At 43.3% G+C, this 71661-nt stretch overlaps 3 protein-coding genes and 1 long non-coding RNA gene across 6 annotated transcripts; 3 read left to right on the forward strand and 1 right to left on the reverse strand.

Annotated features, from left to right (window-relative positions):
* Nucleotides 1-11614: 11614 nt before the first annotated feature.
* LOC120644287 lies at nt 11615-12595 on the reverse strand. Its single transcript, XR_005663572.1, has 3 exons — nt 12199-12595; nt 12008-12124; nt 11615-11931 (listed from the first exon to the last, which is right to left on the reverse strand). It is a non-coding gene; the product is annotated as an uncharacterized LOC120644287 (long non-coding RNA).
* Nucleotides 12596-12637: 42 nt separating this feature from the next.
* On the forward strand, nt 12638-23235 carry LOC120644286 (plant UBX domain-containing protein 11-like). Of its 3 annotated transcripts, none has more exons than XM_039920884.1 (10): nt 12638-12827; nt 15141-15240; nt 17230-17282; nt 17392-17473; nt 19174-19239; nt 19332-19399; nt 21144-21350; nt 21448-21958; nt 22424-22660; nt 22810-23224. In XM_039920884.1, the coding sequence occupies exons 2-10, from the start codon at nt 15141-15143 to the stop codon at nt 22878-22880; spliced, it is 1395 nt and encodes a 464-aa protein (XP_039776818.1). In that variant the 5' UTR covers nt 12638-12827; the 3' UTR covers nt 22881-23224. The 3 variants fall into 3 exon arrangements, with proteins under 3 accessions (XP_039776818.1, XP_039776816.1, XP_039776817.1); XM_039920882.1 differs by lacking the exon at nt 12638-12827 and adding an exon at nt 13847-14005 and having other exon boundaries at nt 22810-23235; XM_039920883.1 differs by lacking the exon at nt 12638-12827 and adding an exon at nt 14331-14464 and having other exon boundaries at nt 22810-23235.
* Nucleotides 23236-32191: 8956 nt separating this feature from the next.
* Nucleotides 32192-42699, forward strand: LOC120644288 (signal recognition particle subunit SRP68-like). The gene is made up of 13 exons (XM_039920886.1): nt 32192-32339; nt 32414-32480; nt 32909-33019; nt 37962-38151; nt 38283-38368; nt 38530-38707; nt 39903-40014; nt 40212-40339; nt 40450-40656; nt 40751-40860; nt 41246-41369; nt 41634-41780; nt 42156-42699. The coding sequence occupies exons 1-13, from the start codon at nt 32258-32260 to the stop codon at nt 42375-42377; spliced, it is 1764 nt and encodes a 587-aa protein (XP_039776820.1). The 5' UTR covers nt 32192-32257; the 3' UTR covers nt 42378-42699.
* A 6376-nt stretch (nt 42700-49075) lies between these two features.
* On the forward strand, nt 49076-55848 carry LOC120644289 (protein transport protein SEC23-like). The gene is made up of 12 exons (XM_039920887.1): nt 49076-50071; nt 50163-50336; nt 50720-50881; nt 51473-51615; nt 52168-52243; nt 52328-52500; nt 52572-52653; nt 52999-53076; nt 54061-54222; nt 54305-54568; nt 54873-54977; nt 55451-55848. Exons 1-12 carry the CDS (start codon nt 49262-49264, stop codon nt 55595-55597), a joined length of 2376 nt encoding a protein of 791 aa, XP_039776821.1. The 5' UTR covers nt 49076-49261; the 3' UTR covers nt 55598-55848.
* Nucleotides 55849-71661: the final 15813 nt, after the last annotated feature.

Here is a 71661-nt window from a genome sequence, read left to right on the forward strand (position 1 = left end):
GGAGGGGGTGAATAGGGTCGCTAATCGCTTTTCTATCCTAGGGCTCAATCTAATTGCATAAGATAAACCTAACACGTCCTACACATGCTAGTTATGACTAAGGTTTATCTATGCTACCCTCTACTTACCCCAAAAGACTTGCAACCTATAGCCAATCCTAATCAAACTAACTAGGAAAGTAAAGGTAAGCAAGGAAGAGTAAATGCGGAAACATAATGCGGTAAGTAAAGCGGTAAGGGAGAGGATATGCAAACTCCCGTGAAGACACCAAGACACACGATTTAACGTGGTTCGGTTAGGACACCAAAGTCCCTCCCTACGTCCACGACCACTTGTCCAACACGAACAAGTGTGATGCCAAGTCTCTTCGCTTGATCACCGTCTTGCGTTTGCCACCAAGGCTTCCGGCAAGCAAAGGCTAAGTGACGCCAAGTCACAAAGACAAGGTCACCGCCACCGTCTATCTCGAAGCGTCACCACGGCACCGTCTTCACTATCTTGGAGCTTTAACACCAAGTAGGGGCCTCCTTCCCCGCACAAAGTGTCGTTGCCACTCCACACCAAGTCGGAGGGTCATACGACGAGTACACAAGGTGCTTGCCGCAGCAAGGCTTTCTCTCAAGCTAGTTCTCTCAAGAACTAAGCCTAAACAAGCACTAAGCACTCTCACAAGTGTGCTTAAGCCTATATGATGTACAATGAAGCTCTATGGTGGTTGGAGATGTTCTTGGGTGTGTATGGGATGTCTAGCAACTCCAGCACACTTCAAATGGACGGGGTGAGGTGTATATATAGGCCACCAAGTCTTGTAGCCGTTGCTCCAACGGTCAGCTGAAAAACTGCGTACCACCGGAAGAACCGATGCCTCTTGATGGGGTAGCGTCGGTTCATCCGGTCACTCACAACATGAAGTAGCCGTTGAAGTCCTGACAGCTGCCGCAGAGACCACCGGTTGAACCGATGCAATGCACCAATGCCTCACCGGTTCAACCGGTGCTGAAAGAATCTTCTCCTGGACGCTGACGTCATTACACCGGTGGTATGCACCGATGCACCGTCGGTTGAACCGGTGCTGAAGAAACTTCTTCTGGGCACTTGACATCGTCTCTGGTACAAAGGACGGCCATTGCACCGATGCCCTATTTTGGACCGTCGGTTCAACCGGTGCCTATAGGCTGACTTGGCTTCGATTCCCTTCTACACCAAAGTATCATGGCGTCGGTTCTTCCGACTACCACCGGATGCTCCGATGCCCTGGCGTCGGTTCTTCCGGTGCTCCTGAATCGAAGAGCTTTCAGGGCGCTGCCCTGAGACCCGCGAGGGGCGGCTCACCCTCGACCCCCGTCCGCTAACCGGGTAGCGGAACCCCCGTAGGGGTGGCCCTTCGGGCCTTGCTACGCCTCTCTTCTCTTTGTCATCACTTGAACCTAAAAGCCTGAGAATAGTCATCTTAACAATCACATTAGTCCAAGTGTTGTGTGTGTCATCAATCGCCAAAACATTATATTGAAATATGGCATGAGAGGCCATTTTCGCTACACCCTACGCAGCTTGTTTGGGATGTGCAGGAACATTGCACATGATGTTCATGAGAACGCTAGATCAATTAATGAGATTCGGGATCATATGGGACTTCCTTTGGATCCACACCGCGAGTTACCAGCTTTTGATGATCCCTTTGCCGAGTGGGACGCTGCTGATGAGGCCACTATTGCTGCTGATCATGCTCCACTTCCTCATGCTCATCGCCAAGCTCGCTCTCCTCCTCGTCGTGCTTCTACTTCCTCTCGCTGTGCTCCTCCAAGTGGCCAAGAGATCTTTGATGAGGATGAGGAGACCGAAGAAGAAGCGCCCCTCAACTATCGCGAGCACTCCGACTCAGAAGAAGATGAGGACACTTCCGAAGATGCCGCCCAAGATGAAGATGATGAGTAGACGGACATCGTGACACTTTTCATTCCCTTTTTGGCACTTGATGACAAAGGGGGAGTGAAAATGCCATTTATGTACTCATTTGAGCATGTATCGACTTGCATCGAACTTATGTCATTTCCATTCCGTTTCGAACTTCCTCGATGTTTGTAAGGACTATATGGTGTGAGAACATTTGTAATGTGTGCTACTTTGTGCCTAGATTTGTTGTTTATCTATGTTCTAAGGAATCTGTGATAGTTTGTGATATATTTTGACTTGGTGTGATGGTTGTTCTCTGGTTTCTGGTATGGGGAGGCCGGATACTCCAGGCTAAAGGTCGAATTCTCCAGATTTCATGTCCAGAGTCTCCGGACTCACCCGGAGTATCCGGGTCCTGATGCCAAAACACTTTTTTTATTGAGTGGATAACATGTCATATGCATCATACATGTTTTTGCACACACCAGCTCACCCCACTGTAGATCATATAAGAGCTTCATTGTTTTTCTTGAGATATATGCCAATTATTGACATGTCAAGTCAAATTTGAAATTCAAATTCATAGCATACTTTTAGGGGGAGCTCTTATATGCTAGACGTTTACTGTTTTATGATTATCAAATGAGCTACATGTGGGTTGTCATCAATCACCAAAAAGGGGGAGATTGAAAGTGATCTAGGCCCCTAAGTGGATTTTGGTGAATAATAACAAAACACATGTATATTTAATCGTGTGATTGAGCATGTGTGCAGGAGATAAGGTTGTACTGGTGAAATGAATGGCGACGTACGACCCCTCAAAAAGGAAATGAAAAGGCGTAATTCAAGCATACTCAACAAATTAGATTTTATATTTGAAATTTGAGTATAGGAACGCCGTACTATCAAGAGGGACTTGATTCAAAGGTGTTGACTTGAAACTAGTGCTCAAGAGAACCTAGACAAACACTTGTGAGCCACAAAACAATTCAAAAGAGCAAAAATCGAAGTTTTTCCCTGCCTAACCCGGATACTCCGGGTATAGGGCCGGATACTCCGGATCCCATTGCCCGGAGTGTCCGGGTGACTGTTCACGGGTTGAAAATTAAGGTTGCCTGGAGTCTCCGGGCATATACCCGGAGTCTCCGGGTACCCTTTCGCCCAACGGCTAGTTCTGGGCTGAAGACTACAAATACCCCCTCCATACCCCTTCAGCCCTCCCTCTTGCCACTTTGACGAGCTGAACTCAAACCTAAGCCAAGAAAGAGCTCTCTCACTCCTCTTTCTCCATTCTTGAGTGATTCCCTTGAGTGATTTGAGTGAGAAGCAATCAAGAGCAAGGATTCGTGCTAGTGAGCTCCATTTCCACCTCTTGAGCACTTGGTTCTGGTCAAGCCCGCGGATTCAAGTTTGTTACTGTTGGAGCCTTGTGCTCCTAGACGGCTAGGCGTGTTTGTGACTGCTCAAACAAGATTGTGAGCTGCACAAGAAGTTTGTAAGCTCCATTCCTCGCCGAGGAATCCATAGTAAGTGACCTTGGGCTTGAGAGGTGATCTCGCCCTTGGGAGAGGAGCATAGAGGTTCTTGAACACCGTCTCTTGAATCCTTCCTCAACGAAGACGTAGCACCTACGGGTGTGAACTTCGGGAAACAAATACTCGTCTCTCTTGTGTTGTTTTACTTGATTTCGTCACCATTTTTTTGTGAGACCTTGTTTCTAGGGTTTGGGCTCGATCTACTCACTCACGAGTTTCTAGTGAGTTTTGTTTGTTGGATATCAACCTTAAGGAACCCCTGGTACTCACACTTTAGCTCGATCTACTTTTCATACATAGATTCTTGCAGTTTCTTTTCAGTTTGTTCATACACGGAGTCTCTGGTTATAGCTCCGGATACTCCGGACCACAAAACCTGGAGTATCCAGGCTTATACCCGAAGTATCCGGGCTAAGTCTGTGTCTGATAAGTTTTAAGTGTAAGTTGCAGATTGCCTATTCACCCCCCCCTCTAGGCATCTTAATGTCCTTTCAACACTCATACACATAAAGTTGGCACAAAACAAAAGTTGCTATATATACATAAGTTGTCACCACAACGAAGTCGATACATATAAATTGCTAGAGAAAGAAAGCAAATCATCACATAAGTTGCCACAAAAAAAAGTGCGAACCATAAGAGTGAGTTTGGGTCAAATCAAGGCCACTTTGCAGATACAAGATGGGTCTCGAAGTGGAAGTCCATAAGGAATGAAGGGCCGTTGGAGAGAGGGTGAGAGCCATGTAGGCATTTTGTGGAGGCGCTTGGCAGTGGCCATGCACATAAGTTGCCACTATATTAGGGATGAAAGTGGGAACGGAAAAATTCCATTCCGAGTGGCGCTGTATACCATGTAAACCGATCGGATACCATATTAGCAGGAAAAATAGGAAACGAAAAAAAATCTTGGAAAACCCGACGGTTGCGGGAGGAAAAACGGTTGGCATGTTTTTCCTACCATTTTTACGGTTCCCATTTCGAGCCAGGAATGTTCTCACGGTAAGTTCCCGTATTTATCTTGTCAAACCTCGCATTCAGCCCGCGCTCGTTTTCTCAGCCCAGCCCAGCCCACCTGCGCCCCCGTCTCGCACGCCGTGCGTCGCAGGGGCCAAACCCCCTGCTAAACCCTAGCCTCTCTCTGCTCTAAAAAAACCCTAGCCTCTCACTCTCGTCTCACCTCTCTCGACTCTCTCTGTTTGCGACGCCGCATAGGCGGCCAGGTCGCCGCGTGCCACAAGCCCCCAAGCCGCGGCCACCCCAGGCCTGTCGCCCCAGACCGCCGCCACCCACGCTCGTCATCTGCCACTGCATTGTGGCAGAACCGCCAAAATTAATCCAGTTAAAGTGCCCTAACTATCATCTGCACACACTTCAATGGAGTAATCTGACAGTCTGTCGGGTAAAATCCCGATAAAACCACTGTATTTCGGATCGAAACAACATACCTCACTCGAAGGTGAGCCCAGAGATTACAATAATCAAAATTTTATAACATCAACTTCAATAGTAAAAGTTATTATAAACTGAGTTTGAAAATTTAGATAGGGTACCTCAGAATTTGAAAGTAGATAAGTTCTTCAGAGTTTATAAACAACAGAAAAGAAAACAATAACTAGCGTCGATATATGACATCATGATGAAGCCCGTACATGACGTCAATCTCACCAAGTATTCCCAAGATTTCCTGAAAACAAAGTCAAAATCAAGACTGAGTATACTAATACTCAGCAAGGCTTACCCGACTAAGGGTATATAACAGCCCTTTAGCTAGACATGCAGAGCTTATGAAGGCTCTGGGGTTTCTTTTGCCGAAAAGCAACAAAGAGTAGATCCTTACTTTCAAATTTTAGCTTTCAAATTCTAGTTGGATTAACCAGTCTAGGTAAGCACCTATCTACACAAACATGGTAGAAGATATATTTGCATTCAACCATATTATGAATCATAAATGTTCCACTTCTTACTCTATGTGGCAAAGGGATCAAGCAATCTCAATTTCCGCGAGAAACAGACGATTTTGAATCGAATTTCCACCTTGCAAGGATAAACCTAGCACACACACTCGGAGCACTGACGAGTCACTCCCAAGCAACCATTTGCTTCTCATTCCGGTTCATGGACAGAGCCACTCTCCCCGACTACAGCGAGCCCGACCCTCTCTGCAGTCGTGGTTGTTTTTGTGTTGTGCAACATAACTTATCTTTCATTTTATTTTCTTTCCTATCTCTAAGAGAGAGTGGAAGGTATGTCCATTTACTGGGCCGATCAGTTACTAGACTTGCCGGTACCATATTTACGGCATGTGGCTTGTACGTTCAAACGCTTAACCACCGCTACCACACACTGCGGCCTTATCAAAATTCATCAACACAGACGGATTTCAATATGAAGCTTGTAACCAAATCCGTCCATGGTCCTTATAGTGATTGCAGAAAGTAAACAATCAACTCCTATAATTCTCGTGAGTGACAGGCAATCACTCGACTTTTACCGGTCCTATTAGCATAGCAGCTATTTCGGACTCAAATCTAGTGTTCAACCAATAGGTATCTAAGATTATGCATCTTGATTTCCAATCAACTCCAATAACTTAATTGCACAAGTAAAATAAGTTGCATAATTTAAAATACTGGGATTATGCACCGGGGCTTGCCTTTATTGGTATCTATAGAGTCAATAAGCTTTAGCTCTTCCGAATCTGAATTCAGGGCTTCAGTTAATTCTGCGATGTTGGTTGGACTTCATGCAGTTCACTCTTGGACTTCGGGTTCATGTTTAGGTCTTCGTTATCTTCTGTAACATTGACTTGGACTTCGAAAATATCCCCGCCTGGTTCCTGGAATAGTTCGTACGTTCCGTCGACTAGCGATATCGTTTCTATATGCAATGCAGGACTTGAAAATTAGTGAAGTGCTTGAGTATAGCTTTCCTTCACTAAAAAGTTGAAAACCAATAAAGTAAACATTTAAGACCAAGCTTAAAGTGTTACTTTACTGGGCAATTGTTTATAGAGTAAAAGTAAACACAACGAACTCCATAAAATAACCAAGTTCGCTACTTCAAGCAATATAGAGTGATTTTATTTAAATCAAGAGTTTGAAATCAAAAGAAGTCAAACAACTTAAATTTTAATGCAAACATGGCATGGCCTTGCATTCAACTATTTAACATAAACTAGGCAAACATTGGTGGAGTAATACTTTACAAAGATTAATCAACTAGAGCAACATGGTTACATTCACATGGCAACCAAGATAGGGTTTATTTTCATCTAAGACATCAATTAACAAACCTTAAATTAGGAACATGGAGTGGGTTGAGTTCAAATCTATAATTTGAATTCAAAAGAAATTTAACAACTAGGGCTTTAAATCAAACAAAAACTCAAAATTGAAAAGGAAAGATCATCTATATGAATCAAGTCTAAACATGGAGCTTATTCTAGCAAAAACAATACTAGCATGTATGAATTAACCTTAAAACTGAAACATAAATCCAAAACTCAAGCTAAACAATGAAAAAATTATCCCAAAAATTATCATAAGCTACTTGTGATTAGTAGAGCCCATGGAAAAAAGATGACCCTAAGAAAATTAACAAAAACATGCTTTAATAAAATAAAAAGAGCATAGGCTAGAAATAAATAAATCACATGAAATAACAAGCAAAAATCAAGCATTTGAGCCAAAAATTTTATACAAGAACATACATAACACATAGATTACATGGTTCAAAAATCAAGCATAACAAGGCTAGGGTTAAAAAGATATAAATAAATAACTCATATGCTAACAATTAAACTAGAGCACACAACATAAAGTTTCATACAAACTTTAGTAGCCAAAGTTGTAGATCTAGTCAAAAGGAACACAACAAAATTAATTTCACATTTTTCTATTTTTTTTACGAATTTCTATGAATTTTGAAAGTTCACAAGAAAAATATGAAAGGGTTTCTGGAATTTTGCAGAAAAGACCTTATTGCTTTTCCAATCAACGCAATCAGATCCAGGCCATGACCGGTGGCAGGGGAGGTCCTGGCCAATCTTGATTCCGGCGACGGACGGGCTGGCGGCGCGGGAGGAAAGGGGAAAAGGGAGAGGATGGCGAACCGTACCTGTGGGTGGTATTTTTGGGGCTCGAGGTGGTCTGGGCGAGCTGTCCGCGGCGGCCAGTGCTCGCCGGCGGCGGTAGCAGCGGGTGGCGGTGCTCCGGTGGAGGCACGGTGGGTTTGAGTGGCTGGAGAGCTTCACTGGGACATGGTGAAGCTTGTTAGAGGGTTGTGGGAGTCGAGGCGGTGCTGTGGTGATGGATCGAGGGTTCGCTGGAGTTGGAAGAGAGCGGCAGCGGTGGATGACGGTAAAGGAGGGGTGACTGGCCAATTTATAGGCCGAGGAAGTTGAGGATGAGTATGCCAGGGGGGAGATGAACTCGTCAGGGGCTGTGGGTGAGTTTCAGCGGTGGTGCCTATTCCCCAGGGGCGGCCGGTGAGGTGGCGGGCTGCAGGGGAGGTCGGAGCGGCGTGGCGCGAGCAACGGTGGGCTGGAGGTAGAAGATGAAGATGGGGACTTATTTGTAAAAAGTGAAAAGTTCAGGGGGCTATCTAAAAACTAAAATTTCCCGCTGAACTAGGGCTCAAATGAAAAAGTGCCCAAAACGATAGTTGTTCAGTTTTTCAAGACAGAACTTTCATGTTGTACAAATTTTCTCTAGATCAAAAGATTTTGAAATATTTTGAAATCCGCCAATTCCTTTAAAATGCAAAAGAACACAATTTTATTTTTCAAATTGCAAGGGTAGTTTTAAGTATAAATACATCTTTTTATGAGGGTAAAAGTGAAAAATAAAATATGCATTTTAACCCCTCACAAAATTTGAAATTTTGTCTTTTGCAAAATGATTTTGTAAAAAGAACTTTGTACTTTTCCAAAATTACAAAAATACCCTTGCTATAGAAATCATGGTTTAAATTTTAAAACACAAAAGTTTTATTTTAAAGGGGTGTTTTTAGACCATAAAACCTGGACTGTCACATGCATCCCCTAGTCCTGTCGCTCCTAGGTTGCCGCTGCACCCAGGCCCACCACCGCCGGCTTAACTCATGCTTGACTACTCGCCTTCTCCTGCCGCAGTGCTGACACAGATGCCGCCGCCGCTGCTGGGAGTTGGGGATTTCAGACTTGGGCATTGAGGCCCTGTTTGGTTCCACCTATCGCACCTATTGCAAAAAGAGAATCTTGCATGCATAGAGTACTAAACAAAGTTTATTTGCAAAACCTTTTCACGGATGAGTGTAACTTTTCGCGACGAATCTAATGACGGTAATTAATCGATGATTGGATACAGTAATACTACAGTAACTAACCTCTAATCGTGCGGTCAAATGCCTCATTAGATTCGTCTCGCGAAGTAGAGCAAATTTGTGAAATTAGTTTTATAAATTACCTTTATTTAATACCCCTAATTATTGGTCAAGTTTGCAATACTTCCTATCGCAAACAAACCAAACAGGGCCTGACTTGCTGGTCTACTGCTGCTGCCACCGTATGTGTGTGATGGCGTGATGCCTACTGCTTGGTCTGTTGCTATGTGATATGTAAAATCAGCCTTTGCCTACTGCCTACTGCCTACTGTTGCCAATTGGTTTGTTGGTCGTTGGATGTTGCTAGCTCGCTGCTGCTATTCTGGAACTTGTGATCAGTTACCATTCTGGAATTGTGCTATGTAATATGAAGGTCTTCCTCTATGGCTGTTTAGGCCTTCTTATATTCCCATCTTGACTTCCCGATTCCCGATCATAATTGGTATATTCCCGATTGAACTCTTTCGTTCCCGATATCCCGTAATACTGATTTCGTTTTCCCGTCTGACATTCCCATTCCCGATCCTGTTCCTGGTCAAAAAATGTGGTTGTGGGAATGGTTTAGGAGTTTTCCCCGACCGTTTTCATCTCTAACTATACATAACGACTTGTGTATGTATATTGTAGAAATTTCTTTAACAACCATCAAACTTAAATTTACACACAAGTTTGTGCAAAAAATCACTAAAATATATACAAGTGGGATCTAATTTTGTTCATCTTATCATCTAGAACACAATATTGCAATCGATTGTCGAAATAGAGATTGTATGAAGAAGATAAAAAATTTTTTGCCCAAAACTTGCTCCGGAGCCCACTATACTAGGGTGGAGAACGTGCGGATATGGATCGTGTTACGAGGATGGATGTAGCCTGTGATGCTTTAACAGGCCGTAGACATGTAGTGCGGGTTGTGCGGTCTTAAGATCTAGCGACCGGTTGGTGGTTAGACTTAAGGATGTAAACGGATCGAATACGGACAGATATTACTAATATCATAATTTTTTATATTTTTGTTTGAATACAGAGTTGGATAAAAATAATGTTAGTTTTTGCCAGATAAATTTGCAATGGATATTGACTCATAAAAATATAACTTTTTAATAATCGGATACGAATCGGTTATGAATATTGAATACCAGGAATTAGATTCGTACAGATAAAAACTCTTCCAGACCGGATCGAATTCAAATACGGTTGAAAAATATCCGTACCATTTACATGCTAGCTAGACTTTTTCGACTTTTTTTTAGATTACATAGGACAACTAAGACACTCACAACGCACGCACACTCACACCCTTATGAACACACGTACGCAAACCCTACCCCTATGAGCATCTTCGAAGACTGAGCCGGCAAATACTCAAGATTGACGAAGTCACCATAGGCGCTTCGCTGTCGATGGGAACGTCACATACCACTGAATGCACAATACCGTTAAATCCCAAAATATTCGCTTCTATAGGAAGTCAAACTCAGGACCTCAGGTGCTACCGAGACTCTTATTACCACTAGGCTACAGGTCCTTTCGCAGCTAGACTTTTTTTTTATCAAGCCATACCTGTATTGATGTTAAGGAAACCGTACAAAGACGCATACAAATAACCAAAAAGATACAGACAGCAGGTTTCTTGCTAATATACCCGTAGCAAACAACAAAATTACAAACAAGCCCCTAGGACCATCTGCACCTTGAATCCTCCAGAACCAGCTCCCGCCGGCCGCCGGCGGACACCACCGGAGTCGCCAGTTCGCCGTCTTGTCCACCAGATTAGGAGGGACCCTATCGCCACAAGGCTTTGAGTAGTCGCAGTAGGCACTCACCCACGCGGATGAGATAAAGGCATCGCTGAAAGCCAATCGACCGGGGCCGCACCCCGAGCTCCTCTGATCCAGGACCACTGCTCGCCGTCTACAACAGCCGTTGTCGAGGGAAATACGAGCTTGGCCCCTCCATCCGCGAACCCCAAAGCCTGCTCTGCAACCTTGAAGCAAAGCGCCGGCAGTCCCGCCGCAGAAGACGGCAAAGCTCCAGGCCTAGACTCCTGTACAGTGAGTTCACCAACGGAACCCTACCTTCACCGGTTTGCCGTCGGCGTCGGAGTGCAACACCAACGGGGCGAGGACGAACCGGAGAGGACCTTATTCCACGAAGGCGCCGCCGTCACCGCCGCCTCGACCGTGCCACCGGGAAACAAACCCTAGATCTATTAGAACTACCACCGACCGGCAGGAGACCCGCGGTCTCCACCACCTTGCGAAACCCCATGGGCCATCAGAGGTGAGGAAGACTGCCGGCCCTGCCGGGGAGACCGGATCCCTTCTTGTCGCCTCTCTCAACTATAGATGTAGATGTAGATGGGCGAGAGGGCACGCCTCTCTCAACTGTAGATGGGCGAGAGGGTTCCAGAGAGGCCGCTAGACTTTTTCGTTACCGACCGATGCTGGAGAGTGAAATGCATGGGTCTCGGGCGGTTTTTATATTTTTATATTTTTTATTTTCGTTTTTTACAAAAATATATTTTCGTTTTAAAAATTTACAGGAATATACCCCGGCCGCCCCGCTGCCGGGCGGCCGGGACCTGGTCGCCCCGCTGCGGGGCGGCAGGAGCTTTTCTGCAAAAACTTTTGCAGAGAATTTGCGCTGAAGCCCCTGGAGGACCGGTCGCCCAACAGCGGGGCGGCCGGCCCCCAGGCCGCCCAGCAGCGGGGCGGCAGGCTCCCCGAGGCCGCCGGCTCTCGTTTGCTTCACCAAAAATTCAGAAAAAAATTCTCGGTTTGTCGTAATACTATTCATATAACATATAATGGTCTAACAGTTCATTGGTACTGCAAAAATGTACTTGCATTGCAAGGTAGCATAAACGAAGTTTGAGTACAAAATATGAAAACCAAGACGACATGTCCCTAATAATAATAGAGAAACAAGTGGCAACAACTAACCACCCCTACCGTGCCGACCTCTCTTACGTTGTGCTGGTACGTGATCTGTAGGGTAGCTATGACGGTCCGGTGGCCTCACGTCTCTGGCAGGACGGCGTAACTGAGCTAGAGGTGTATGCAAGTTGGGATCATCGTCCTGGGCAGGCGTAGCAAACAACCGTGTAAAGTTGTCGAAGGAGGCCTCGTTGTTGTCCACCCTACGGATCACAAAAAACATTTTTTTAAGCAATGTTAAATATGTGAATGCAATTCCGTACAAATGATTGTACGTACCCTGTGTTGGAGGTGGTGGTGGTGGTGGTGGTGGATAGGAATAAACTCCTTGATATCCTCCTGGTGGCGGCATAGGGTGATACGAAGAAGGCCCCGCTCTGGTGAACTGTTGTGATCCTAAGTGTAAATAGTAATGTATGAGCATTCGACTATAAAACATAAGCAAAAAAAATTATGCACCACATACTTACCTAAAGTCCCTGCAGCTGGTGGCTGGTGTCATAGAGGTAAACTGGGTTCCTTGAAACATAAGCAAAAAAAAATATGCACCACATATTTTTGGTGAAGCAAATGAGGGCCGGCGGCCTCTGGGAGGCGGTCGCAACGCTGTCGGGCGACCGGTCCTCCAAGGGCTTCAGCGTAAATTCTCCGGGAAATTTTTTGCAGAAAAGCCCCTGCCGCCCTGCAGCGGGGCGACCAGGTCCCGGCCGCCCGGCAGCGGGGCGGCCGGGGTATATTCCTGTAAATTTTGAAAACAAAAATATATTTTTGTAAAAAACGAAAATAAAAAATAAAAAAATAAAAAAACCGCTGGGTCTCGGAAGGCGCAATGAGCCCAATGACCCAGGTTTATAAGGCAGCAGAGCAGATTGCGGTCAGCCTTTTGTTTCAGGCCCAAACCCAAACCCTAGCCCAGCCCGACCCAACCAATCCTCCCTGAGCCTGCAACCCGCCGTCGACTAGCCGATTAGATCCGAACGATTCTTCCCCTCGTCGGAGGACCTCGCCTACTCCGCCGACCGCTGCTCCCTGCTCCCCCACCCTGTCGTCGTCGTCTTTCTCCGCCGCTGCGACTCGGGATCCGGATCGGCCTCGTGTGGTGAGTCTGCCCTCACTGATTCAGTTCCACTCCTCTTCTCCATCCTTATGCAGCCTATCAGTTCCGTCCGGTTCCTGGGCGCCTCCTCCTCTTTGTTCCTGGATTAGAATAGACTAGCCTAAGGCGGGGTTTCACTACTCACCTGCGGGGTTCGTTTCTTGAGATGATTAGCTGCGTGGATTGGCGATCTCGGAAATTGGTACTGCGCTTCGTTGGTGCGCGGTTGTCCGGGGGGCGGGGGGCCAATATTTGGAACTGCATCCAGCTGCTGCTACTGAGCATTCTGGTTACTTCCGTCCGGTTGTTTCTTAGCACGAAACATCTGGCTGATTAATTCGAATTCTCGGAAGTTGATATGTCTTTTTGGTTGACTGGGTAGGGGCAGGGGGCTCATGTCTGCGCGTGATACGGATTTGTATTGCTATTTTGCAGTCTGGCGGTGCGTGGGTTGTCAGGTTTGTTGCAGCGCTTCTTGTTGTTCTGTTTGTTCTTTTTAACGGTGATGGTGAATCAGTATATATTCTTGCAATAACTTGGTGGCAGAGTTTTCCCTTCATGTGGGCCCCGCGCCACTGCCTCTTATAAATATTTCACTACCCCGCACCCTATCGTTCGGAATGCTACAATCGCACGATGCGCGGGAAATATTCAAGAATCGTAATGACGAAAAATAAAAAAAAGGAATGCAACTCGTCCAAGCACGCTTAACTTCGGAGTACTGATGGGATCCGATGCTTTAGTGCTGGTATGAACGCATCCGACATACTAGCCCTACTCCTTCCTTTTATCCTCGCACCTCGACATCCCGAAACCACACGTGGGCCCCGCGCCACTGCCTCTTGTAAATATTTCACTACCCCGATCGCATCCGACATACTAGCCCTACTCCTTCCTCCTATCCTCGCACCTCAACATCCCGAAACCACACATGGGCCCCGCGCCACTGCCTCGTGTAAATATTTCACTACCCCACACCCTATCGTTCCGAATGCTACAATCGCAGGATGCGTGAGAAATATTCAAGAATCGTAACGATGAAAAATCAAAAAAAAAGGGAATGCAACACGAGGACTTCTCAGGAGGTTACTCCGCCGACCGCTGCTCCCTGCTCCCCCACCCTGTCGTCGTCGTCATCTTTCTCCGCCGCCGCGACTTGGGATCCGGATCGGCCTTGTGTGGTGAGTCCGCCCTCACTGATTCAGTTCCACTCTTCTCCATCCTTATGCAGCCTATCAGTTGTCCGGTTCCTGGGCGCCTCCTCCTCTTTGTTCCTGGATTAGAATAGACTAGCCTGAGGCGGGGTTTCACTACTCACCTGCGGGGTTTGTTTCTTGAGATGATTAGCTGCGTGGATTGGCGATCTCGGAAATTGGTACTGCGCTTCGTTGGTGCGCGGTTGTCCGGGGGGGCGGGGGGGGGGGGGGGCAATATTTGGAACTGCATCCAGCTGCTGCTACTGAGCATTCTGGTTACTTCCGTCCGGTTGTTTCTTAGCACGAAACATCTGGCTGATTAATTCGAATTCTCGGAAGTTGATAGGTCTTTTTGGTTGACTGGGTAGGGGCAGGGGGCTCATGTCTGCGCGTGATACGGATTTGTATTGCTATTTTGCAGTCTGGCGGTGCGTGGGTTGTCAGGTTTGTTGCAGCGCTTCTTGTTGTTCTATTTGTTCTTTTTAACGGTGATGGTGAATCAGTATATATTCTTGCAATAACTTGGTGGCAGAGTTTTCCCTTTTGCAATCAAGCGCTTGATTGTTCATAGAAATCCCTGATTATTTTTGCTGTTTTCTTCTCTACGTACCCCTTTGTTACTTTATCATGTCAAAGAAGGTTTCTGAAAACATAAAATTCAAGTTCGCCAAAAAATGATCTGCTGTCAGGATAGTCACGCTGATGCCTGGTGTGGCTTTTTAGCATCCTGATTCCAGATTTCATTTATGTGTTTCTTATGTCAAAAATATGTTTCGCTTGTATTAACTATTGTGTGGGGCTTTTGTTTTCAGAAAATTATGCTTTTAATTCTCTATGAACATTCTTGTTGTTATATTGTTATTGGACATGCTCATGATAAAATATTGGATGGGATATGTACATAGAAAGGGAGAAAGCATGTCACTCATCAAACTATTCAATTAAATTGCCTCTCATAACAAGAAAAGCCAATGACTTGCTGAAGATCCCGGTTCTTGTTCTTGGTTATAATCCTTGTAATCTGCTCTCCCTTGTGAACTATAGTTGGTCGGTATATAATATATATGAATGATTCAGTATATTATCCATGTATTGATGCACTTTATCTTTCTAACTTCAGATGGAGAGAACAATTAATTCGCTGACATACAAAGGATCTATTCCTGATGCAATTAATCAATCAAGAAGGCAGAAAAAGCTCTTTGTAGTCTACATATCAGGTGATTTCTCCTCCACTCCTATGCTATCTTTGTAACTTCTTAAAAATATTTCTGCCATTCTCTTATTGATAGCCTAATGATGAAAGGTAATATCCATGTTAAGCCTACGCGAATAGGAGGATTGGTAGTTAACACCTTTTATATTCTTTTTATTTTTTAATTAGGTCAAATTAATTAAATACTTTGTTAGTTGTTTTTGTCAAACTCTAATCTTGTTTCCTTCTTGTATACATATTACTAGATCAGCCATATTTCCTGAGGTACCTCTCTGTAATTGTTTTCATAAGCTATGTGAGTATACCCATGTCTGGTGGGCATTAACCTAGCTTAATTTGTTTTATTGAAACTGAGATAAAGTTACCTTTCTTTTCAACCATCTGAAACAATTTTCTATCATGGTTTTTAAGGCGTCGCCTAGTCGTTGCCTAGGCGTCTAGGCGCTTGAAAAACCCTGGGCGTCCTGGACGCCGCGACCAAAATCAGCAAAATGAGAGAGCAGGGGAGGGAGGAGAGAGAGGAAGAACTGGACGAGGACCAGGCAAGGTTAACGAGACCCATTTCTGCTTCCATTCCCTTCGATTCTGGCTCTTAAAGGGCAGCAGCAGGGGATCTTGCATGGGGATCTAGAAGCGGAGCGGCAGCAGCAGTGAGGAAGGAGAGGGGAGATTTAGAAGGGGGTGGCAGCAGCAGTGAGGAAATGGAGGGGAGATATGGATGGAGGCAGCTCCAGGAGTGGACATGGAGATCAGGATTGAGAGGGAGAAGAGGCACCTGGAGGTTGGAGAGGAGCAGCATCGGGAGGAAGAAGAGGCACCTGTAGCAGAGCAGGTTCAGCTCACGATAGTTGGGGAGGGTTTTTATGGGCTGGGCTGGGCCTTTTTTGTTTCTTCATTTTCCTTTTTATCCCTAAACCATGCTCCTGCTTTGAAGTTTTTAATAAGCATATGGCGTCGCCTTGCCACGCCTTATGCTCCCTAGGCGTCGCCTAGGCGACTTGAATGAGTGGCTCGCCACAGCTCGCCTTGCCGCCTTAAAAACAATGTTTTCTATTGTATTTTTCTTTTGTTGACAACCTGTAACCGATAAAAAATACTGCCATGTATGACATTGACATGGCATTTTCCCCCTTGAAATCGTTAGTGTCTAGTATGTCAAAAATAATAAGATATACTATTGTGGTTCAGGTTTTAGTGGTACACATTTTTTTCATGCGCAGTTGAAAGTTGACTGGACTTGAAGTTGATTTTGTGTTGGCATGGTCTTTCATTTTATTATTAGGAAAGAATGCATTTTTCATCCCTTAAGTATTGCAAAAGTGTAACATTCAACCCTCATGTTGCATTTTGTGCAAATCAACCCCTTAACTAAATAAAATGGTGCATTTATCATCCCCACCATAATTTAACAATGGTTTAGTGTCATATAATATTGGTTTAGGTCATGTAATTATCTTACTAATCATGGCTTAACCATGTCTAATGTTAAGCCAATCGCTATAATAATTCGATGTGAATCGGTTAAGTTAATTTTTCGGATAAAATTTTTATGGGGTACCCAATTTAGAGAATTTACTGATTTTTCAGACTTTATATCCTCAACTCAGCATATTACATTGCTAAGCGGAGATTAGTCAAATGATTGTATGGTATAAACCATCATTAGATTGCACTAAACAATTGTTAAACTAAGGTGGGGATGATAAATGCACCAGCTTACTTAGTTAATGGGTTGATTTGCACCAAATGAAACATGAGGGATGATTGCCACACTTTTGTAATACTTCAACGATGAAAAATACACTTTTTGCTTATTATTATCTATGCCCGGCTCAAGTTATTATGTTGCTGTAGTTTCCTTCTCCTGCTTCCTTTGCAGTTTTCGCTTTAACAAAGTTGCCTGCTAGACAATATACATATAATTCTCTAAGTCACAGTGGTTTGTGATCAGTCCAGCCTGTTGATTGGATAGCATATCTTTGCTCAATTTCAGGAGAAGATGAGGCTTCGAGTAGTTTGGAACAGTCAACACTGGTCGATGAAAATGTAGGTATTTTGAACTGTTATTAGAAGTTTCAGCAGCATTTCAACTGTGGCAATTACGTATCAATGTTATCACTTTGCTCATGTATTTGTGTTCTTTTTCTACTGTCAGGTGGTAGAAGTGATAGGAAGATGCTGCATCTTCTTGCATCTCAAACAAGGCAATGTTGATGCATCCCAGTTTTCAGCTATCTGTATCCTTTTATGTTTCTTCTGACACGTTGATGTATGCTCCGGATTTACTGTATTCGAGATGATGCCCTCTTGGTTTGATACTCTACCAATTCTATGATAATATTGACTTATAAAATTTTCTGAGCCTTTCTCCCTAAAGATGAAATGTACTTATGTATATTTTAATATGTTTATTTTTGAAGGACTTATTATTAATATTGCAATGTATGTTTAACTACTGTGACCAACTTATCATGGCATGACATACTTTTCAAATTTTCCTGTCAATAGCTGCGGAGTGCTAGCAAAGTAATCTGTCAGTCTCATTGCATTGGATTGAGTGATTTACCTGTTAGAATGTGATATTTGTTACCATGCATGCTAGAGATTAAAATGGATCAAAGTGTTTACCAACAGACAATTTGCAGTTTCTTTTGAATTTTTTTTCGGCCCTTGCATTCCAATAAATTATGCTTTATTACAAACCTTCTGTTGACACCCTGGAGTGGACAGTAGAAATGGAAAAATAATTATAACACATGCTCCAGTTGGCAGTCAATATAGCTTCACGCTGCTACCGGGTTCATTTGCACTACCAGAGGGGGTAATCACTGTCTAAGCCTGCACTGCTGTATCAGCTTGTGTTGGACCTTTCTTCGTGTTTTTTTTATAAGCGCACTAGCTGGAGCTCCAGTCCATCCTGCATTGCTAATGTGGGCCTGTACCATTGCCTATGCCATGATCCCATCTCAGGTCCAAACCACCCTACACCAAGCACACACGGCTAAATCAGGTTAGCTGCCATTTGATTCTGGGTTTACACAATGTGATGTGATGTGCTAGAGTGTGCATCCATGTCAAATGTGCCAACAACGGAGCATGGAGGTGTGGGTGTTTGCATGATAATGGTTATATAGAATTTGCATTCCCCAGTATCTCAAGACATGGGATTTGAAGAGACTTTATAGTTGAAGTTCAAAAATATGATACATGAGTTCTGCTGGGACCTGTTCGAAGAGGTCACAAGCAACTGTTTATGGGTTAGTTTCTTATTTAGAAGAAATCTTTTGGGTAAGCGTGGAAGGGAGAGGTGGCTTGTTGCCTAGAAGGAATGCAATGGAGGGAGCACTAAGTATAATTTCTTTGGGAGTTGATTACATGAATTTAATTTCCTTGCATTTCTCCTCCTTTTGTTGTGGTTTTCTTTGTAAGGAGGCAAAATAGAGAAGCTAGCAACTACCAATCCATTCTTTTAAATGACAGCTATAAGGATAGACATAATATCATGTGGGAAACTGGTTTGATATCTCAATACTATAGGTGCCATTAACTTCATTTGGTCCATTATTTTCCATTTAGAGCATTGGTCTGTGTAGCATCTATCTTGGTTAACTTTTGCCCTATCTGGATCGACGATAAATCTAGCTGTTTACCTCTGTCAAATATTGTCATTTGTCAGCTGCATTCCATAGAACTTTGGAGAGATAACATTTGCAGTGTTAAGATTCTAATATGATTTGCTGCATCGTCTTGGAGAAGTGTTTAGCATGCTAAACTGCATCTTATAATGCAGCTATTTTGGTACTTAACTAATTAGTTAATCAGTTAATAGGTCCCACAGCTAAACTAATGACAATATTTGTGGGACTCTTAGGATCTTCTAAGATCATTTGTGTTCTAATTTAATCTTTTCAGTTTCATCCTTAAATATCTGAATCAGATCCCCAAAAGTCTGTGCCAAGTATATCCGTGATTGGACTGAATGGAGTTATGCTATGGAATCATGGTATGGCGACTCTAACATAACTCAAAACTGAAAAGATCATCTTTCTTATGTATCAACTTTTAGGTCAGTGCTAATATGAGTCCTTTTCATAGAGGGACATATCAGTTCTGAGAATATGAAAGAAAGTATCGAGAAAGCTTGGGCTGCCCTTCATCTTCAGGTATGGAAACTTCTTATATTTTACATCTAGTCTGTTCCAGAAATGTTTCATGATACTGATCACGTATCTCTAGGCATTACCTGATAGTTGAGTCATGTATAAGTTCTGTCTGTCCTTATCAAATGGGGCCACCATAAAACCTTCTTGAAAGACAACTCCTGGTTTCCTTACTTTCAAAATCAACTCTTTTCTTGTGAGTTTACAGACAAATCCTGTGCATTTCCTTTATGATACCAGATTTTTCATTTTTCCTCCCTTTGCACCGAATCTTGGGAATTTGTCCCTTTGAATCTTTTTTTTTAATTAAAGTCCTACACATCACTATATAGTCATAACTACTAGTTGATGATTAGTTGCAAAGTTATACAATTTAACTTGGTTCCATTGAGATAATAGCAGATAATAGGTCTCAATGACAACATGAACACTAACAGGCCTTGAGAATTAACGTGAGTTAGTTAACTCTATGTCATGCTAGTTCCCTCCTCGAGTGAGGTGTAGTTTGATACCTCTTTGAATCTATCTTTTTGGGTCATTTCATGGTTTGTGAGGTGCCATTCTTTGTTTCCTTCTTTGTCTTTGGATTCTTATCTAATTACCCAGGACATAATCCTGGGCGCGAGGAGTAAAAAAATCCAAAAATTTTGGGAATTTTTTCCTTACATATTGGATTCATTTCTTATATATCCGGGGGTCAGAATTCCTTACAATTCTAAAATCCCAAATGATCTGAGGGGGCAGAAAGCGAGGGATTCAAACCCTTGTTACGGAAAAAATTGTACCCTTGGCGTATCCTAGGTTTATCATTTGCGCCATAGGACGCCACAAGGTTTTAGTTTTTTTCACATTGACTAGGCGTTACATACTCATATAGATAATAGAAGGCGCTATGCTAGGCTTACCCTGGTACCTTTGTCTGTTTCACAAACTTGGTGATGATTCAAACATTTCTCTGTCCCAGAAAAGGGGCATTTTGTCTTCTACCACTCTTAGTGTCAAATACCTGTGTCACTGACACGTTTGACCATCTGAGTCACTGAAAGTGGGCCAGAATGGAAAATTTTGTGCCACTCGTATGATCAAGATGGCGAAATTTTCAAACACCCTCAAAAGAGCTTTCCATTTTGCCTTCAAACTGCTGGTGTGCATTTAGAGTTGGATGATTTTTCATTTGCTTGGGCCAGAACATTCATTCGCTATCAACTTACTACCTCCAGTCAGTTGTTCAAGACATGGATAGTCTCATAATTTACTTAGCAGACATATTATAACAGTTGTACTGAAGAACTTTTGAGGATGAATCTAGCACCATTTTATGTGACAAATAGAATTATTGTAAGGTATAATAGTGCCAAAGCGTTAAAAGTTGGTTGCAGTTTGGACGAGTTTGTAACATCATTTTGCTCTATATAATACATAAAAATCAGGCAATTCATTTAGGGTTTGTCAGGATAATCTGAATTTAGAGTATTTGGCCTAATACCCTCTATTAGTCAGGAAATTGATACAGTTTCGCAGCTGTCAGGGATTGACCCCCAAACAGCTACAATTAAAGAGTTTCCATATTTCATTGTTCAACTATGATCAGTTAGCCGTCATCATGTGTGCAAGCATGTCACTACAAGCATATCATTGAGAAACAAAAATAATGATTGGTCATCATATGGTTTGCATTAGTCTGTTTTCCAGTTTTTTTTTTCTCTACCTCTAGGTTCTGCAAAAGATGTATACTTGTGTGTTGTAGGAGACAGCGGCAACCTTGTTGACAGCATCGCTTGCTTCAAGAAATGCTGAACCTGTGAATACTACTACTACTTTGCTTCCACAAGGAGGCTCTGCTACTTCAGAAGATCCTTCTGTTTCATCCAGTGCGCCATACATTTCTGGAGCCAGTGGAGTTGCTCATTCAGCTGAGTTGGTGTCACAACTACCTAGTACCACCAACCATGATGTAAGTTGTTTTGTTCATTCCATATGACCTTTATACGTAATGGATGTTTCATTCCAAATAGTACATGGGCTAAGATGATAAAACATGTCTTATTCAGGAACTGGTTGAGATAGATGAAAAACAAGGCGAAGGATCAAAATCAGATCCAGGCGGTATAGCTGTTGAAAAGATAGATTCAGCATGTACTGAAGTTGGATGTGATTTGCCTATTAGTTCAAGGAGTGTAAGCATGGGTAGTTCTGCCAACCCAGAAGATGAAGACTCTACACCATCTCTGAAAAGAAAGAACAAAGATGATGGAACTTGCGCTGCAGTTCCTGTGGTGGCAACTCCTAGTACAAGCAGTTCTAGAGGCGTTTCCACCCAGTTGCTTGTGCAACAAGATAGCGTAACTTCTAGTGCCCCTGATGAACCTGTTTCTAGTTCCGTGAAATCAGATGATATTCAGCTTAGCATTCGAATGCCCAGTGGAAATAGACTGGAAATGAAATTGACAAAACAAGATGTTTTAAGGAAAGTGAAGAATTTTGTGGATGAAAACAAAGGCAGTGGGCTTGGCTCTTATGATCTCTCTCTGGTTTATCCAAAAAGAATTTTCTCTGACCAAGGTACTGAATCTTCAGTTCTAGTACTTGATATTCGTTTTTACATTAGGTGTTTAGTATTTTTCATTCTCATTTTTGTGATCTGGTAGGCATATTTGTCAAGGCTAGCAGAGTTTTTTCTGGTTCCTCAGCATTGTTTAGGAAACTTGACTTGACTGGGTGCAGATGAACCTAGAAAGAGAAACAGAAAACCAGGACCAATAACTTCTCCAGCTTTGTTTCCTTGAAGACAGTTAATCTGGCAATATACCCAGGAACCAACTATTTAAATACAATACCGAATGCATACTAAAGTTGCATTTCAAGCATGCATATTGTTTTTTCTTTTCTATATTGTCTTGTACACGACAATCAGTTCCAGAATATTCCCTGAATGTATGATTTATCTCTTGTATAGTTGTTTTGTTATTTTTATCACTGCAGAAGTTTTTGATATCTAGTTAAATTGATGACCAAATTCTTGTTCAGATATGGAAACCACACTATACGAGCTGGGTATTCAAAACCGTCATGCTATGATTGTTGTTCCACATCGGCAGCCTGTTCAGGTATCAAGGCTTCAATCATCGTCATCTTATGCTGGTGACAGTTCAGGCGGTGGGGGATATTTTGGTTACTTGCGAACCATCATGTCTTATGCGAATCCTCTCTCCTACTTGAGGGGAAATCCTACTACGTCAAGGCCAGAGCTAGAGCCAAATGAAGGTCTGTAGCAGCTTAGTATATGTTTTCTTATTCTGCCCCGTGTCCCATCAAGATTTGGAATTAGAATGATTGCATAGGCATTTCATTTAAACCTTTGTAGTTCGGTGATTTGTGATATGTGCGGTTATCTTTATATCTCTCTGAAACAGGCCGCCCATCTGGTCCTTGGAGTGAGCGCCGGCCTCTTCCTGGTAACAGGGGCCAAGAAGCTGACAGATGAGAGCTCTGCAAACACGCTGCGAAGGCGGTCCAGACCATTTGGTGCCAATGTCCACACTCTGGGGAGTGATGACCAGGGTCCATCTGATGATCGAAATGTATTCTGGAATGGGAACTCCACAGAGTTTGGTGGTGGTGATCGGAAATAAAAAGCAGCACACTATCAGAATCAAAGTTGGTGACGATACCTAAAACAAATGCCATCATGGTTACTGAATCTGTTATGTTGAATATAGTGGTGAAATTAATCCCTGTTTGTAAAGTTTACTTTTGTGGAATGGTTATACATATGGACAATCGGTGGATAATACTTCATGGTATATATAGCCAGATATTAAACCTGAACTGCCTGGTTATATTGTTTGGACCACATTTGCTTTGGCCTTGGCCATCACTCGTGACATACACCGTGGCTGCTCTAGATTTGGTGTTGAGTTCGGAAGCTTTTTCCTATTATCAATTTGTCACGAGGGATGGCAATAGGTACCCGAAATCAAAGTACCAGGCGGGTTTTACCCGACAACAAGGTGGGTCTCAACAAGGTGGGTCTCATTCCACCTGTGGGTACTTATTGGGCAAAATTCTGTACACACTGGGTATGGTGGGTATGGGTGTGAATGTATACTATCCATATCCATCTATCCGCGGGTAAGAAAAACCTGCAGAAAAAAACAAAACTAGTCCAAGTGTCTTGCTCATTTTAGCCCATATGCCCTATGAATTTGACCCAAATCCAATTAAACTGTCTTATTATATGTATTATTGAATCTATCCTCAAATCCTAACCCTCTCACTCCACTTATCCACCTCCACCCTAGCCGCTGCACTCCACTCTCTCCTGTCTCAACCCCAGCCGCCGCTTGTGGCCCGCCGCACAGGCACCACCGCACCACCCCGCCGCACTCCACTCCACGTCGACCTCAGCTGCTGTCTGCCTCACAAGTGTCGCTGAGCGGCCTCACAGTGCCGGTTGCGGCCGCTACAACTCCCATTGCTGGCTCACCGCGCATCAGAGGCTCGAAGCCATGGTGGACAACTCTGAAATAGGACAAGATGATAGCCCGCGATGCTCTTCCCCAACCTTAACCTAGTAATCCATTTTTGCCGTTGCAGCTCTTCTTCATCTAGCCTGTTTATGTTATGACCCGTCCTGCTCCTGCGAGCGCCGTTATAATAATTTTGCATGGTTTAGTAAACCTAAAATAAAATAGATAGTTTCTGTACTATATAAATGCTGATATTTTGATGCATGTTCATGCTTAGAATAGGCTCTGGTAAAATTTTGAGACTCCGAAAACCCCTGGAAGTCTCTGTAGATTTTAGTCTTGCTATATATGATTTAAGTTTGCATAAATTTTTACTGCTGGTGTTTGCGTAGAACAATTCTGAAAAATCTACAGTAAGATGCCCAGCATGTTTAGAACACTCAAAATTTTGAGCACCAGAACTGTTGTATATTGCTCTGAATAATTCAATCTTTATATTAGAGTAATCAGGTTAAGTTATTTTTCATGTCTAGATTCCTTACTATTTTTCGCTGTAATTTTTACTGCAAGTTCATATTTAAGTTTGCTGCACTGTGTAAAATTTTCAGCACCACAAACCCTTCCTAGTAATAGTAATGAATAAACCAAGTTTCTATATGAAAAATGGCAAAGAACAAAAGTGACAAACCCAACTTGCATAATGAGTTTGAGTAAAGATTAATTACTACTCTATAAACGTTTGCCCAAGAAAACGTATCTAATATGTTTCATAACAAAACTTGTGTTTTGGTTTACCACTTATTAGTGAAGTAAATAATTAAGCTTTACTATCACTATAACTAATGCATATGCATTTCATATAGATACGAGTACTCTGGCCGATGGAACATACGAACTGATTTCCGAGTCCAAGAATGAGTAGCGTGAAGCCCAAGCTAATCTAACTGAAATTATTGAAGACCCGAACCAAAGTTCGGAAGAGCCCAAGGCTAACTTTGCTAAGGAAGGCAAGCCCCGGAGCATAACCCTTATTTTCAACTTATGCAACTATTATTTATAGATATGGTATTGTGTATTAAGTTTATAGGAGTCGGATGAAAACTTAGTTACATGATCCTAGGTACCTATCAGCGTAATGGGAACGGGGTACCCATAACCCCGGACAAGAGGATTAAGTGGAAGATGGCCCACCAGCCCGCAACGTCAGCTGGAGCGGGTCTGGGCACTAGCCCAGACTGACCGCCCACGGGAGCAGGCGCCCATGAGAACGGGTCAGGGCTCGGCCAGCCGCGGGCGGCCCAGGGAGGTCCCTTTCCTTCCCCACGAAGACAACCGCCCGGTAAAAGATTTTTACCGGGCGAGAACCTCGGGAGATTACGGCGCCACACCACCGAGCTTGGTGCGGAACCCGAGGAGGAGCGCAGCTTCCCTGTAAAAATATCATGATTTCGGGGGCAGACGTGTGCTCAGATGATAAGGAGAGCCAGCTGGGGAGGCTTATCCCTGAGCCGTGTCCCATTAGTCTGTAAATGGGCAGTGGCCGGGGCCTGCCACCAATTTACTGCACATCGCATCAAGGTAACTCCGGGGTGGCCCGAGCCGCCCTCCCGGGGTTGACTCATGGTCACCCGGGTCATACTGGTCCACAAGGGTGCCCAGGAGGCGCATCTCGGGGCTCCTAGTATGCAGCAGGACACGTCCCGGGGTGCCTCCGAGTGCACCCCGGGTGTATCGTGGTGGGTCCGACAAGACCGTGCGGCCGCCTGACAAAGGACAAGATAAGCTGGTGGGTGCCTTCACATGATGAGAAGGATGTTCATGCAAAACTTAGTCTATAAATAGAAAGATACCCGGACATGTAAAGGGATCGGATCCCAGAACACCAAGAACCCAACTAATCACAACCCATAGGATGTATGGTGTCTTAAAAGCACCGTCTCACCCTTCCCTCGAGGAAGCTCTCGCTGTGTGATACACCCCTGGCCGAATCTCTAAACGGGGGTTCCCCAGAATCCCTGCTAGTGGTACTCACCCACCGTTAGTACCCATGTTTGAACACTAGTTGTCAAGTTTGTTAGAGTGCCATGCTAATAGGACCGGTAAAAGTCGAGTAATTTGCTGTCACTCGCGAGATTATAGAAGTTGAATGTTTACTACATGCTGCAATTATAAGGTCGATGAGCGGGGCCATGGTACGTTGTAGATGCCCCGTCTGTTTAGTGAAAAATGCTAAGGCTGCAGTGTGTGCTAGTGGTGGTTAAGTATTTGAACGTACAAACCACATACCAAGAAATATGGTAATTGGTAAGCTTAAGTACCTGATTGGCCCGGCAAGTGGACTTTTTCCGACCCTCTTGAATTCATTCCCTGGTGGGTGCAGGAGCAGCCACAACCCGAAAAGAAAGGGGAAATGTTGCGTGGATGACTTCGTTCCCCATGTGTGTGTGTTAGATTTGTCTTGCAAGGTTAACAACCTCGATTTGAATCGTTCGTTTCTCGCGGTTATTGAGACTGCTTAATACTTCTACCATATAGAGTATGAAGTGGAACAATAATGATGATGAACATGGTGGGATGCAAATTAATTCTTTCACCATGTGTGATGTTGGATAGTTGTTCACCTATAAAATGGTTAATTGAATTAGAACTTGATGCTAAAACTTGAAAATAAGGATTCACTTTTAGATGCTTTTTGGCAAAACAAACCCCTCAAGTCAAAAGTCTTGCATGTCTAGATAAGTGGGCTAAGTATACCCATAGTAGGCTAAGTCTTGCCGAGTATTAGTATACTCAGCTAGTATACTCAGCCTTACTTGTGGCTTTGTTTTCAGGTGCTGCATTTGAGGATATGGGTGAGGTCACGTACAGGCTTCATCGTGACATCAATGACGTCGTTAGCTCTCGTGTTTTATTTTCGCTGCAATAAATAAAGAACTCTGATGAACCTCTTTCATGTTGAACTTCAAAAGTACTATTTCGAACTCGGTTTGTAATAAAGTCATGTTGAACTCTGTGATGTAATAAATGATAAAATATTGTACTCTCTGGACTCACCTTCGTGTAAGCTTTATGTAAGCTTTGGGTTCAATCGAAACTCAGGTGGTTTCATCGGGACTTCACCCGACTGGACTGTCAGATTACTCCGTTTGAAGTGCGTGGCAGATCAGGTTGTCCTCGTGGCATTGGTCGTCGCACTTGAGCCGGATTAATTTAGGCGGTTCTTCCACAGCAAGGATGATGGCATGGCTCATAAAAAGTGTTCTTGTTGCTCGCAAGTACTCTTCTCGCACCAGTTGCTAGGAAGAAACTACTTCTATCTGGAGGTCGAGAGCTTTCCAGAGATGAACACCAACTCAGAGTCATGGCTTCTATGGTAGGATGCCTCCGCAAAGAGCCATACCCCCTCATTTATAGAAGGAGGGAACTCACTTGAATCCAACCCGTGACACAATGAGACAAAGAGGTCACGGGTGTAACAGGACAGATTCTTTCTACTGTACGCGACATGTGATCATACAGGAAACTGATAAACATCCCCTTTTTTTTCCTAAAAGGTGTTTTCAGATATATTCGGTGTGAGGTATCTAATTGAAACATTTTTCTGGGATTTTTTCTGGAAAAAGACGCTTCCTAGATATCGAATCTGATTTATTTGTCGATACCATTGAAGATAAAATAGATGCCACAAGTTTAGATCCTTAATTCCAAATCAAGGGATTTTGATTCAAGGCTCAGGGGCTACTGGATATGTGTCATAAATGATATATTTTTTAAATATAATTTGAATTTCAAATAGAGATTTGGAAGATTCTTTGAAGACTGATTTGACCCTCACCCTAATTTTTCGATTCAACCTAAGGCTTGGGGGCTACTCTATATGGAGCGCGAGTTCATCGCGCACCATATAAAAGAAGATTCGGGGCTTAAGCACTTCATAGCCTCGGTGCAACCAAGGAAGTACTCGGAAGACTACTCGAAGCACTTGGCGAAGCATTGAAGGATTCCAGAACCACTCAAGGCACTCGGTAACGTCTTTATAAGTACTCGACGCCTGCAAGACTCGACTATGAAGAGCTCGGGGGGCTTGTCAGACCCGGGGTAGAAGGATTGCTCACATGCGTGGAATATTCTAGAGTAAGAGATAACACTGGATGAACCTTACCTCTCTTGTAACTACTATATAATAGCAGGCAGGGACCCCTCCAAAAACATCTCAACACCTAAGGCAATACAAACCACCACACATGACATATGATATTACGCTCCGGCAGCCCGAACCTATCTAAATCTTTATGTTCCTTGCATCATCGCCTACAATCAATCTCCTCGAGATATACCCCGAGGAGAGCTTGGAGAGCCCATTTTCAGAAAATGGGCTTGATCGTACCAATTACAAGAGAGTATCAATTACAAGAGAGGTAAGGTTCATCCATTTTTCAAACCGGCAACCACCTCCATATGTTCTAGAACAAGAAGATAGACTTGATCGTACATTTTTCGTTCCGAATTCATAGACTTCTTTCCCAGAAGGTCTTTCTAGACATTGTGGTGGCGGCTACAAGAAGGTCTTTTTCATTTTTCGCTTCTTGGACGTAAATCTCAAGACGAATGCCCATCTCTTCTAAATCAGCTCTAGCGTTCTCTTGGTCCTTTCCTTTACCCTTCATGTTCATGATTGTGCCGACAAAGCTCTCACAATTGTTTTTCTTTAAATGCATGGTATCAGTTGAATGTCGGACTGCTAAGATGTGCCAATACTCTAACTCCCATACTATGGATTTTTTATTCAAGATCCCTTCATCATCATCATCTTCATGATCAACTCCACGTTTCCGTTTGCCGAGAACTGGAGTGACATCCTTAACCTGACCATACACATCACTCCCTGAGAAATGTGCTGGAGGATTTCGTGACTCCCTTGTACCATCAAACTATCTGTCCATGCTTCGGTACGGGTGATTCCTCGAAAGCCATCGTTTGTGGCCCATGTATGCAAATTTGTTCGAGTTCTGCAACCACAAGGAATATGTCTCTGACAAGCAGTGGGAGCAATCTTGACCCTTCCTTATTACGATGAGCCGATTGTCACTGATGGTGGTCATCAGCATAGCATGCAAAGTGAAGTGCTGATTGACGACAGCATCTCTAACCCCCCCACCTTTCCAAAGGAGCTGAAGATCATCTATGAGGGGCTGGAGGAAGACATCAATTCCATCACCGGGTTGTTTCGGTCCGGAGACCAATGTTGAAAACATGATATACTTGCGTTTATTGCAAAGCCTTGGCGTGAGATTCATGATTAAGAATAGAACATGCCACGTGCTATGCGAGGTACTCATGTTTCCATAGGGATTCATTCCATCTGTGCTCAGAGTAAACCTGATATTCCTAGGATCATCCCCGAACTAGCCATCGGTGTTATCACTATGTCTCCATTGAGCACAATCTGTAGGGTGACGTAGCATTGTGTCTTTATCACGTCCCTCCTCATGCCAACGCAACAACTTCGCCTCTTTCTTGTTTGCAAACATCCGCTATAGTCTGGAAATCAGAGGAAAGTACCATGCAACTTTCCTAAGAGTCCCCTTCATCCTCTCATTGATGTTGTCCTCTCCATCATCACCACTATCCTTTCGACGCTTGTACCTCAATGTTCCATATTTAGGGCAATGGTCCAGATTTTCATTCTCTCCACGAAACAGGACACAATTATGATAGCATGCATGAATTTTTTCAATTTTCAGTCCCACAAGACACACAATCTGCTTGGCCTCATACACAGTATCCGGGAGCAAGTTTCCCTCTAGCAGCATATCCTTTAGGAGCAGAAACAATGCTTTGGAACCGTCCATCCATGAGCATCCTTTAGTTGCAGAAGCTTCATGCCCATCCATGAGCAGTACTTCTCACAATGGGGATAAAGAGATTTTTTAGAATCTTCAACAAATTGTTTATATTTACGCACCTCAGCTTCCGTCATCTCATCTTCTCCCCTTTCATCATGAATCATCTCTTCAACATTGTGGACCAAGGCATCAAACTGGTCATCATTGCACTACAAAATGCACTCCTCATTGATGTCATCACGAGCTTGATCGTCATCACCGTTGCCTTGTTTTCCATCCCGATCACCATCTTCCCTGCGGTTGGGCCCTTTTTTATTATCGGCGACCCATTCTCTCCTTTCGTTAGGCCCTTCCTCTCCGTGCTTATTCCAACAAGTGTAGTTTGGTACAAATCCACGAACGATCAAATGCGCATATACCACTTTAAAGTTAGAGTATTTCTTATCATTTCCACTTCCATGTCGGCAAGACAGTAGATTGTTGTTTTATATCTCGCTTCCATGTCGGCCCTCGCAATATCTATAAAAGACTTCAAACCCTCAAGTACTGTGAACAACAATGGCTAGGAAGGCCCATCCAACTTTTATCCTCCATCTACATCCGCAAGAACGAAAGATTCTTCAACAATTAATTGCAGACCGAGGAGGGGGATCGAGAAAAGAGAAGGGAGATCGAGGGGAATAATTTGGAGCTCTAACCTTGCACGACCACAAAATCGCCCAAAATCCCCGCTGCCTCCGCAGCCTCTGCCCAAGATCGAGGGCAGCTACCTGACCGAGGGGCGGCTGCCAGAGGGGAAATACTAGGTCAAGGTCAACTGTGACGGGCATCAATTGGAACCACCACCTCGGTCTCATTAAAGATGACGGGTATCATCAACAACCGTCACTTATAAACATGGCCCTTCACCATTGACATAATTATAGGTGACAGATTACATATACTGACGGTCACCTATGTCATATAAAAGGTGACGAGAATCATTAATTAAAGGTGACGGGCGTCATCATAGACTGTCACGTCACCTACCTCTCGGAAATCGCAGCCACCGGTGCCCTCTCCACAACCACGCGCCCTCTCAGGAATCGCGACTGTCGGTGCCCTCTTCGTAACCACGCGCCCTCTCGGTTGCCGCGTGCCATTTCGAATTCATCTCTCGATCCCACGATCTCGGCAACTGCGCGTCGTTTCGCATTCCTCTCGCCATTAATATATACTACCTTACCTCCGCTCACACCACCATTGCCATCCCCTCGCTCTTACACTGTAGCCCGGCTCTCACGCCGCCGCCGCCATGATGTTAGGTCGTTCTGCCTCTCGCTCCGGTTGCCTCCGCCGCCTCCGCCGCTACGTTGAAGCAGTGGACTCGTCATCATCGCCCTCGTCTTCTTCCTCCCCCTTCTCCCCTCATCGCCGCCCTCGCCTTTTTCCTCCCCCACCTGCTATGCCGGCCCCTGCTCCGTCTCCGGCGCCTGACATCCCGAGGTTCAATCCAGACCACCCATTCGGCTTCAGCGACGCCTGGTTAATCAGCGTCATGAAGGTTGAACAAATACCTCGTCCGCCTTGGGAGACGTCCGGTGAACGCGCCCCTCGTGGAGAATGTCGCCGGAATTCTCTACGCCATCTTCGGGGTGACGGAAGTTCCCAGGGAGCAGCCATGAGATTATGTATATCATAGTTTGTATGTAGCTCCCTTTATATATGATATATATAATGAAATTCTGCTTTGTTATATATCTCGCAATAATTTATGCATTGTTACCTCGCAATTTTTATCCTTTTGTTTTAACGTGTACAGCTGCGGCGACGTTTTATGTGGAGTCCAACAAAATTGGATTTTCTATTCTATGATTTTTTAAAAAATCAGTCAAAATAAACATAAAAGAAAAAGAGAAAAATCGCTGCCACGTCAGCCTCAAACCACTTAGGGAAGTCGCGTGCCCAGTTTCAGGAGTTCAAGGAGTCCGGTCGGACAGTTTCATTGTTCTCCGGAGAGAAAAAACAAATTTTGCCCAAAGTTAAGAGAAGGAAATTTTTTTCTCAAAAAATCAAGGTTCCCGACGAAAACATCCTCTGCTGAGCAGGCGGCGGCGGAGGCCATGGCGCGGCCAGGCCCGCACCGCGGCGGGGCGGCCGTACCGCGGCCCCAGCTCCGCGCGTCTCCGGGCGGTAGGAGGACGAGGCATGGCGCGGCGGCCGGAGCGGAGGTGGGGCCAGTGCAAGATAGAGCACGCCCACTACTTCGCTGGGAATACCTAGCCAAAGAGCAGCAGGTAAAATAGCGCGGACTTTTCAGAGCCCGCTGCAGCAAAAATTGCGGTACCGCGGACTGAATGCTGCGTGGCCTACCGCTTACAGAGCCCGCTGCGGGCAGCCTAAACCTCACCCCCGCCCACGTGGGCGCGTTCGTAACCCACGCCGTCTCCGCGTCTCCCTTCGTCGCGAACGCATCTGAACCCCGCAGCGCAGGTCGCCACCGCTACAGGCAAACACCCGCCGCCCCAACCCTCCCCCCCCCCCCCCCCCCAAACCCCACTCCACCCATGTCGAAGATCGTGGCGGACATGGAGGTCGACTCCCCCGCTGCCGTCGAGGAGAAGCCGGCCGTCAGGTTCTCCATCAATGGTGAGTTTTCCTCTCCACCTCCTCCGGCGATCTGGCCCCTCGCTCGGTTTCCTGACTGGTCTCGTCTTGCGTAGTGCTGGAGCTCATGAGGGAGGCGCAGATGCAGCACGGTCTCCGCCAGAGTGACTACACACGGTACAGGTGCGTGATGACAGGCGCGGTCCATCCGATCCTGCTCCACCTCTCCCAGATCTGCGCTTTGATTTCACTCGATTCCATGCGTGTAGATCGACTAAGGCCTCTTATATATCTTCTTCTCTGCTATGATCTCAGATGAGATTTGGGAAGGATTGTCTTCCTATCGTGCTGCTATGCGTTGTAACCCAAATTGTCGACGAAAGCCCTTGTTGCTAGTATATTTGAATCCAAATCCGTGGTACTGTTGAAAACAAGGATTTACTTTCACATCTGCTTTACTATGGTTGCTCCATTTGACCACGTTTCTAGGAAATTATGGTCTTCTGCCTCTTGTATGATTGTTTGCTCATGCTATGTGTTATTAGTTAGTATGTGACTCCTGTCATTGGTGTATGTGCCTCTTTTCCTAAATAACTTTGCATGACCTGTAGGAGGTACTGTTCTGCGCGACTCAGAAGGTTGTACAAGTCTCTTAAGTTCTTGCATGGCCGTGGTAAATACACCAGGAGGAATATAACGGAGTTAACTATCACAGATGTCAGGTGTGATGCCTTCTTCTGATAATCTGTTATATTGGATGCTATTTCTTTCTCAGTTTTTAGATCAAATATAAAAGGGAAGGGTTGTTCATGATAGGCCATGTTTCTGAAACTCTATCATGTGTCCTAGTGGACTCTTTGCTGTTGTTTGCTAATAACACCACATAAAGTATTTCAGCATATGAATTTCTCTGATTTTTTTTTCAATAAGAGGATCCATCCTATTTCCATTCCAACAACGGAAATACCAGACAGTACACAATAGCATATGGGAAGCAGGGGGGTGGGGGAGGGAGGAAAGGGGGAAGAGCATCTAGTCTGATTCAGGCTAGATAACGCTGCACAGGTTCTGACCGAGGTTTCCCAAGTTGCAGCACCCTTCAACGATTACAGACATGGTTCAAGACTACCAAGAAGCTAGAAGGAAAAGCAAAAGAAACAGGCTCCCAACGTCTTGCGTAGAGATCGTAGTCTTCAGTTAATCTCATCTTCTTCCTGCTTGTCATCTGAGGGAGGGGGGCCTTGCCGTCGTCGGAGAAGCAGGTTGACCTTCCATCACTCTATGAGTGCACGCCAGCAGAGCCTGTACGCCTTCCAGAATCTTCCCTTGCGTCTCTGGATTGTATAAAACTGCCCAATGTGTTAGGAACGAACAGACATGAATTAAAATATCAGTCGGATTCTTAATGAGTTTCTTGTCCAAACAAGTCCTGTTCCTGCATTTCCAAATTGCCCAGCACACCGCTGCACACCTGCTGGTGTACACGGGCCCACCACCGGGGAACAATTTGACAATCCACGTTTTATATTGCTGAATATTTTTGGAAATGTCACTGGCCCCAAAGCAAAGGCTAACAAGGCCCCAAGTGATCTTGGCAACCAGGCACTGGAAGAACAGATGGTCTATTGTTTCATTTTCAAGACAAAAGGACAGGTGGGATTCCCAACCCAATGTCTTCTTGTCAGATTATCCTTGGTGAAAATGGCATTGTTCTCAACCAGCCAAATAAATATTTTAATCTTATAAGGAATTTTGGCCTTCTAGATATGTTTAAATTGGTTCCTCGAGTCCCCAGTTAGTCAGGAATTCATACATTGACTTAGTAGAGAATTGGTTGTTATTGTTCCATCTCCATATAGGAATATCGTCTCTATCTTCGAAAAAATGATTATATATAGTATCAATCACACCCAGCCATTGTTCAAATAAAAGAGGTGTCAGCTATCTATTAAAGTGTAATTGGCCTTGACGCGTCAGAAAGTTGTTTACTGAAATGTTCTTTTCACAGCAAATATAAAATAGAACAGGGAAAAGAGTGCATACCGGCTTATCTTTTATCCAGACATCAGTCCAAATAGAGGTTTTTCTCCCATTTTTGACTGAAACTGTTCTCCCTTTCAATATAAATGTTTTATTTTCAACAGATCACGCCACACAGGTGAATCAATCAAGTCTGTGCCTCACAGACCGACAGTCTCACCCTGCATGTGTTTCATTTTAATAATGCTCCTTTTTCATTCCAACTTCCACCACCATTTACACAAAAGGTGATGTTCATTTTTTTGAGTGTTTTTGATCCCCATGCCACCTTGCTTTTTGCTCTTATTATTAACCTCCCACCTGATTAAGTGATGTTTCTTTTTTTGACCACCTCCTTGCCAAAAAAAAGGTTCTTCTCTGTTTGTCCAGTTTATCAGTGGTATTTTTGGGGGAGAAGATACATTGACATATGGTATACAAAGGAATTGGATATGCTGGAGTCAATCAGAGTGGTTCTACCAGCTAATTTCTTTTCATTCTTCTCTTCCAGCAGAGTCCAGTCCCTAACATGCAGCCTCCCAGGGCTAGCAGGTGCACCTAGATATTTGAGAGGAAAAGTCCCAATGTGGCAGTCAAAGAGTTCAGCATACTTTAAACACAGATTATCATCTCCAATCAAAAGGATCACTTCACTTTTGGCGCAGTTTGTCGTTAAGCCAAGCTCATAGATGTACAACAACAACATCATGTTCCTTGCATTGTCAATATTCTCCTTCAAACACACAATGCTGTCATCTGCATATTGCAGGATGACCAACCCATGAGGGACCAAATTATCTGCCAGACCAGTCAGCATCCCATTTCTTTGAGGTTGCTTACCATTCTGGTTGTAGGATAATAGAATTGGTGTAATGGATGATTGATTGTATTGCATTGAGGCCTAGCCGGTATATATTGGGGTACATTACTTGGAGGGCAAGCCTCTCCTACGGTATGGTAAAGTCCGGATACAATCCTAACCTACCTATTATAGAGATATCCCAATATACTCTAATACCCCCCGCAGTCATAGCGGGAGCACTGCAAACGGTGAGACTGGAGAAGAAGCCAAAGATAGGAACCAACAGACTGACATCCCCCCGCTGACATAACATCCTTGCAATACAAATGTTGTGGCCGGAGAAAAACTGACGAAGCCTCAGGCGGATGATAGCCCTTTGTGCCCAAGTCGAGGTAGCCAAGAAGAGGGTGAATATCCATGGTCGAGGATGCCGTGCGTAGGGTAGCCGTGGTTGACGTAGCTGTCGAGGTAGCCGCACATGAAGCCGCTGGCCCGCAAGGGGGAGCCAAATAGTGGTGGCGCGGAGGCGCCGTAGAAAAATGAAGACGGTGATGCGTTGAGGACGAAGCGAGGATGACGCCGTCAAACCGCCAAGGCCGAGGCGAGTATCGAGTTTGCCAGACCCAGTAGCGCGTCGGGGACGAAGGAACACGCCGGTGTTGCCAATACCGGACGTACAAGGGAGAGCACACAACCAAGTCGCAGAATGTAGGGGACCAGTAGAGGAGGTCTCGACGACAGTTGCGGTGCAGAACGACGAGAGAGAATAAGCCGAAGCAGCCCGCGGTTGTCGGAGTAGATGAAGTAGGCGAAGTAGAGACGATGGTGGTGGCGACGAGGTCGTGCTAGACAAAGCGTAGAGACAGAGCAGCCAAGCACTAGCCCAAAGGCCAGCTAGCTTGGTGTAGTGGTCGCGGCGGCAACGGTCGTAGAAGTCGGCGAAGAACTCGAACAGCTTGACGAAGACCATGCGCGCAAGGCGCAGTGACACGCAGTGACAAGGTCGTGGACGTGGTCGGCGGTAGTGAGGATGCAACAACGAAGGAGACCACGGGTGGCGCCACTGCTGCCCGAAGAGGCGACGCAGCGGCAGCTCTCCATACTCGGTGAAGGGATGCGCTCGACGAGGACGAAAGTCACGGGAGCCGGGTGGATCACGCACATCGGCTGATCAGATCGAGTAGCGTGAGGCGAGACGATGGTGGGTGAAGTCGGTGAAGGCGTCTCGATCGGTGGAGGCGACGACGAGCTGTCGGAGGACGACACGCGGTGCAGACGGGCGTCCCCTAGGGCGCCGTCCATCTTGCCATGCCACACAGTCGTAGTTGAGGAAGAAGCCGGTGAAGTCGATGCCGACGTCGAAGTAGAGGCGAAAGGTCGACGGGCGGTGGGCGACGCAATCTCGATCAGTGATCGAGTAAAAGATCAAAGAAACTTGACAAAACAACCAGCAGCAACTTCTTGTGTAGAACCTCCAGGTGTGTGTAACGTATGCCCTCACCATCTTATCTCTTCTATTTTGCTCCCACCATGGTCAATTGCCATGGCAAGAGAGAGTGGGGAGAGAGCCAGAGGTGGGGCGGCCCAATAAGAGGAGACCAGACTGTCCGCCCGATCCTGGAGGACCCTGGCGCGGATCCATCGGAGGAGCCGGGAGTGGCGGAGCCAACCCGCCGGTGACGGATCCTGCCAGGGGAGAGGCGCGAGGGGTGGGGCACAGATCCCGGGCGGCGACGCCATGCCCCACAGCGCGGGCAAGGATGGCGTGGCCGGCCGACGCCGCCGGCAGGCGAAGAATCGGCGAGGCAGAGCAATGGCATCCCGGCGCGCGGCTTGGAGCGGCGGAGTAGGATGCCGGCCCGTCGGCGGTGGATTCCGCCAGGAGAGGCGCAAGAGGAGGCAGGCCAAGGCCAGCCCGCAGACGACGACACCCGTGAGTTCATCATGATCTATTGCTGCTGGACTCTTCTACGACGGTGGTGGATCGATTCGATCGACCGCACAGCTAGGAGGGCGCTGCCCCCAACAGAGGTCATGGGCAACCTCGGGGGGGGGGGGGGGGGGAGGGGCTAGGGTGTCATGAAGGAGGCGCGCTTGAGGGGCGCCGTGGGGAACAGGGCGGCGACAGCGCGAGAGGAGGGCGTTGGACAGCGGAAGCTTTAGGGTTTGTGCCCTAGATTGAAAACGTAAACTCGTGATACCATGTAGGATAATAGAATTGGTGTAATGGATGATTGATTGTATTGCATTGAGGCCTAGCCGGTATATATTGAGGTACATGACTTGGAGGGCAAGCCTCTCCTACGGTATGGTAGAGTCCGGATACAATCCTAACCTAACTATTATAGAGATATCCCAAATATACTCTAATACTGGTCAGGTAGTCAGCAACAAAGTTGAAAAGAATGGGGGAGAGGGGGTCTTCTTTACGCACTCCTTTATGACTTACAAAGTATGGTCCAGTATGGTCATTCAGCCGGACACATAAAATGAATTGCTCTGATGTCGTTAGTGTAATGGGGAAACATACACTGCTCTTCCGTACGTCTGGTTGATATAATTATATTGCTTATAATGGTTTTGACTTTTGAGTCATTTGATTGGAGTAATAGACTAATGGTCCGAAGCTCCTCCCACAACCATTTTTATTGTCATGCAGACATGCAAATTTTTGTAGTATATGCATGCTTGTTTTTAATGGCTTATTTGTGAAGTTTAACAAAATCACAGTCATAGTTTCATTTTTGCAACCTTTTATGTTTATAAGACAGTGAGAACAATGACCAATGCAATGTGTAAACCTGGAGAGTACTTCCTGAAGCATTTTTAATATGTGAATGCAGGTATCTCCACATAGTATTTTATATGGCTGAGAGAGCATGGAGTCATGCCATGGAAAAGAAAACTGCTGGTACAAATGCACAACAGCGTATCTACATGTTGGGTCGATTTAGGAAAGCAGTTAAATGGGCATCTCTATTTTCGCAATTATGTTCTGTGAAAGGAGATTCGAGGACATCTCTGGAAGCTGAGGTGTGTTTCTTGCTATATTTTGTTTCGCTTTTTTTTATTGTAGACTTTGAATAAGATTTTGTGGTATGTTCAAAACAGGAAAATCATTCATTTCAACCTGAAATTGTTTTGCTCAAAATATGTTTTTATAGGCATATGCTTCATATATGAAAGGTGCTTTGTTTTTTGAGCAAGACAAGAACATAGAGGCGGCAATGATAAATTTCAAGAATACGAGGTTTGTGAAATTGAGCTTGTTTTTTTAGAATTTACGATAATTAGAGTTTGGCATTATTTCTTGTGTTGAATTTTTTTATTGTTCCTTTTTGAATGAGTAATTGAGGTGAAGTTCTTTGATCTTTTGAGTACCTTATGGCCTTATTATTAATTTCTCCATAGAGCTGTATATGAAGAGCTTGGGAAGTATGGCAGCATAGAAAATCAACTTTTATGCCGTCAGCGCATTGAAGAAGTGGAGCCTATGATTGATTTCTGTTCACACAAACTTGGTGGATCATCTTTACAAGCACATGAACTCCTAGATACGGCTAATGATCTTCTCAAAGCTAAGATGGAGGTATTTTCTTTTCTAATCGCTTATCTGACATACCTTGATGTCTTTTTAAGAACTAGTCAGGGGCTAACATATTATTGCAATCTACCATTAAAAATTATAGTAGATAGGAGTTTTATCTGAAGCAAGATTTCTGGGGAATGGTTTTCCCCCTCGTTCTTTCTTCGTAGTAACCTAGGATTTTTAGATTTTTTTTTTATCATAGCAGTTTGAAGCAAATTTGGATTGCATCCGTTTCAGCAGCCAGCCAGCTGGAGATTGAAAAGCACATAACTTTCATACACAGAGTCCATATGTCATAAATAAGTATTAGTTGAAAAGCACTTCAAGGCCATTGTAATCAGTCCTGTCATGGCCTCTGATTACTTCTGATTGGGCTACGTTTGCATCACGAACTTTTGGTCATGTCTGTATAAGTTATGCTTAAATATCGTATTTGCTTGTTGCAATGAATTGTTCAGCAGATCGTTGCATTATCATTGGTTAACGTTCTCAAAGTATACTAGGAGGAGGAAGGATGACTAGTGAATTCAGCATCATCGAATTAGTAAATAGCACTAGAGTGTGAAATGTACATGGCCCAAGATTATTTTAGTTGTTGTGATCAAGGCATCATATATCTGTCCATGTTTGATGTTTTAGTTGAATGTTTGGTGATATGTCCATTCGCAGAACAAATCATGGTTCCATCTGAAATTCTATGACATACACAATTTAAGATGTTCGGCATGCACGTGCTAATTGTTTTTGCTGTGGAAAGTTAAATAGAATTTGCAGTTCAACACAAGATAGTGCTGTAGAGGTTCATGGATATCTCTTTTATCTTTTTTTCTTCTCTTTGAATGTAGTGCTACCCATATCATTTACATCTGTAGTGCAATTATACACAAGAAAGTACAGTTGCAGAACAGAAAAAAAATATGCTATAGATGGTACTGCATTCATCCTGCCTGCCGATTTCATTATTGTTCCACCATTGCTCTGACTTCTGGAACATGTAGCTATTTGAAGATAACATCATAAATTTGACCCCATCTTTTTTTTGCAATGAAAGTTTGACTTCATCTTTCTTTTGCAATGTAAATATGACTCCAACTTTCTTTTGCGATGAAAATTTGACTCCAACTTGTGTAAACACATTAGACACCTTTTTCTTCCTATCCTATGTTCTAATAGGTGCATTTTGAAAAACTTTCAGGCTGTGTTGTCTGAGACAAGGTCACAGCAAGCAGCTTCCATGACTGAGTTTAACTGGCTCGGTCGCAGATTTCCTATTACAAATGCAAAGACCCGTGTCTCCATTTTGAAAGGTATATAGTTAATACCTTGTTCTTAATTGCAGGGTCATATTGTGCATAATTACCATATAACACTACATCTTAAACTGAGGTAGTAGATAAGTTGGGTCATACTAGATGGCTGATTTGAATCCTTACTTGAACAAGTTTTTTCATCCATATGTCAGTTGTCTATTGTGTATCTCTCTTTAATTGAGTGATATGATCAGCTCAGCAGCTTGAGAAAGACTTGAACGGTTCAGCCACAGAATCAATTGCTGCTGACAAAAAGCTTGGCATTTTTGATAAAATATTTTCTGCATACCATGATGCTAGGAGCTGCATCCGCAATGATCTGGTACGAAACTTTTTTGTTTTACTGGTCATATTTTGTACAATCTATTTAATACTAGAGATATGGTATATAATGCTTACTGTTTTTTTTAACTAATAAAATTCCAAATGTAGGCTTCTGCTGGCAATGCTGAGAATATAAGAGATGACTTGAATGGTCTTGACAAGGCTGTTAGTGCTGTTTTAGGATTGAGGACTATAGAACGTAACCAGTTACTTGTTAGCATTGCTAAAAGTAAATTTACAAAGCATCGGGATGAGAAAAATGAGAGAATCACAAAGCCAGAAGAACTTGTTCGGCTATATGATCTGCTTATTCAGGTATGCTTACATTCTATCATGCCCATTTTTTAGATGATCTCACGTTTTTTACTGGACTTGTGTGCTTTTGCTGGTGGGAAACTGCCTTTTGCAGAATACAACGGACTTGACAGATTTAGTTAGCTCTGGCAGAAACAAAAATGAAGAAGAGAACTCTTTTATTCATGAGTATGAGCTGAAAGGCTTGGCTTTCAGAGCTGAGAGGTTTGTACAACTATCCCAAGTATAGCAAACTCTTTAACAACCAGCTTCCTTTGCATCCATTGTCTCTCTGGCAATAAATCTGTTCTGGCAATAAATCTGTTCCTGAACTATTTTTTGGTTGCGAGTTTTCACCCCTCAACATGTTGGTTTGTATGCCTTGCTGTGGGGTATTCACCAATTATCTATATATACCAAAACACAATCAGGTTATTGAAGAGCTTAATGCAAATCACTTGCATAGTTAGTTTACACTTTCCTTTTCCAAATCACCCCATTTGTATAAATCGTTCTGCTGGTTAGCAAGGTTTCAGTTGATATGGTAGAAAACTTACATATAATGTCCATTGGATTATCCTTGCAATTTTCACTTTGAATAATTGTGCAGATGTTTCTTTTTGGCAAAGTCATATAGTTCTGCTGGCAAAAGGGCAGAAGCATATGCATTATTCTGTCATGCCCGAACTCTCACTGATTCCGCACTGCAGCAGCTTGCAAACAGTCCTAACAAGGTTTGACACTGAACCGACAGCTTGCAAAGTTTTTCTTTGTACATTTCTTTGGATCTTGTGGACTATTAATGTGATAACTAGACACTAGATACAGGATCTTTATTTGCCGTCCAGTTAATCTAATAACATAGGTTTGGTCTCCTCTAAGTTCAAGCAAATCGAATCACAAGTTAATTGACTTTTTCGGCTTTCTCAAAATATTAGCTTTTATGGTTTTAACTGTAGAAAAGGCTCTCAATTTCTAACACATGCTCATTTTCACAGGCTTTAATCAACGATCTGAAGTCTTTGTCCGACAGTTGTAGATCCAATAGCTGCATAGAACATGCGACAGGTATTATTGATGAGGAGGGTGTTCCTTTAAAACTTTCAAAAGGAGTCTCAACTATTTCACTTGATGATAAAACAAAGGTATGTTATCATCATGAAATTTGTCCACATAGGCATTGCAGCATTGGTAGGATACCCTGATGATCTAGGTTTGCACTGAATTACTTCTGATGTTTATATTGACTGTACGATGGAATTTTTTTTGAAAAAGTAACTGGATGCCCAAAGTCCAAAGTTTGACACTATTTTGGCGTACTTAAATACTATATACTTGGAGTGTTAACTGTTAAGTGCCTCTGGCGACTTGCTATTATGCGTACTTTGAGTGACAACCTGATATGTCTGGCTGCCAGTCACCATTTTCAACCTATCTTCATTATTATTAGCACAGCAAGCCAAGCTGTTACTGGACATTTTCAACATAGCAGGTACTTATGATATACTGGTATCTTGCAGGAGAACAAGTATCTTCTTGATATGCTAGAGAGCTATGAATCAGCAATCGGTGAGCCAAATACCAAAGGTCCATGTCGCATCGCGCAATTCCCACCGCCCTTCCAAGCAGTGCCATGCAATCCAATCGTGCTCGATATGGCATACAATGCGATAGAATTCCCGAGCCTCGAGAACCGAATGAAGAAAGAGAGGAAGGGTCTTCTGAGCAGGTTCTGGGGGTGAAAAGAAGATGGAATTCGACCTCGTGCATTTTGGTATATTGTGCTTTTGTCATTTGTGTTTGCCAGGTGCATGAACCCGTACAAATATGGATGGTCCTCTCGTCAATTCTGCTTTTTGATGGGTGAAAGATTTTTGCCAGGCCTATGTTAGGCTCCCCTGAGAAATTTGGACAATCTTTTGTCGGCAAGAGTTTTGCTATTCTGCCCCCCCCCCCCCCCCAATTTGGACAATCTTTTCTCATAGACAAATTTGACTAACCTAATGTGTTACACCATATCGAACATTGACTGAAATAGATTGGAGTGTTGGATGTTAAATTCTATATTATTCTCTATCCTTGTTTACTCATCTTTTGTGGAAAATAAGGAGACGAACCTAGTTTTGTTGTGATAAAAATGGGGGATTTATATACTAGTACAGCTAGAACAACACATCGACATCTTGGAACAAGGTGTGAACAGTACCTGGCTAGGCAAGTCAACAGACGCTGGACATGATCACTCAATTGCATCCCATGAGTGTTCTGCTAAGGTTGATGATCGATTTGCAGTCAACGGAGTGTTCTGCTGGAGTCTTATATGTATACCATTACAAAAGTTGGTCATGACGTCCATATCACTAAAAAAAGTTCGGAGACACCTCCGTACCATCGTGTTTTTTCGTTTTGACCTCTGTACTATTTTGGACGAAAGGAGTGCTAAAGAAGGGTAATGAAGCTGCAAAAAGACTATTATACCCTTGGGTGCCAAAAATTGCTTAACTCTCTCCTCTCAATGATGAGCGGACCCCACTTCTCATCTTCTTCCTCACTGTTCTTTTCCTCTACGACCTCCCTGTCCTGCTCTCTTCTTGGTATAGAGGTCTCCGAATTTTTTAGTGGTATATGGACGGCAGGGCCAATTTTTGTAATGATATACATGTAAAAGACTAGTTCTACTGAGACCAGTGAAGGAGGATTCTTCTGCGTCAACGGTGCCTCAAGGGGAAGGCTCCAAGCTTGCTTGATGGTGCACGGCAGGAACACAGCGTTTGTTGCTGAAGCCCTGCCATAGTGCTGGGGGGTGGGGTGTGGTGTGGATGGACGAATCGATACAAAAAGCTCCTTTAGCGGACCGGCATAGATGGTGGACGATCGGATCAGAAAGGGGTCGAACGGATCCAACTGTTTTATTTTACTAGAACGTTACATGTGCTTTGCGCGCTCTATCATGGCCATATACATTTAGACTCTATAGAGTACACAGAACAGAAGAACAAAGAAATAAGCATCAAAATCTTTGTAAAAGAAATTCCCAGTAAATCTGTATCTTTTCTTATTAAGGTTTTATATAGATCTCTAAAGCAATGCAAAGATGCTGCACGATCATCAGGGGTAAGGTGTTTAGGTTCACACATAGTTCCAGCGATCAATACAAGGCTGGATTTGGATAGCAAATAGGAATGATAAAAAAAGATCAATACACTAGAGCAAATTTTAAACTGAATCGATATATTCCAATTGGTACATATGAAAGGATATCCACAGTTTGTTCTATAAATGCACATTCACAATTAGAAACTAAAAACAACAATATAGTTTCTTGACAAAGTATCCTGAATGGATACAAGCCACAGTTTACATAAACATAAACTTGTAGTCGGTGGGGAAGAGAACGAGAAGTCATTGCAGCACTCCATAACCTTGATCAGGTGGAGCTTCTGGTTATTCTTCACATTTCTTTTATTGATCTTTGAGCTTTTTAGTTTTGCATGCCATGTATAAAATAAAATAAAATAATAGGTTAGTTCATACATGAAACGGGATGTAATGAAGACTAATGCAATCGGCAGATATGATATATTTTTGGATGTAAGCTTAATTATGGAGGTGTAAGCTCGTAAGTTCACCTAAACAAATATGACCATAGTGTAGCGAAAATGGCCTCTCATGCCATATTTCAATATAATGTTTTAGTGATTGATATAGACAAAACAACACTTGGACTAATATGATTGTTAAGATGACCATTCTCAGGCTTTTATGTTCAAGTGATAACAAAGAGAAGATAGGCGTAGTTAGGCCCGAAGGGCCGCACCTACGGTGGTTCCGCTAACCGATTAGCGGACGGGGGTCGAGGGGGAGCCGCCCCTCGCGAGTCTCAGGGGCAGCGCCTTGAAACCTCTTCGGTCTAAAGGACAAGAATTGAAGAGACCGTGAAGAAAACCAAGTCGAAAAGATCAAAACGAAGACAATTTGCTATCACCGGCTAAACCGATGATGAGCAAATTGCACTCATCGGTGCAATGAACACAGAAGCTGCGAGCTAGGGTTTGGCACCGGATTAACCGGCGTTGGGTGTTTTACACTCACCGGTGTAATGGACTAGGAGGCCGAAGAAGCAGCAGGAGTTTTACAGGCACCGGTTAAACCGGCGATCAAGGCAAAGTGAACGTCGGTGTAGTTGTCCAGAGAGTTGGTTTTCGGGAACTCTGGGACAGTTACATGCACAGGTTAAACCGACGATGAAGATACATTCACCGGTTGATTACGTCGGTTGATTAAGGTAGCCGTTGAAGTATAACGGCTAGTTGGAAAAAGGTGCTCACCGGTTAAACCGGTGATGACACAAAGTGGATCATCGGTTTAACTGGTGATATCGCTTTTTGTCAGCCACTTTTCCAACGGCTCTTTTGGGGTGTGTGGGCTATATATACCCCCAAGGCCGGTTGCTGCATGTTGTTGGACACCAGAAAAGTTGAAGGAAGTGTTGCCCGAGCAAACTAACATCTCCAACCATCCTAGCAAAGCTTAGTGCCATATCTAGCTTGTGAGAAGCTTTGAGAGAGTGCTTTGTGCACTTGTATAGGGATTAGTTCTTGCGAGAGCTCCCTTGAGCAAAGTCTTGTTGCGGCAAGCAATCATGTACTCGTCGTGTGACCTTCCGACTTGGTGTGGAGAGGCAACGACACTTTGTGCGGGGAAGGAGACCCCTCTTGGTGAGAAGCTCCAATAGTGAAGACGGTGCCATTGGTGATGCTTTGAGAGAGACGGTGGCGGTGGCCTTGTCTTGGTGACTTGGCGCCACTCAGCCTTTGCTTGCCGGAAGCCTTGGTGGCGAACGCAAGACGATGATTAAGCGAAGAGGCTTGGCATCACACTTGTTCTTGTTGGACAAGTGGCCGTGGACGTAGGGAGGGACTTGGTGTCCTAACCGAACCACGTTAAATCGTGTGTCTTGCTGTCTTCACCATAGTGTTTGTATATTCTCTCCCTTATCTCTTTACTTACCGTATTACGTTTCCACATTTACTCTATCTTGCGTGCCTTTACTTTCCTAGTTAGTTTGATTAGGATTGGCTATAGGTTGCAAGTCTTTTAGGGGTAAGTAGAGAGTAGTATAGATAAACCTTAGACATAACTAGCATGTGTAGGACGTGTTAGGTTTATCTCATGCAAATAGATTGAGCCCTAGGATAGAAAGCGATTAGCGTCCCTATTCACCCCCTTCCCCTCTAGGGTCGGACACCCCGGTGATCCTTACACATGGCAACATCTATCTGAATCAACAAAGTAAACAACATTTAATCTTGAGGAAGCATATTCGAAGTTAACTTGTCATCTCTCTAGTTTCATTCAACACACAAGCATGCACAACAGAGATCTAAATAACTGGGTCTCACATTTCATATGATTCTACACCAGTATTCATGTTTTCCAAAAGGGCAGGCACAGAATCCAAAGTTATTGTAATCTCATATGCTGGAACCAGGTATCAGGATGACTACATTGGGCAGCACATTTCAAGTTTACAGTCTAAACTTAGCTGTATTTAAATCAGTGTGCAATCTATTTACTTACACATCTTTAATTTCTCCTCAAGTATGACAGATGAGAGTAGTATCGAACTCCAGAAACATTTAAAAAAAATGGATGCCAAGGCAACTATTTATGTTTCTAATGAGCAGAAACTATTCAAGACACTCTATCTACTGACGAAAATATAACTGGCGCCTGCCTGGTTTTTGACGTTCATTTTCAGATGTCTTGAGTTCAATTTACCAACGCAAAGTAAAACAACCAAACAACAGAGTTGTTATTACCTCAAAATTTGTATATGTAACTGTCAAATGATTTAAGGGAAAAGTAAAATCATGAAATAGGATCCGTAGACACACAAGCCAAATTTTCAAGTAAATTCAACATTTATCTGAAAGGAAAATGAGCATTTACAGAACAGGGTGATGACATGCCCATTTCGTGAACACATGGCATGCAAACTCATAGGGAGTTACTCCCTCGGTTCCAAATTGTAGGTCGTTTGATTTTTTTACCCCAAGTCTGACCACTTATCTTATTTAAAAATTCGTGCAAAACATCACTTCTTTTGTTGTGGGTTGCTTTATCAATACAAGATCTTCAAGAATGAATTAAATATGGCAATGCTTACACAAATTTTTTGAATAAAACGAGTGATCAAACTTAGGGTCAAAAAATTAAACGAACTATAATTTAGAATGGAGGTAGTACATGCAGGAGGATAAAAAAATCGTAGCCACCTACTTGTATGAATATATGATGAATAACTCACTTGCAACCTACAAACACCTGTATGATAATATTTTTTCCCCTTCAAACATCAACTATGAAAGAGTAAAGTGCATGGCCGGTCCTCAAATTTGTCTCGTTGTGTCACTTAGATCCCCATACTCTCAGGATGCATATCTAGCTCCCTAAACTTAGAATCGTGTATCATTTAGGTCCCTATACTCTTAGAATACAGATCTAGCCCCTTAAACTTGGCTCCAGGTGTCGTCTAGGTATTGTCATCTCAATTAAATTGATAAAAACTAAACTGCACATAGATATAATTTACTAGTAAAATAAAATAAATTTCAGCTCAACGTGTGTGAAGAATAATGATGTGGTGAACTGAGAAAGAATGATGATCTTTTACTTTGAAGGTAATACCTCAAATTACTAGGTGGGCATTACATGCATACTATGTTATTCTTGGAGGACTGTTCAAGTAACTTGTCGCACTCAATAAACTAAAACTAAAATCTGGGGCTTGTAAGATAAATTATTGAACAATATGGGTAAAAGATGACGGAGCAATAAAACAAGACTGAAAATGTGCGAATGAAAGTAATGACCCTGCATTTCAACACTTTAGTGACCTATATGATAGTCGAAGTCAAGTTTAGAGAGTAAGATCTGCATTTTGATAGTATAAGGACCGAAATGATACCCGAGCCTAAATTTAGGGAGCTAGATATGCATTTTGAGAATACGGAGACCTAAATGACCCATCAAGATAAGTTTCAGGACCGGCAATGCACTTTACTCGCTATGAAATATGATGATTAACTCGTCACATGTTTCTGTACTTCTTGCATATAACAAAGCCATAGAAAGTTAGAAAGAACATATCAGGTACAAACCAACCTCTTCGTGCAAACCGTGCAAACTTCAATCTGGGCTACAAGAATAATTCCACGAGAAACTTCCATGGCTGGCGGACATAGCTGGCAAACAGGAGCTTCTTGCAGGTCAGATTGCCGGTGATTTAGGGCACGAGAGGTCTTGGAATTTGAGGGAAAAGAAAGAGAATGACGAGAGGGTTCCGTTTTACCTCTTACTTGCGCCGGTGATGCACCCTTGAGGCCGGAATCCATGCGGGAAGAAGTGGCGGCGGGCGCAGTCCATGGCGGACAGGCCAACGGCGACGACGACGGCCATAGAAACTAAACCCTAAATCCTAACATAGGAAACAACCAAAAGAATGGATTGGATCTATGACGCAAAGGAGGGATGACGCGGGCAAGAAGACGACGTGACAAAAAAGAGTCACGAGGGAGGGCGATGGGGAGCAACGGAGGCGTGCGTATTTTTACGCACAAGGGAATCCAATTTCCCAATTGTTAGAAGATGTGGAATTAGGATGTGGAACTACTAGAGAGTGATATTTTGACTCTTTTCAAAAAATAAAAATGGAGAAGAGAAATAGAATATTTTAGGAGATGCTCTAATTTGTTAAACTATCATAAGTTTAAGTCCCGGTTTCTAAAAACTATTTTTTTCTTACAACAAAAGAATCACAGCCGTTGAGCGGCACGGTCCGAGGGGGCGTCTATTCATCGCCTTCTGCGATTGGAAGACGTCCAATCGCAGCAGCGAGCGCCGCCCCCGGCTCTGGCGGCCTCCGCCCTCCACCGCTGCCACGCTAACCGAGGTCGCATCCCCGCCCTCCTTCGACGCCACGCCCCCGCCCGAGACCTGGCCCGACCGCCGGCGCTCCGCTCCGCCGCGCCGCCTCGCCGTCCGCCCACACACCACCGCCCACCGCCGGTCGATTCCTCCCCCGCCCACCTTCTCTTCTAAGTCCGGTGGCTATGGTGCCTTCACCGCTGCCGCCGCCACCCCAGCAACCCCAGATCTAAAGGACACCGCCGCCCTCCACCATCCCGACCGCCGGCGACCTCCCCGGCGGCCGCTCCCCCACCAACCACCCTCGCCGGCCACCCCCTCCCCCTCTCCCGTCCCCTAGCTCGCCAGCAGGCGCTCCCCTCTCCTCTGGCTGGAGGTGGAAGATTTACGAGAGGGCTTCTTGGATTGCTTGACACGGGGTAGCGCGCGATTAACAGCTTTGCCGCGGTCCGACGCGGATCGTGCACCACCTCGCCTCGTGCCCCCGCACCCGAAGCAGACCCGTCGCAGCAAGACGGAACACCGAGCCCAACACAAATACAGAGCAGTAAGACAACCTGGAAACCGGGCACCGAGGAGGAGCGAACAGGCGAACGACGAAACCGAGCCCACGCCACCGCACGCGCTGAGCGCAGGCGCGTCCCACCACCACCTCCTCCTCGCCCGATCCGCCCGCCCCGCCGCTCGCCGCACCCCGATGTCGGCCGCCGACCCATCCGCGGCGCCGCCCGCGGCCGCCGCCGACCCGGACGGCCCCGACGCCGTCCGCCTCACCTGGAACGCCTGGCCGCGCTCCAAGGTCGAGGCCAGCCGCTGCGTTGTGCCGCTCGCCGCCACCGTCTCGCCCGCCCGCGTCCCGGACCCCTCCGCCGCGTCCCCGCCGCCGCTCCCCTACCCCCCGCTCCGCTGCAAGCCGCCCTGCTCGGCACTCCTCAACCCCTTCGCGCGCGTCGACTTCGCCGCCAAGATCTGGATCTGCCCGCTCTGCTTCTCCCGGAACCACTTCCCTCCGCACTACGCCGCCATCTCCGAGTCCAACGTCCCCGCCGAGCTCTTCCCGCAGTGCTCCACCGTCGAGTACATCGTCGGTGGCGCCCCTGGCGCTCCCGGGGCCGCCGGCGCCCCTCCGCCGCCCGTATTCCTCTTCGTCATCGACACATGCGTCATTGAGGAGGAGCTGGAGTACGTCAAGATGGCCATGCGGAAGGCCGTCGCGCTCCTACCCGAGCACGCGCTCGTCGGCCTCGTTACCTTCGGCACGCAGGTGCACCTGCACGAGCTTGGATTCTCTGATCTCAGCAAGATCTACGTCTTCCGGGGTACCAAGGAGATCTCCAAGGAGCAAATTTTGGATCAGCTGGGGCTGGCTGGTGCCGGCCGTCCGGGCTTCCCCAAGATGCCGCAGCAGCCAGGTGGGCCACAGGTGAACGGGATGCATCCGGCAGCAACGGCCGGGGTGAATAGGTTCCTGCTCCCGATGTCGGAGTGCGAGTGCACACTCAGCACGGTGAGGGATTTGGGTTTTGATCCCGTCAGATTTGTGGATTTTACTCAGAAGCCATTGCAGTGACCTGATCTAGGTTCCTCGTCACTTGCAGTTGTTGGACGAGTTGCAGCCCGATCAATGGCCAGTGGAGGCTGGGAACCGTGCAATCCGGTGCACGGGTGTTGCCCTGAGCGTGGCCGCTGGGTTGCTTGGTGCTTGCATGCCTGGGACAGGTGCTAGGATCATTGCATTGCTCGGTGGGCCATGTACTGAAGGCCCTGGAATGGTAAAGATACCTGTTTTATTTATGATCTGAACGTATTTTGTGACACGAATGTGATACAATTTGGTGACCTCTGAATCGTCAAGTTTGGCCTGTTGCAATTGTGTTAAAATTGGAAAATTTTAATGGTTTATGGTGTGTCAGAAGAATGGTTGTGAAGTGCATTTTGTGTAGATTATGTAGGCAAAGTGGCAACTCCTGTTAAACCCCAGCTTTTTCTGAGTATATATTGTATATTTTTGTATTGATGCTGTTAATCAGCAGCCTCTTATATTTGCAGAACTTCTCATCTGCTTACACCTGCTGTTTGTTCATAGCATATTTCTTCTCTACTCTCGTGTTAAAGCTGCCTTGAAATCTTTTTAATACTGTATTTGATAATGCAGATTGTTTCCAAGGATTTGTCGGAGCCAGTTAGATCGCATAAGGATCTTGACAAGGATGCGGCTCCTCACTTCCAGAAAGCTGTCAAATTTTATGATGGTCTTGCCAAACAGTTGGTCAGTCAAGGCCATGTTTTAGATGTTTTTGCATCTGCTCTTGATCAGGTTTGTATAGTTTAGCAATTTATGCTTTCGTTTGCATCAAGGTCGTTTTTTACCAACTTTAGTTTTAATTATGTTGACTTATTGTTTGTTTTGCTGAAAATGATGTCATTTGGTTCTCACCATCTAAGTACAAACTGTCATCATTTCCCCCTCTTTAATCATGTTTAGTGCCTAAATGGCTGACAAGAAACCTCTTAAAAACTATGTTTTTGCTTATATACCTAATGTTTGCTGCATTGCCTCTAACAAAGTAATAAGGGATCATTGATGAACAAAATATCCTGAATTTTGTATCTAGTTCATGAATAAAAACTGAAACCTTGTATTTGTAATACTGCGAATCTTTAGTTATATACTTATATTTGATCGATTTTGGGAATCGGGAAAAGTCGGCAGGATATACTGGAGGTAAATCGAAGTGTTTTGGTGACTAGACATTGTTTGATTAACTGATTTTGATGAGTCTATGCTATTTGTACAGATTTGTCATTTGGCTTCTTACCTACACCTGATTCTCTTGCCATTCTCTGTTAGACAAGTCGCTTGAACTTATGCTTATCTGTTAATCTCTCATGTTTGGAACATCAACAGGTTGGACTAGCTGAGATGAAGGTTGCTATTGAGAGAACAGGTGGCCTTGTTGTCTTATCTGAAAGTTTTGGGCACTCCGTATTCAAGGATTCTTTCAAACGCATTTTTGAGGGAGGTGAACAGTCTCTAAGTCTTTCATTCAAGTAAGTTCTCTTTTTGTCCCATATGTTCTTTATACTTTTTATTACATATTCTTCTAAAGTTAGCATGTGTGGATAGATGTGGATAGTTATTGATCTCTTACTTTTCTCCTCTATAACGATGCAATATATTTAGGAGTGAAAATGTTCTGAGATAAGGCAAATCATCATTAGAATAAGACCAGCAGTGAGATTTCTAGCCAACTTGTTAATAGTGGGAATTTCTGTTGCTGTGTGGTTGGCTTTAATAACCAAAGATCAAATCATTGGGTTCGTTGTTCCCAGCGTAGCTAAACAGCTGCTCTGCTACCACTCTACAGACCTAATAAATCACTAGAAGGTAGAAGCCAAGAACCAGTAGGAAGCTGCTCCTCAACATCCCCGCACACAAAGAAAATAGGCAGGAAGTCACACAAACAGGAAATTATTTCAGTAGTCTCATATGCTTTGCACTTTTACTACTTTATATACATACCTGAACTTCTCCTTTGCCATTTGTAGCTTCATTGTAATAACTACTAAAATGCACTAATTCATGGCTTGTCTTGTTTACAGCGGAACAATTGAAATAAACTGTTCAAAAGACATTAAGGTCCAAGGTATTATTGGACCATGTACATCTTTGGAGAAGGTACACCTATTTATATTATGCTCAGCGTCCCAATCTGTATATTGGAGGTACAAGTATTAAGAATATTTGCACATTCTTTCACAGAAAGGAGCTTTGTGTGCTGACACAGTTGTCGGTCAAGGAAATACAACGGCATGGAAAATGTGTGGTCTCGATAGGAATACTTCATTGACTGTGTTTTTTGATGTCTCACCTAGTGAGCGATCGAGCCAACCAGGACATCAAAATCCGCATTTGTATATACAATTTGTAACAAGGTATTTTGTCATTTTATGTTACCTTGGTGTTGGAATGGCTGAATGTACTGATTACGTTGATTCTTTTATAGTTACCAACACCCAGAAGGCCAAATGAGGATAAGAGTTACTACCATATGCAGGAAATGGGTGGATGGCTCCACTAATACTGAGGTTAGATTTAAAAGCTGTTACCTGCTTTCACACACACTGTTCTAAGCATTATTTTAATAATACCAATCTTTACTCATTTCAAGTGTGAAGGTGCGGGAGAATGTGTTTTTATGCTCATGCTAGGTAGCTAATGCACTAGTATTAGGCGATCATGTTAATCTTCTGATTTAATATACAGGACATCGCTCACTTTTCTTCCTTTGATACAAACAAATTTGTACCTGTTTATTCTTATGAAGAATATCGTTTCAAAAGAATTTTACGCTCACTTTTCTTCCTTGGATGTATATGCCAATAAATGCCAAATGCCAGCGTTGTATATATGATGACCCCTTTTGAACACAGGAATTAGTCGAAGGTTTTGACCAGGAAACTGCAGCTGTTGTGTTGGCAAGATATATCTCTTTGAAAATGGAAATGGAGGTAATTTTTTTGTGCCATCATGACTCTAGCTATAATTGTTCTTGTCATTTAGGTTGGCTATACTAACTTCAGTCACTTTGGTGACATTGGTTTACCATACAGCCTCAGCACATAATGCTGTCAAAAAAACATTGTTGCTAATATTTTCTTCTGTCACCTAATAATTGTGCTGACTAGTTGCCATGTTTCCCTACATTCTTAATTTTATTCAAGTACATGTGAATGTGTTTCTACGAGTTTGAGATTGTAGTTCTGTCTATGAACAATTTGAACATTGGCTGCATTGTTGGAAAATCTTTTCTCCAAAAGATAAACACAAGCCACCTTAGCAGGATCTTTGTGGTCTGCAGACACTGACATGAAAACTCCGCTCCACTCCACACCAATACCTATTTTATTTCTTCTGACATAAAAACTCCGCTCCACTCCACACCAATACCTATTTTATTTCTTCAGTGCTCAGCATACTGAATATGTTATGCAATAATATCTGTGAATTTGCATCTCAATTGGAATACATTAAGAGAAACCTTATTTTAACATTTAGGTGTATATTGTCAAATCATTGCTGCATTACTTTGTTCACTTGGTAGCTTTTAGAAAATTGATTGCAACAGTTTTCAATGGATTAATGCTTATGGCCTCTGAACTCAGACTATTTCTGTTTATCAAAAATTCTTGGACCATGTCTGACAACAAGTCCCATGCAGTAAGTTTTGGAGGAATTCCCAACTAGAGTTACTATTTTCAGTTTGAACTATAATTAAATGTAAATGTTTGATGCCCCCTGGTATGTTCTCCCATTGTGCACTGGGAAAACTGATTTACTAATAGCTGACTGATTGCCACTGGGGACTCTGTTAAGACATTCCAAATTTGTATAGTCGAATTTCTAATTGATTTTTTTGCTCTTCATGTTGATTAATTGAATCTTCTGTTTGAAAATTGAGATGTATCATTATCCTTCCATTCTAATATTTGCAGGAAGAGTTCGATGCAACACGGTGGCTTGATAGATCTCTGATACGGCTTTGTTCACGATTTGGGGATTATCGAAAGGATGACCCTACTTCATTTAGCTTGCATTCAAATTTCTCATTGTTCCCTCAATTTATGTTTAATCTCCGGCGTTCACAATTTGTCCAGGTGATGTCGTACACACCAATTTTTGCTCCTCTCTGCTGTGATCCATGTGTTGTGTTATTAATTGTCATTTTGTATGCTGCAGGTTTTCAATAATAGTCCAGATGAGACAGCTTATTTCCGGATGTTACTCAACCGTGAAACTGTCACCAACTCCGTTGCAATGATCCAGCCTTCATTAATATCATTTTCTTTTGATTCACCTCCTTCGCCAGTATTCCTTGATGTGGCATCAATAGCAGCAGACCGGATACTGCTTCTTGATGCATACTTTAGTGTTGTCATCTTCCATGGCATGACAATTGCTCAGTGGCGAAACATGGGCTACCAGAACCAACCTGAGCATGAGGTAACATGGGTTGTCTTTCACAATTAGATTTGCTAGGCACCTGGTTTTGAGGCTTCAAGAGCCATGTTGGTTCATATTCTTTAGAGAGCACCTGTCCTAGAAATTTGTATGTACAACCTATAGGTCTGCTGGTTTTGCTAGTCATACAAATGGCTTTGCTGACTAGTGGATATGCTCCTTCCATAAGCATTACACATTGTGGTCATAATATTGGATTTATATTCTTCTGTGGGAGCTGATGTGTGCCTTCTAACATTATGTAGCAGTTATTATTTTTTATGATCCTCACTGTTACCATTTTCAGCAATTTGCACAACTATTACAAGCACCCCATGAGGAGGCGCAGATGATAATAAAAGGCCGATTTCCAGTTCCAAGACTAGTTGTATGCGACCAACATGGCTCGCAGGTTTGTTATCTCTACATATTTCATAGTTCATTCTCGTTTGTTGGACTGACATCTTCATATCGCGAGTTGCATAAATCCTTTGAAAATTCATAGTGTTTCATCTTTGTTGCTACCTTTTTCTTGAATATGGAGAACTGCAAATCATTGCATTAAGAGGAAAGGGGCCAAATAGCCTTACACATGCATTAAGAGAGGAAAGATGCCAGAATAGCCTTACACGTGTGTGGGTGCGTTGTAAGGCTAGTTTGGCCTCTTTCCTCTCTTAGTGCAATAATATGCAGTTCTCTTGGGTATTCGAGAAAAAAGGGACTTAATTACACTTAAATAGATATCCAAGTACTGTTTCATGTAGAGAACATTGTTTCTTACTGTTTGGTGCAATAACTGTTTAACATAACATATTCATGAAGACTGCCCGGCAATTTGTTTCTCCACCCTATTTGACTCATCACATAATGTACCCCTCTTTGCAGGCAAGGTTCTTATTAGCTAAGCTGAATCCGTCGGCGACATATAACTCAGCTCACGATGTTGCCCCTGGTTCTGACATCATTTTCACTGATGATGTTAGCTTCCAGGTCTTCTGTGAGCACCTTCAAAGGCTGGCTGTTCAGTCTTGAGGACATGTATGCAAAAAATTGTACACCCTATTTGATAGTTGCTGATAATTTACAGGCTCTGTAGGTTGGAGTTGTGAGAAAATTTGCCTTGCTGTTTTTTTTGGTCATATATCCTTACATTGTGACAGTTTTCCGAGTTCAGACAATTTTTTCGGGAAATAATTAATCCTAAAAGAATGTATAAGTTGCCTCAAAAGGTCTATTGTCCATGTTGACACCCTGCATTAATTGAGGTTCTCGTTCACCTTCAATTTACAGAAATGTATGATGGTATAGGATATGTTCTTCAGTGCACTGCAATGCATTATGCACTGATTTGTGCAAATTGTGCATACAATTAAGCAGCTGGGACAGTGATCCTTGTAGCAACATTGTACTATTTTGTTCTAGATGTACGACATTCAGGACATTGACATGCTCTTCAACAAACATTGACATGTTCTATACGTGAAAGTATTTCTGCCATTCTTCAAATGCCATAAAGTTCAACCACAAGTCAATCTAACAATTTATATATAAGAACACACTCCATTTCATATCAAAATACTCTCTTTTATTAACTTTGTTCGGCTGGCTGCGGCTGGTGGCTGGTGTTGATTTATTGAGAGAGAAAAGTATTGCTGGTTGTGGTTGGTAGCTGATGCAGTTTGGTGTGAGAGAAAAATACTGCTGGCTGGTTATAGATGAATAGAGTGAATTGTTGTCAACAGTATAACCTGTAAGGAATTGATGGCTAAAGTACCATTCCTTTTTGAGCAGCGTCAATTTGTTTTATAGGACAAGACAAAATCAAACATCGAAATGGTGCGTGAATATTATTTAGCTATAATCTTCATGTAAACTTGAAGTCCTGCTTCAGCTAAACGAAAACAGGAACCTCTGACATTATATTGTTTTTGGAAATTCTTCATATTGCCTTGACCTTTCACCAAAGTAAAATAGTGTAAAATAGTTATCAAGTTTGCAGAATAGACGATGGCATCCACAGTCCACTAGTGCAGTTGTCTCAAACTTCAGGATGGACTCATCAAACTTGCCTCACCTTGAATTCAATATAAATTCACAGGGGAGATGGCAACAAGGTTCTTGCCAACGATTTTTTTTGCACATTTGAAGCACAACCCCTATTGCAATTTGCCAATACTAGTGGTTTTGCACGTGCCCAGACATGTGTTTGAAACTAATTGTATATAAACTATACATGATCATAATGTACTCAAAGATGTAAGAGTTCAACCACATGGACAGATTAAGAAATATATATTGTGTTGGTGAGCACCTAATAGTTCAACACAAATAACGCTGCAGATCCACCATAAGAACCTGTCTTAATTCATTATTGATATAGAAAATTTAAATAGGGTCTAATTGATGTAACATCACCATGCAAGACTCGGAAAATATAGCAAAATCCATTCATATTTCTCCCTCAACGTCTGTGTACACCAAAATCTTCTCCGTTAGCCCACCTGAAAACGTATGAAGATTCACAAATAAGATATTATCAGGAAATATTTATATATAGCTGCAAGACTCCATTAACATGGAAGGGTAAATACCTATATTTCTCTATTGCATTTTTTATAAGATTGTCTGCAAATGAATCCATGTGCTGGGCTAAATCATAAGACATAGCTATCAGCACGCCACTGATATATGTGTCCCTTTCACAGATGGTCCCATCATACTTCGCAGCCAGCACGTGAATTTCATGAAGAGCATCCCTTGAAAATTTCTGAAACCAACACACACCCCGGGGTATCAAATGAACTTCTGCTTTAATAGCTCGTTCGAGCTGTCCCAGATCCGCCAACATAGAAGAACTTGAGTCTATGATTTCCAAACCAAACTTATCTGATAAGAGACCAATGGTGTTGTACATAACACCGTTTGCAGCTTCAAATTCATTAGATCACATATTCCCTTGAACACAATGCGCCACTAAATTAACTATTCCTGAACTTAAAGGAGTAAGCTGCACACTACCCCTATACCCCTTATCATCATAGCTAGTGGGCTGCGCGGCTATGGCCTAGCATACCCTAGGCCAAGCCCAACAAAGCATAAGATATTATGTAAAAAAAAACTCTCTCCTTAGAGCTTCTCTAAGAATTTTTCTAAATCTCATACTCTAAATTATCATTTAGAGAGCATTCTTCATAAAAATCGCTTTGTGTATGTTTTTACTCTTAGCATCTCCAAGAGACTCTGTATATGCTTAGGAATAGAGATTTTGGTTAAAATTACCCTCCAATATATCTAAATGTAGAGCTATATTATGGATTTCTAGCTAGCCAAAGATGGAGAGCGAGAATCACTCTCTAGACTATGCACTAAGGCTGTCCACAATGGCAAGAGCAAGAGCAAATTTGCTCTTGCCTCGTTTCCCACGCCCTCTCTGTCTACAGTGCCAAACAGTACATCTACAGTGTCAAACAGTAGATTTACTCCTCCATTTCCTCCTATCGCTGTGGACGGTCTAAGATATAGAAAACCGTTGGATGGAGGGTACAAAGATATTGAAAATGAATTTTACTCAAATGACTCTCTGAATGATGATTTAGAGAGTAAATTTAGAAAGAAGGTTCATGGCTCTCAGCTTTTCTGTATCTTGTGTACACTCTAGAAGCTATTTTTGTTATTTATCTTTGGCTAGCGAGAAATGCAGAATGGAGAAGGGCTATATTTGGATAACCACTTAAAGAAGCTGTTGGAGGGTATTTTTCCATCAAAATCTCTATTCCTAACAACAAGGAAAGATATTTGTTCTCAGTTCCTCTCCAACCACATCGCCTGCACCCATCGTCTCTGCGACTTGCTATTGCTCGCGGCCACTCCTGCATTCGCTCCCCTGTTCACGGCTCCGTGTGCACTCAGTTCCCGGTGACCAGCGACGGCACTCTGCCCTTTCCCTAGCCCAGCCCAACAAGGTGTAATACTCCAGGTGTTAATGCTAAGCAATAAAAATTAAACAAGGCATCATGCATAATGACTAAGAGAAATTTAAACAAATGATGAATGTATGTGTGTATATGTGCATTAACTTGCAATTCCATATAACTTTCAAACCAATGCAATTATGCCATTGCAATGTAATAGGAACATCACTCTGGCCATGCTAAACAAATGTCTAGTTGAAGCCTAGGGGAGAAAATGAAGTTTGGCACATGAAATGACAAGTTATTCGAATCATGTTTTCAAACATTTAATTATCTCTCAAATTAAAGCTCAAATGAATGTTGGCCGGAAATGAAAGTTATGGAGTTTAACATTTGGAACAACTTTCATGTTCAGAGAAATTTGAGTTGTAACACAAAAATTTGAGAAAATGTGACTTTACAGAATAGCCCCTCACTTTCTATCAATTCTTTTTCTCTCACCCTCCTCTATTTTTCTCCTCCACGAGTAGAGCTCGATGGCCATGCGGCCGGTGATGCCTGCGTCGCGCTAGCTGCCAAGCCAATGCCCCATATCCACGCGAAACCCTCCTCCCACGTCGTGAGCTTGCCTAGCCCTTGCACGCCACGCGAAGCATGATACCTTGCCGCCACGCCGTGTCAAGCCAATCGCCGGCGGTGCCACGACAGCATGGGCGGGCACAGCAGCTCACCCAACCCCAGTTCGCGCGTCCCTGCTCCTCTGCATGTCTTGCCTCAATCGGCCATGGCCCTTCATATATATAGTTTGGGGAGGCCTGTACCCAATACAAGTTAATAATTATGTATCAAAATACAAGTGTAGGATCAAGGACACCGACTAGAGAGGGGTGAATAAGTGGTTTTTAACTAAAAGCACAAATACTAGAGAAATTTTATTAGTGACACAAGAGAGCTCCTATGTCTAGCAACACCTATCACTAGTAGGGTTTGCAACCTAGGATGACAAGAGGCAATTCAATCTCTAGGAAAGTAAATTGCTCAACATAAATTGCAAGAATTAAAATGAGGAAAGATATAACCGAGCTTGACACAAGAATTTTTTCCCCTAGTGTCGATGACTTGCCAGTCACCCCTAATCCACATTGAGGTGGATTCAAAGAATCAACTGCTCCTCTATCAAGACGCCTCTCGATCTTGATCCGGCTAGAATCAATGAACCTCTCCAAACCTCGATTCTACTAGAGTTGCTCTTTACCACTCCAGTAGGTGAGCACAAGAACCTCTCACAACCAATTTCGGGGCTCCTCCACAATCTTCTTGAAGGGCTCCATGAAATCACCTTCTCCAAGCCGTCTAGGGAGTGGCAACTCCCAAGAGTAACAAGCCCATGACACTTGCTTGAAGATTTTCTAGTGCCACAAAGCTCAAACTCGATGCAATGGACTAGGATACTCTCACACTCACAAGGATGCTTTCACACTCACAAGGATGCAATCTCTAAGAGAGAGAGAGAGAGAGAGAGAAGGAAACCAGTCAAATATGTCAAGGAAGCTTTCAAATGGGCCAAGAGCAACATCACATGGCCGGGCAAGTGATATATATAGAGCCCCCCTTAAAAACTAGCCGTTACACTTAAAACCCGTGAAAACAGAGTTTTCGCGGACAGTCCGCCTCATAACAACCGGACTGTCCGCCATTCAAAACAAACAGCTAGATATGCAATGCTTACATGTTAGAGATGACCGTTACAGCACTCGCGGACCATCCGCTGTTCAAACTCTCAGTCACTCAGAGACAACAATGTTTTTAGGCAAAACAGACTTTGAGGGGCAGACCGTTCGCACCCCCAGGGTAGACTGTCTGCGATTCACATTTTACTCACCAGCAGAAATGCTAACAATATGTCCATAACAAGATGTTAGAGGGGCGGACCGTCCGCCCCATAGGGTCAGACTGTCCGCACCTTTGTTACAGAGCCAGTGATGATGGGTACACGGAGACTCTGGGTATAATCCCAAAAATTCCGGACATGCATTCGAACATCCGAACCACAGTCATGATACTCTGGGAAAAGGTCTGGATACTCCGGACAACCCAACCTGTTTGATCACAAATTCTAAACTCGGTTTGCCATATTTCAAACGGTGTTAGCCCTCATGCATGCAACACTGAAATTTGAGCAAAATGGCACTAGAGAATGATCAAGTAAAGGCACAACGGCCCCTCTTGATAGTCTGACTATTTATCCTATTAATTCGGTCAATTTTCATCCTCTAATCACCTCATGGCCGGTAAAAGGAAAAAGCCCTATCTTTATACCTTTGCCTTGAGCGAGTCCATCTATATCATCTCCAATTCTTTTTATGGCATCAACTCATGTACACATTCACATGGACCAATCATTGTTGGTCCATAAATATTATCATTAATTACCAAAACTCGAATTAGGGGCCTAGATGCTTTCAATCTCCCCCTTTTTGGTAATTGATGACAACACTTTGAAAGGAGTGATTAAAAGGATCAAGTCAACTTTATACATAAGGCATAAGGTGGACTTGGAATTGAACTTTGGTAGAACTTACCCATTTATCTTAAAATTTTCAGAATATGATATGGATAAATTTTACCCAAGTTCGATGAGTAGAGAGAACTCCCTCTTGATATGTGCATATAAATTTGAATGAGAGCCAAGGCACATATCCTTAAATATAACATTTTGACGGAATTTCCCTACAAAGTGGACATCGAGGCATACAAGTATACAAGATAATATATAATTTAAGCTCAACATCGTTAGTACAACCTCAAAATACCACAAGAACTTAAACAACCACAAGGTTTCGAGATAAAAACAAGGCAACATAGTTCAACAAAGTTCAGAAACACATATTACAAACCAAGTTCAAGTTCAACCAACAATTTCATGCAAGGGAAAAGATAAACATGCAATTCAAGAAGTCCAACACATCGTGTTCAATATAAATCAAGCATAGTGACAACACAGCGAATAAACATCATGAGTTCCCCCTAAATCGCTCCTCCATGATCTCCAAGACTTCTCTCCCCCTTTGGCATCAATTCCCAAAAAACTTTAATCATCCATTGGCAGCAGAGGTGGTGGTGGAGGGTCAAAAGGATGATGTGCATAAAACTGGTTCCTCTTGGAGGTCCTAGTGTTGAAAAAAAATGGACACATGAAGGTCGAAGAAAAATAATATATATATTAATATAGATATGTCCTCATGTTATCCAAATAAAGGAGAGAGAGATTCATAAAAGGAGTATTTCCTTTCTCCCATCCATCTTCTACACAAGTGCACAATCTTGATCAACTTGTATGATATGTGCATGCTATCTTGGATAAGCATCACGCATGTACATTCATTCTGTTGCCGTACAACTTCAAGTGAGTCATTTGACTTTTTTCATCACTTCATCAATCTGAAGTATATATCCAACATTTCATCTATATATGTGTATCAACAGATTCCACTTGATCTTGCTCTGTATCAAGATCGATCGGTGCCGAGTTGTGGTGTTCGACTCTTTGAGGAATCCAAAACAAGAATATCAAAACCTCATAGACATCATGCAAAAGGCATGGGCACTCTTCATCAAAATACACATAGGAGTCACGTCAATATCGTGTGATCTTCATTTCAAACTTGACTTTTCGGTACGAATATATATTGCAAATCTACTGTCATTTCTTTAAACACCATGAATATTTTATAACACATCTATATATAGTGTTTGAGACAGAAGCAAGGAAACAACTTATGTGGCTACTATGTATGTGAGCACATGCACTATTTCTGCAGGGACACCAAGAGGATGACACAATAAGAATTCGATGTACGTAAAACTTTAATAACAATTTCTTGCATTTAATTCCGTACATGTATTAATTGAAAAATATTAATGTTGCATATGACAGGTTTGGAGAATGAAAGAGGATCTCATCGAACTCGAAAGAATCAGGGCAATTCAAGAAGAAATCCATGGATTCCTGCTGGATGAAGTAATAATTCCAAATGGCAAATTTTATGTGGATCATAGAATAAGCGTGGGTCGACTTGATCACAAAAGGAACGACAACGACGACCTGGAAGAGTAGTATTATTTAAATTTGTCAAAGAAACTTATGTGCATAGCTACTTGTAAATATTTTTTAATCCACTACTACAGAAAAGGTTTTTAGGGGCGGGTAAAATAACATTTGTAGGGGTAGGCGCGATACCCTCCCCTGTCTCTCGCAGCTACAAATCGATATTTCTAGGGGCGGGTAAAGGGATCGCCCCTGTAAATGCGTTTTCAAGGGCGGGTCAAGGCATCAGCCGCCCCTGGAAATAGATTTTCTGGGACGGGTAATGCTTTGACCCGCCCCCTAAAAATGCTATTTCTAGGGGCAGCTGATGCCTTGAGCCACCCCTGAAAATGTATTTTCAGGGGCGGCTTGTGGCACAACCCGCCCCTAAAAATTGGTTCCCGCCCCCTTATTTTTAAAATTTTAAAATTTGTTTCCCGCCAATTTTTACTAAATCTGTTTCCCACTTCTGGTATATAACTCATTTTCACATATCAAGCTAGTGCGCAATTGAGGATTTTCTGATCGATGATGCTTAAATATATCTAATTACAAATTCAAAATAAAATTATATAGAAGTATCATTACAGTACATGCATACATCATGAAAGTGCGCATAGAATTAATTGCATAGTTTTGTTCTATTTCTTCTGACTAATGCTACTATAACCGGCTCGGAGTTGCTGATTGTCCCATTGACGGAGTTGACAGTTCATGCTCCGGGTGAACAAAATATTCATCTATATGGACCACTTCATGCAATATGAAACGACATAAATCATCAACTACATAGAGAAGTTGTTGCTCATGGAGTTGACTTTTGTGGGTTTCCTGTTTATCCTGCAGATAAAACATCCATGAAAAAATTAAGGCAAGTATTAGATGCGAGCAATAACAATATGCCATTATGCTTCTATTCCTAGCAAATTGTAGACCCTTACACGTTGGGGATCCGTTGTGTATCTCCCGAGCTACCTCATGTGCTCGCACATGTAGTATCCATAGTACACGGAACATGCAGGTTGCTTGTGGCATGAAAAGTGTGTGCAAATCACCATTTCTTCTTGTCTATCTGGGGGATGAATTCCTCCTTTGTAAATGTAGTGCTTGTAAGCCCTGTTATTTTATGGAAAAAATAAATAAGAAGTTATTTATATCTAGAAGATTTAGCATGATGTCCAATACAATATATGAAAAAAATGTAGAGGATAAAAATTTTGCTATCATTTTTAGAATGGATACAAATTCTGCGTATGTGCTCGACTCAAAATCAACAGAGTCAAATACAAGCATTTTTCTGAGCTTCGGCTGTAACGCAATTGCAATCTAGTGATTTCTACAAAAATATCATATAGGCATTTAGTCGAAGCAAGTGCATATTATAACAAATGATTGAAATTACACATACCGGAAGTGGTATGGTGCCCATATGACATCCTTGTCCTGCCATCGTTGCATCTGAAGCGATATGTATGCACCAACTTTTCTTACGATGTCTTTGTGTAACTTTCTTTGCTTCTCTTGTTTTGCTTTGCGCGTTGAACACTTGTTTAGCTCATCGTGGTCGTCCTTCCACAACATTGGCCCATAATGCCTTGACTCACAAATAGCGAACGGGTCAAGGAACGCAACCTTACGATTTAGAACATCCGCTTGTCGTTGTTGCATCCTGTAGAATGAAATGTTCCAACTAATTAGATATGTATACATATATAATTGTAGGTCATTGCATATAAGATATCAGTTTGGATGCAACACTTACATGCACCAGAGTCTGACCATTTCTATGCCGAGTTGTTTGAGGCGGAACATGTCATGGATCTCTTCAAAATCGAACATGATATCATTGATACCCTCAGATTTGGGTCCAAAAATATCGGGATCATACCGAGACCAAATGGTTTTGAGTCCAAGTCTACATGCTCTCGTGTACCAACTATGCATCCTCTTCATAAAACTTGGAACCCCTTCCATCAAAGAGTCGGGTAGAAATGGCTTACCATATTCAAATTTTAGCGGACATTCCAGTAAATCTGCTATGTCATCGACTCCAACATAACAATGGAAGTCGTGGTCAGTGCGGGGCAAGGAAAAGCCCGGTCATCTGGTGACACTAGAATCCGAAACACCCTTTGATTTATCCTTGGACTTATCCTTTGACCTCTGCTTGGTGTTTGCTGCGTGCCATTTGTTTACAATCTCTGAGTCTTCCTTCTGATAAGACCGTATCACTCATGGTACATACTGGCCAAGTTGTGGTGGTGGAGTCGAGCTCGTGTGCACTCGTGGTGAATCTTGCCTAGGTGCTGATGGTGCTTGAACTGGTGGAGGAGCAGGTTTGGAAGCAGGAGCTGGTGGCGAAGGTGGAGGTGGTGGTCCGGAAGCTGGAGCTGGTTGCAGTGATGCTGGAGCTGGTGGCGAAGGTGGAAGTGGTGGTCCTGAAGCTGGAGCTGGTGGCGATGCAGGAGCTGGTGGCGAAGTTGGAGCTTGAGGAGCTAGTGGCGATGGTAGAGCTTGTGGCAAAGGTGGAGCTGGAGGAGCTGGTGGCGATGGTGGAGCTGGTGGAGATGCTGGAGCTTGTGGCGATGCTGGCGGGGCCGGTATATATGGTAGAGCTAGTAGAGTCTGTTGTGGTGATGGCGAGGTAAGATCTGGTGAAACAAGCAGTATAATATCTCACTTGTGCCACAGTATGGTAATGCCAATGCATTGTCAAACCGTGGTCTTCCCATCTGCAGTGGGGATGTCTATCTCGTTGTCTTCATAGCTTGATTTCAGGAGCTCCTGCACTCGCACACATGCATATAAGGGCGGGATTTTTCCCCTCAAATAAAGCCCTAGTAGGATCCACGTGGGCCTTGGCAACTTCTTTCGTCTTCCCAGATCTACCGATCGGATAGAGCAGCTTGCATGGAGTAGTACTTGTTACAGAATCCACCGGGTATGGTTGTGCTGTCGTTGACGCAACACTGTTCTGAGCACATGTCTGATTCGATTGGGCTAATACCGGAGGGGGCATCGTCACAAGCTGGCCGGACTGCTGCTCTGGAATTTGTGCAAACATTTCCTTAAATTTTGATTCTGCTACTTTCTCTGCCACTTGTATCATCTCTTCCTTGTAGCGGTCATGCCTCTTATAGGTTGACCGGTCCTCTTGGGACCCATCCTTAAAGGTCAACTTAGAGGACACCCCTCTGATGCGGCCTCCATGCTCTTTGGACCCAAGGGCTGTACTAAGCACATTCTTGTCCCTCTTGGCTTTGAACTTTCCTTGACTCTGAAGGTCGGTAAGTTCATACATTTTTTGTGTGATGGCTTCGGTCTGTGGTTCGTCAAAATGTGGCTTGCCATCCACTATCTTAGGCTTCCTTGCTTCAAACCAGAACTAGCCACGATTAGTAAGGCCTTGAAAAGGGTCAGGTTGCCCTGCGGCTATTATAGCTTCTCTTTCACGCCGCCACTGATCGGCCTTCCTTTGGTATCCCCCCGGGCCAAGACAGACTTTATGTATGTTTCTTAATGCTAGATCTCTATTTCTCTTGCTTAGAGCTAGAGATTCCTCAGAGTTCTTTTGCCGAACAAACTCTTCCCATTGTGTTGGTGTGATATCCCCATAATCTGCAAAAGGTGTTCGGCCCTTCTGCACATACTTGGTATTTAGTTCACTCTTCCACCGGCAGAACTTTCACCCAACATCTTCTAAGCATAATGCTTCACTTTATCTTGAGTTCCTCTCGGCAAAATAAAGGTTTGGCTCAATAGTTGCCACATCGCCTCCTTCCTACCCTTAGGAACTGTTAGCCAATCGGGTATCGTTGGATCCAAAACCATCTTTGTTCTCATTATAGAACCGATTGCATTCTGAAACTTTGCACAAACATCAAGAGGCTCTATAGGATCGCCTGCTGGACTAACTACATTGACCGTCCATTGGCATTTGGGGTATTTGTTTCTTCCACACTGGCCCCGTTTCCTTTTATTTTGGCTGCCAGAGGAAGTCGATTGAGGTTCTGGACCAGAGCTTTCATTACCTTCAAGTTCTTCCTCTGTTGCGCTTGCAGGTTGGCGTCGGCGATTATCTCTTCCTGTCGGAGGCTCCTACATGGACCATACAATTCGGTAACTCATTACGCGTAGTCGTTGAAAATGTATAATAAATGCTCGCTACTAAATCTTTACCCGAATTGGACTCGGAATGTAATGTAATCTGGATCAAACTCCAACCTTGAACGTCTTTCTCTTTGAGGGAACAGATGTGGATCAAGAGGATCCTGCCACACTCCGCCTATGTAAGCCCCTCGTCCTATCTCGAGACCTTCGTCATCCCTAGATTCATCACCATGATCGTTCCAGTCCATCTGGGATGCAATTTGCTCAATTTCCTCGTCTTGCGTCATTGCATTTTCCCCTTGTGGGGAAGGGGACGACGGATGAGACATTTACGACTTCTGGAAAACTTAACCAATAAATGTAGATGAGACATTTTTAAAATAATTTTTCACTCTGTTAAGTTTGTTTACAGATTTACAATTACTTCCATATCCTTGAACTTTGCTATAAAATGGAATCAAATCGAGGACACATCTACATTGGTCCTTAAATTACTCCATAAACTAAATAAAAAATTATCTTGTGCCTAATAATTTATATAACAATAGTAATACATTTTTTTGTATAACAATAATAAACTAAATAAACTGAATAAACTAAATTAGTCCATAAATATCATGAACCAAAACATTAGTAATCCATTTTTCAATGTAAATCTAAAAAAACAAATTGGTCCTTATATTTACAACTAAATTAGTTTCATATCCTTGAACTTAATTATCTTATGCCTAATTTTTTATATAACAATGTCAACTAAATAATAAATTAACTTAATTGCCCCTTAAATATCATGAACCTACACAATAGTAATCCATTTTTCATAATTATCTAATGCCTAATTTGTTATATAGTAAATATGTATGAACCAAAACAATACTAAATTGATAACTACTAGTACATAGTAAAACAATACCAAAATGTAATACATTTTTCCATGTATTCATGTACATCTAAATAATCTGCACTTTTTCATAATAATTTTTGAATACACTCAACAATATTAAAAAAAAACTTGCAAGGCACGGAAGAGGCGGCGACGCGGCTGGGGAGGAGGTGGCGGTGCGCCGGGCGGGGAGGAGGTGGCTGCGCGGCACTGGCCCGCAGATGGTGATCGGGAGGAGGACGCCGGTGCGGGTCCTGGCGGTGGCGTGAATCGAGGAGGATAGAGGATGACGGGCGCGGGCGATGGTGGCCGGAGGAGGACGGCCGAGGGCGATGGCGGCCGGAGGACGGGCGTGGGCAGAGGATGGAGCCGGGGGTGCAGGCGGATGAGGACGGAGGCGCGGCCGTAGATCTGCGCGCGGCATGGGCGGTGGAGGACGGCAGCGGCGCGGACGCAGGACATCGGCGGCGGCGCGGCGCGGGTGGAGGAGACGGCGGCGTAGATCTGCGCGGTCGGAGGGGGTGGCACGGGCGGAGGAGGACGGCGGCGCATTTCGGCAGCGGCGCATTTATAGGAGAGAGATTTTCAGGGGTGGGTCGTGATGTCACCCGCCCCTACAGACCATTTTCAGGGGCGGGTCGTGATGTCACCCGCCCCTATTAGTATTTTTAAAAGTCTCCTGAAAATGAGTTATATAAAAAAAATAGCAAATTGTATCCAAAAAAATTGAAAATTTAACTCTACCATAGCTGAGACCCATAGAACAAGGGAAAAATATGAGATCTATATTTCAGTGTGTTATATATTTTATAAGGTGCAAACCACATTATATAGTCTCTCACTACTATCTCATTACCCTATACTTGTAGATTTCCACACCATCAAGGCAAATATACAAAGAAATCTAGTTTTCAAATTTTGGCTTTTTTTTTGGGTCCTTTGCTATTTTTTATCAATTAATTGAATATCTGAAGTTAATTGAAAAATGTTAGTAGGGGCGGGTGGTGATGTCACCCGCCCTATTAATGCATTTTCAGGGGCGGGTCATGATGTCACGCGCCCTATTAATATTTTTAAAAGTCTCTTGAAAATGAGTTATATCCAAAAATATAGCAAATCATATCCAAAAAAATTGAAAATTTAGCCCTACAATTTTTTAGACCCATAGAACAATGGAAAAATATGAGATCTATATTTCAGTATGTTTTATATTTTATAGTGTACAAAACAACAATATATAGTCTCTCACTACTGTCTTTACCCTATACTTGTAGATTTCCACACCATCAAGGCAAATATACAATGAAATCTAGTTTTCAAATTTTAGCTTTATTATATGGGTCAAAAATTGGTTCAAGGTTGAATTTTATCCTTTTTTTTTGGGTCCTTTGCTATTTTTTATCAATTAATAGAATATCTGAAGTTAATTGAAAAATGTTAGTAGGGGCGGGTGACATCAACACCCGGCCCTAGAAAAGGGTTTTTAGGGGCGGGTGGTGATGTCACCCATCCCTATTAATGCATTTTCAGGGGTGGGTCGTGATGTCACCCGCCCCTATTAATATTTTTAAAAGTGAGTTATATAAAAAAATAGCAAATCTTATCAAAAAAAATATGAAAATTTAACCCTACAATTTTTGAGACCCATAGAACAAGGGAAAAATATGAGATCTATATTTCAATGTGTTTTATATTTTATAGTGTGCAAACCATAATACACAGTCTCTCACTACGGTCTTTACCCTATACTTGTAGATTTCCACACCATCAAGGCAAATATACAAAGAAATCTAGTTTTCAAATTTTAGCTTTATTATATATAGCTTTATTAATATTTTTAAAATTCTCCTGAAAATGAGTTCTATCCAAAAAAATAGCAAATCATATCCAAAAAAATTAAAATTTAACCCTACCATATTTGAGACAGATTACGACGGCGGGCGGAGGTGCGGTGAACGGGAGGCGGCGCGGCTGTGAGGAGAAAGAACGAGGCCTAGCTGACACGCGGGGTCCGTAGCGTGCTTAAGAGAGTCTGAACGCGCAGGCCTGCAAACCCTAGAAGCACAGGAATGACAGATGGTAAAGAAACAAGGGCTGCTCCACACGATATGAAACCCCATCAAATATACATCGCAATAAACATTACAATCGTTCCATCATTCAGAATGCAATTCCATACAGAACACAAGGGAAATGATACAAGTCCATACATTACAATAAATATCACATGCAGTCCATACAACTAGCTAGTAGTCCATATTACCACAAGTCCATAGAGAAAGCAAGGGAAATGATACAAGCACACATAGCACAACAAGTTTCTCACGGCGACGGCGACATTGCTCCTGTGGGTTGAATAGACTGGTACTCCGTGGGCAAGCCTAAGGAAGGGCACGTACTCGTGGCATCAAGCACAATTTTCTTGAGTGCTTGCCGCTTCCAGTGTCTCCTCATCTTTGGAATTATTATTCTTTGTCACTGTAAAGGAGTTGTGTTAGCAAACAGACGGCTGGACAAGTTCTTTTGTTTTAGTTGGATAGTTGTATACACAAGGATTGGAGCTCAACTAAATGTACCCTTCTGTGGAGACTATTTGGGTGGGACCTTCATAGTTGCCAGAATCTTCATCGTCGCCATATGCTGTGAGATCTAGTTCGGTGCCCTCCGATGGTGTGTCCGGTGGTGTCTCCTCCATAATGGTAGATCCACTTCCCTGTTCGCTTGGAGAGGGGCTGTCTTCTTCTTCCTCAATCAGACTTGCATGAGAATCCACATGAGGTAGTGCAGTTTATGGATTGTTTGGATGCTCAAGTATGTAGTTAGGGACGATGTATTGACTAGTTCAACCACACATAATTGCACACGACGTTGTCCATGTGTACCTCCTTGTCCAGAAGGCCCCGCACCCTGGCTAGGGGCGGGTTGCGGGTATAGTGTGCATCGGACTCGAACGTTGCTCAGATCTACAATAAGAGTGACAATTGTTAGAAATAATAGTGTAACCTAAACGGAGCAAGGTTCTGTTATCACTGCAGTTACCATTCTCGTGTTGCTCGACTGCCTATGGGTCACCCGGTGGAAGATGATATGCACGAATCCAAAGTGGCCACATGTGCAAGTAGGGACCCCTTTCTCCAACTTTTGCGGACGGCTACAAATACAACCCTAGGTATAGATTCCGGACTCGCATATGTGTTCGCCTTGAGTGAGTAATCACTTGTATCCCTCTCGACATCGCGAAGCTGATATATGTTCGCGAAGACTCTAGGTAATATCAAAAACTGCTGCGCAAAAAGATGCAGTGGCATTCCAGATATGACCAGGTACAGTGGTACGTGAGTTTGTGGTGATCGTGGGCGTCTAGCTGGTGTCAGGAGTTGTTGTGGTATATTCTCATCAAAGGGTATTTTAGCGGCACCAAAACTGGGCGTCCAGGGTGTGATAGCAAGGGCATGTTCCCCAATATAGATGAATGGTACCGCCAAGATGCGAGTGGCTTCCTCAGTTGAACGGGTTAGCAGCAAGTAACTATTAAGATAACATGAGATACTCTCTAGCAAAATCTCTACCCCAGTGTGGTGTAACACTGCATCACGTAGCGCACTGCGATTGATCTGATAGAGGACAGGTGGAGGAGTTTCAGGAGATGGAGCAGTGTTGGCAAGTACTACAAGGCTGGAAAAATGCCAAATATTGTACCCGACCTCTCATTCGTCAATGATTGTTAAGTGTTCAAGGAAGAAATTCGCCATCGGTTGGTCACCTTGGGGCGGCGGCGCGGCGTGGGGTGGCGGCGTTGGTCAATCTACATGTAAATCAACAAATACTTGTAGATCAACAAATTTGTTATATAGTAAATATCATGCCTAATTGTATGTGTCTAATGCCTAAATTGTTATATAGTAAATATCATGAACCAAAACAATACTAAATTTATGACTACTAGTACATAGTTAAAATCATAGTTATAGTAAAAAATTATCTTATGCCTAATTTTTGATGTAATAATATCAACTAAATCATAAATTAACTAAATTCCTCCTTAAATATCATGAACCAGAACTATACTAATACATTTTTTCATGTATTCGTGTACATCTAAATA

This window comes from Panicum virgatum, chromosome 8K, assembly GCF_016808335.1.
Source record: "Panicum virgatum strain AP13 chromosome 8K, P.virgatum_v5, whole genome shotgun sequence".
NCBI lineage: Eukaryota > Viridiplantae > Streptophyta > Magnoliopsida > Poales > Poaceae > Panicum > Panicum virgatum.

Bases quoted from the DNA above. Each gene is read 5' to 3' on its own strand.
- LOC120644286 (XM_039920882.1), top strand. From the start codon at position 13,862: ATGAAAAATCAAAAAAAAAGGGAATGCAACACGAGGACTTCTCAGGAG. The intron at 14,006-15,140 runs GTGAGTCCGCCC...TTCTAACTTCAG, and splicing joins ATCCGGATCGGCCTTGTGTG to ATGGAGAGAACAATTAATTC. The intron at 21,959-22,423 runs GTACTGAATCTT...ATTCTTGTTCAG, and splicing joins AAGAATTTTCTCTGACCAAG to ATATGGAAACCACACTATAC.
- LOC120644288 (XM_039920886.1), top strand. From the start codon at position 32,258: ATGTCGAAGATCGTGGCGGACATGGAGGTCGACTCCCCCGCTGCCGTC. The intron at 38,708-39,902 runs GTATTTTCTTTT...AAAAACTTTCAG, and splicing joins TTCTCAAAGCTAAGATGGAG to GCTGTGTTGTCTGAGACAAG. The intron at 41,370-41,633 runs GTTTGACACTGA...TCATTTTCACAG, and splicing joins TTGCAAACAGTCCTAACAAG to GCTTTAATCAACGATCTGAA.
- LOC120644289 (XM_039920887.1), top strand. From the start codon at position 49,262: ATGTCGGCCGCCGACCCATCCGCGGCGCCGCCCGCGGCCGCCGCCGAC. The intron at 50,882-51,472 runs GTTTGTATAGTT...GAACATCAACAG, and splicing joins TTGCATCTGCTCTTGATCAG to GTTGGACTAGCTGAGATGAA. The intron at 52,654-52,998 runs GTTAGATTTAAA...TTTTGAACACAG, and splicing joins ATGGCTCCACTAATACTGAG to GAATTAGTCGAAGGTTTTGA.